This window comes from Chlamydotis macqueenii, chromosome 2 (genome assembly GCF_036417535.1).
Source record: "Chlamydotis macqueenii isolate bChlMac1 chromosome 2, bChlMac1.mat, whole genome shotgun sequence".
In the NCBI taxonomy this organism is placed as follows: domain Eukaryota; kingdom Metazoa; phylum Chordata; class Aves; order Otidiformes; family Otididae; genus Chlamydotis; species Chlamydotis macqueenii.
This window is the reverse complement of record NC_141557.1, coordinates 18,778,415-18,850,503: the sequence shown is the minus strand read 5'-3', so window position 1 is coordinate 18,850,503 and position 72,089 is coordinate 18,778,415. Positions and strand designations below refer to the sequence as shown.

The following is a 72,089-nucleotide window of genomic DNA, read 5'->3' as shown; positions in this document are numbered from 1 at the left end:
AAATTCATCACTCCCTAAGCCAGCTGCTTCTTGTCAGAAAAGGGAAATTCCTTTTAAGTGTCTTTTGAGACTGATATAAAACAAGTTATATGACAAGACTGTTTGTACTGTATGTCATCAGGTATTTCTTAAAGCATAAATTATGACTGATTTTTTCTAAATGGAAAAAAGAATTATTTCAGACAAGCAATCCAGCAAACAATAATTCCACTCTTGGTGTTTCAGGAAATGAGAAATTAGTCCCCCAGTGGTGCTTTCAGTAACACTAGAAAGATAATTTCAAACACCTCAACATGCAAATTTCCAACACTTAAATTCAACAAATATTTTGATTTAGCAGTAGCTTATGATTTTAAATCTCTTATGAAATTAAATATTTAAAATGCTGTTCCACAAAATTCTTTCAAATATGTTTTTAATCCATACTTGATTTATTTTTGCAGAAGACTTAACTTAATCAAATTGATAGGGTATTTGGCCCAGTTCCTCATAGGAAAGCACACAAATTCTGTAGTGGCTTTGTCAAAAGCTAAGTCATTAAATTTCATTAAAATGTGTAATTAATAAAGTCCTCATTAAGTTTATTAAGTATTTAGTCACTAGAAAGCTATTTAATTTCATAACCTCCTATATTTAATAAAACTTGTATAATTCTGGTTTGTGTGTTTTTTAGTGTTAGAATAATTATATTTCAATAAAATATTTGTCATTTGTGACTATTTGTCAGAGTTGTGAATTCTCACAACATTTTGTAACTGTTCTCCTCATTAGTCCTCTTGCCTTGCTTCCTTATTAGTATGTTGTTACGTAATGACAGCCTCAGAATATTTTCACAAAACTAAATTTAAAAGTATTTTTATTGATTATTTATTTGCATGATTGTGCCAAAGCATAATAAATATACTGCAATTATATGGCTGTCACACAGTCCTTGCTGGCCTCTACCCATGGCAAACACAGATAAAAATAAAGACAGAAAGGATAATCTCTGTAGAACTCATTTCCATGGAATGACAATACCACATTTATTAGTCAGTGGAGTAGGTAGGTCCCCACAATGTGCACCTTAACTCCCAGGCACACAACTGAATAGAAAATAACACTGGTCTAAGGAACACAGAAGGGACATGCTCAAATCTCACCTATCATTGAGTCAAAATGCCACAAAAGCACACACCTGGAGATGCTTCTGGGTCCTGAAGGTTAGATGTGTGAACATGGCATGAGCAACAGAGCTGGGGAGGGAAGAGCATGCTCATCTTTCTCCTGGTCATCTGCTGTTGTCCTTCTTCCTTTCTGTCTGTCTGCTTCATAATACAGATGCATACTCTTCACAAAATTTGTGAGAAGGTGCTGGTTATGAGTTTGAGACAACCCACTTGTGTCCTATCTGCATGAGACACTTTAATCTTCAAAGATAACTGATCCCATTGTTCCAGGAGTGTATTGAAACACACGGTGATCATGTCATATGTCTTCTATGTGGCTATTAATATGAAATAAAGAAAAGACCTAACCAAATAACGTTTGGCCAGAATTATGTTTGAAATAGCCCTAAGAACTACCATCATTGAAGACAAGAAAAAGAAAAGCCTTCCCAGTCATGGAAATAATTGGGTTCATAGTGAGCAGACCCCAGCCAGCAACTAAGCACCCACCAGCTGCTCACTCACTCCCCCACACACCCACAGCAGGATGGGGAAAAGATGTAGAAAAGCAAAAGTGAGAAAAAAAGAAGTGAGCCAAGATAAAGACTACTTAATAAATGAAGGAAGAAAAAGTTTTTAAAACCCCAAGTTATGCAAAGGCAATCACTTACCACCTCCCACAAGCAGACCAATGCCCAGCCAGTCCCCAAGCAACAGCTACCTTGGAAAGACTACCCCTCAGCTTTATTACTGAACCTGATGTTATATGAATTGTGCTATAAAATAGCCCTTTGGTCAGTTGGGGTCAGCTCTCCCAGCTGTGTCCTCTCCCAAGCTCTTGCCCACCCCACACTACTCCCTGACAGGGTAGTGTGAGAAAAAGAGAAGGCCTTGACATTGTGCAAGCACTGCTTAGTAATAACTAAAACATTGCTGTGTTATCAACACTGTTTTGGTCACAAATCTACAACACAGCAACATACAAGCTGCTATGAAGAAAACTAACTCCATCCCAGCCAGACCCAGCACAGAGTTAAAACCAAATCTTTGCCTTCACTATTTACATTCATCTCTTCTGACATTTCTATCACCTGCCCGCCACTGCAGTGCCTGAGTTTGTTTAGAGAAATAAAAATCCATGAAGAAATTTGCCAAGCAGATGACTTGCCTCTATCAAGCTACTGTAATTTTTTTTTTTCCTTTCTTGCCTGCCAGTGAGAGCAGGCATCATACTGACCATCATAAGCGTCAGATCGGCCAGACTTCATGGAGTGTCAGTTAGTCAAAAACTGCCTTAGCGGTTTAGTGAGATTTCTCCTGTCTGCTGAAACACAGGTCAGTGTGTTCCTGACTTGTCATCCCAGTTGCCTTCTAGTGAAGGTGAATATAAATAAATATAAATTTTCTATGGGAGTGGTGATGTTACAAGTGGAACGAGACACCTTCACACACGTGGCTTGCTTACACCTAACAATGACCCACCAACTCTTCTGTTGAGGGTACACATTTATCATAGCATAAGGCCAGGATCTGTTTGCGCTATGATCTCAGCAGATTGATATGCCTTATAAAAACAGAACATTTCAAGAAACCTGGGGAGAAAGCAATGAGATTTGTGATGAAAAGGAATCACAGGAGAGAGTTGACAGCAGCTGTAATTTCTTTACCTACTATTACCTGACTTTGAGGCCCAAAAATAATTATATTTGCCTGTTTTCTGTTACTTCTGCAGTTACTGATAGCAAATAAGCTACATTTCAAGCTAGGAAATATTATTTGATTTCAGAATTTGGCTTAGTGTTCCTTCCAAAATAGCCCTGGGTGGCAAAAGAGAATACTACAACAAATTACTATTCTGAGAGTAGCACAATTATCCATACAGCATGGCTTTCTCCGTCATCAACGCAGAGCTGATAACAGAAAGGAGGCGATCCTTCTGTCCCTCTGACAAGGCTCTGCCGATGTCGCAGCAGCGGGTGATGCTCTGGCAGAGATTTGCCTGCGCCTTGCTCGATGTCATGTAGCTGCTTTATCTGTTTGGTGCCAAGAACGGATGGCTTTTTCAACTTTTCTTTTTCAGGAATGCACTGGAAATAGTTAGTAAAATAGGAACAAGAGGAAAAAAAAAAAACACAAACCAAAAAAGGAAGGTGTGAATGTGGCAGTTTTTAATTTTTATACTGTACACATTTTTTGCTTTTCAGGAACACTCAGTTTGGGTGACAAAGTAGCCTTTTGCTTTAGCTTTGAGAAGTAATTTATTTATTTCTTCCTCACTACCCCAGCACATCAGTAATGACTTAACGCTTCCCTCAAAGATGGGTTACCAGCAGTTTGGAGTTGGGGTAAATTCTGAAGAAATGGGTTAATGCATATGTCACGGTGAAATCACTCTCCAAGGACTCTGGAAATTCACATTAAACGAACAGGCCTCAAGCCTCTGCCCAGGACAACTGGGAAAGAGGAAGGCACGGACGCCGCGCGGCACGCTCCACCGACCCCAGACTCCCCGCAGGCCTCAGGCGGGGAGGCCACGCTCCGCCCCGCCCCGCCCCGCCGCCTGCCCCACCTTCCCACCCGCTCCCCCGCGCGGCCGCCTGCGCATGCGCCGCAGGCGTCTCCTAGCAACTGGTGAAACAACGGCGCGGGCCGCCGCTGCGTGATCGCCCTCAGGCGGCGCGGCGCGTGAGTGGGGCCGCTCCCGGCCCGGCTGCCTCCGGGGGTCGGCGGCAGGCCCGGAGCGGGCGAGGGGACGGGAGGTCTCCGCGGCGAGCCTGTGGCGGAGAGCAGCGGCCGCGGCGAGGTGAGGCGGGCGAAGGTGCTGTCAGCGCCAAGTAAGCAGAAATAATCGGTGTTATGTGGCTGGCGGGTCACCGGTTAGAGTCGGTGAGGGGGGGCCGGTGCCGGTGCGGCGTTAGGTGAGAGGTGGCCGTTAGAGCCCGCTGCCTGCGGGTCAGCGGGCGCCGGTTCGCGCCGCCCCTCCTGACGGTTTGGGTCCTTAGCGCCTGGTCAGTGACCTGAGGTCCACCTGCCTGTGGACTTTCAAGAGTCATGAGTCACAGTTAATAATGATAAACCATTTTTTTTTTTAGTATAACTATTATCACCATTATTATAATCATTATTTTCATTATTATTAAAGGCATACGTTGAAGTTTCCTCCAACCACAACCAAAAAACCCCTAAAAACGTACTTTCTACTTGATAATGGCATCTACACCTGTAAGAAAAGCAGTGACAATTGCAAGATTTATAATAGAATTGTAGTATTTAGTAACAGCTGAAGTCTATCAGTATGAACATAAAATTTAAAACCGGGCAGAGCAAATTCTGCACTTACAGGCTTCTGACACTGTTTCCTGCTAGAAACTGGGAGCTTAGGAACTGGTGCCAGCAAAGGTAGAGAAAGACATGGGTACACTAGTTCAGCAGTGAACTGTGATCAGTATTTTTAGATGTGAAGTGGGAAGCAAGAAACTGCAGTGGACCTGTCCTAGGGAACCTTATGTGGTCAAGAAAATAATTTGATTTTAAAATTTGAATAGGTAATGTGAACAAAGAAAGAACAGTGCACTACAGATAAGATATGTAGAGTATATGTATGATAATAGATAAGAAAGAAAAAAGAAAAATAAAATTTTAGGTACAGAAGTTTTATTCTAAAGAACGCTAACAGGTGATTAGGCTATTAGGGAGGAAATCTCACCTAATTTATTGAAGTTTCAAAAGTTTTGGGGCATCTGCAGACAGGAATTTCAAAACAAAGTACGGATTTGGTGTCAGAGAAGTATCATCTGTAGAACAGAACTCTTTTATAATATTATTGCTAATTTGAAATTATCATCTGTATAAGGTAGTCTGATATTGTATTACCTTAACCTATGCAAGATAAACACATCTGCTTTCTGTTGTTCATTGACTGTGAGCAAGCTCACCTTCTCACCTTTGTTGATGGAAGCAACACTTTTTTTTTTTTTTTTATTTCCTGTCATTTTTGTTATTTTTATCATGCTGCCATTTTCTGATTATCTAATATAACACAGTGAATGCCAAGATGGGCTTTTATGTCCTATAGTTCCTACTTTTGTTTGCAAACCTGCCACCTGCATTTTTGTCCTAAACTGTAACATATTCCCATATTCCCATATTAAAGCCTGGTAAATGAGCAGTTAAAATTAAATGATAGGGCTACCCTTGCAGTTTGGCATAACCACGGAAGTCATTAATGTGGTAGTAACACAGCTGAGGTATTCCCAGTGTCAACAAAGAAGTACAATTTTGTACAAGACAGGAGAGGCTTCATCTGAGATCATCCATGTCTTCAAGAGGTTGACTTAAAAAAGGCTTATGACAATGATGTGGGGAATGAAGAATCTTTTTTTTTTTTTTTTTGAGGAAATTGCAAGAGTTCTTTAACATAACAAAATGAAAACTAAGTGGGGTTATGTTTGTTGTCTTCAGATATATTCTGATTCTATATCTGTACATGTATATAGTGTATATATAAAATACTATATAGTATGTATAGAATATAGAAAATATATATTGTATAGTATAAATATGTAGTATATTTTGATACTTGCCAGCAAATAAAGTAATTGCTGAATGTTTGAACGTGACATGAATACAGTAAACTTGTCATGAATAAATGTAAACTAAAAATTAAGAAAGGTCCCTGGCTGTCTGAGCAATGCCGTAGTTCAGCCCTGATCGGGAGCAGCCTACGCAGTTTCTCTCTCGCTCCCCCCACCCTCCGAGAGAATTGGGGGAGATGATATAAGGAAAAACGGCTCGCGGTTTGAGATAAGGATGGGGAGAAATCCTTAAAGTTACCGTCACGGGCAAAACAGACTCGACTTGGGGAAAACTATTCATTTATTTCTAAAACTAGCAGGAGAATGAGATGGGGAACAAGATAACCTCCCCCTACCCCTCCCTCAACATTATCTCTACTACCTTCCCCCCCCCAACCCAAGTGGCACAGGTGGAGAGGGAATGGGGGTCGCGGTCAGTTCATCATGCGTTGTTTTACGCCGCTGTGTCATCATCGGAGGAAGAACTCCTCACATTCCTCCTCTGCTCCAGCGTGGGGTCCCTCCCATGGGCCACAGTCCTTTGTGAAACTGCTCTGGCGTGGGTCATCTCTTCCACGGGGTGCAGTCTCTCCAGAACAGCTGCCCCAGCAGGCCCTCCATGGGCCACAGCCTCCTTCAGGCATCTGCCTGCCCCAGTGTGGGGTCCTGCACAGGCTGCAGGTGGATCTCTGCTCCTCCGTGGACCGCCATGGGCTGCAGGGGGACAACCTGCTCCACCATGGTCGTCACCACGAGTTGCAGAGGAATCTTGGCCAGGAGCCATATTACTCCTCCCCCTCCTTTTGAACTGACCTTGACGTCTGCAGCCGTTCCTCACAACAGGCTGGCAGACGTCTCTCAGGATCCTTTTTACATCTTGTTCACTTCTCATCTCCTCTCCACTTCTTGCAGCCAGGCCGGGCCGAGTTGGGCCCAGTCGGCTGCCCAGCGGGAGGCCAGAGGGTGAGGCCTGCAAGGCCCATGAGGCTCGCGCCTCCCCCTCTCTTCCCCTGCTCAGCTGCTTCACATCTTCTCTCCTTTTTTTTTTTTTTTTTTTTTTTTTTTTTTCCCTGTTTTCTCCTTCTTAAATACCTTATCGCAGAGGCGTTATCATGGGACATTCTGCTACCAATTGGCTCAGCCTTGGCCAGCAGCGGGTCCACCCTAGGCCCGGCTGAGTCCACTGAACAAAGGGGAGCAACTTCTAACAGTTTCCTACAGAAGCTACCACCTTAGGCCCCCCCTCACCAAACAAAACCAGAATCAGTTTATGGAACACCTTTTCAAAGAGAGGTATTCGGTTCCCACTTCTAACAATTTTATGATACAACATGATAGGTATCTGGTGGGATTAACATGATGCAGTGTCTGTGATGGGGGAGGGGAATGAATCTGTTCTTTCAGAATGTCCCTTTCACTGGATGTCCCTGTGAAACTGGCAGGAGGCAGCATTCATTTGACGACACTGGCGCAGCTGGCTAAAAACTTGAGTGTCTTTAATTTTGTATTAGTCTTTAAAGTGTCTTTCTTCTGAAGGCAGACCATCTTTGCAGGACGGAAAAGTGTCCTGCTATTACTGCTCAGACAGTGATTGAAAACTACTGTCTCTCATTTGTTTTAGATTAAGTCAGTTTTTCTTTAGTCTCTTTCTCATGGGATGAGGGATTTCTCTATGCGTCTCAGTGAGACATTTAAAATCACGCACTTAATTTCTAAAAATCTTGTTCATTCAAGTTGTCACAGCTTGGATTCTCCAAGGATAGATCCTCGGTCTGATGTTACTTAACATGTTCATATAATTTGGAAATGAGCAATAACACAGAGAAATAAAATTTTTCTGGCGAGGTAAAACAAGTTGTGTGAAGACTAAAGAAGATTGCTGGAAACTTCTGAGAGCTCTTCTGCAGTTAGGTGAACTGGTAACACCATGACAGATAAAATTCATTGTTGATGAAAGCAATGTAATTTACACTGTCAGGAATATTTGGAACAATAGACTCTTCAGTAGTGAATCTAAATTAATTGTGAACAACTGAGAGAATGACCTGTTTACCATATGTGGATAGCTTAGTGGAAATCTTCACTGAGGAAATTGGGTAAAAATTAATACCCCAAAAGTTCTAATGTCACTGTAATAAATCAGTAGTGTTCTAGAGTTGATTATGGTATTTCAGGTTAGGTTCATCATATCTGAGAAAGATTTAACAGTCACAGAGGGACTCTGAGACAAGAAACATATATGTCTGGAAAAGCTATATGGAAAAAATAATTAAGGCAGCTTAGAAAGGTGATAAATCAGAATGTACAGGGAGTTATAAAAGAAAGTAGAAAAGATTTTAACTAAAGTTGTAATACAAGAACAAGGGGCTGCTGTGTTGAATTGTCTAACACATTTAAACTGTTTGCATATTTTTTAAATCTAAGGAGTGCTTCCTTATACAGTACACTTCACAACTGGAGCTGTGCTGTAGCATGTCAGACTATGAGTGAAGAGTAAAAGGATTAAGCGTTTATGTGGACAGTAAAAATAGCTACCATTGTTAGCAAGAACATTAAAACTTCAGGAGATCTAAACCTTCATACTTTAGGGAAATAAAAAACTTGTAACAGATGGAGGAAATCTGACTTTTGGGATTGGTTTCATGTATTTATCAGAAGCATTTGGCTCTTACCACTCTGGAGGCAGGATACTGATCTGCCGTGGAAGACTGTTCTTATTCTTTGAATTGTTTTTGTGCTGAGGCCTCTTGGTTATTCTGTGATTTGGAAAGAATGCTATCATGTTCTTTAATTCCCATTACTTCTTTTTATTAACATTCATACATCATCTTTTACATTGCACAAATTGAAAAATACATTCTGCCTCTACAGCTTAGGATCTTAACATGTCTGAAACACTCCTGACTTAGTATACCTCTTACTAGGTGTACCAAGCTGTTCAGCTTCAAAAAACAGCGAAGTATGGTCCTTGGGCAGTATGAAAAAAGGCACTGCTGACAATCAGAGGCTGTACACGAGTCAAAATTTTGCATATCTTGCATATTTTCACAGCGTCAGGTTGTGGAATCAAATACCTGAGAATCTTGTCTTTTGTTAAAAATCTAAGCATCTACCCTTGGGTTTTTGAATGAAACACTCGATGTTCATGTGATATCAGAATGCAAATAAAACATATCAATGTATCTTAAAACTGATGAAGATTTTAAGTAAATAATTGTAATTTTTAGCTCATTTAAAATCCCCACCTTTTGTCTCTCATAGCTATTTCCTCAGTCTGGCATCCAACTGTAAGCTCATTTCAATTTTAAGGGTTTGTCTGCAGAATACTCCACTCTGCATCTCTCATTATTTATTTTTTTACTATTCTTTCAGTTTGTGTCTGTATAATTTATAAATGCATAGATTATTTGAAAAAATTGAATCTTTACATGAACTCTCAGAATGATCAGAGCATATTTAGTCTTTTTTTTTTCTGCAGTGGGATGAACTTTGTCTGGCCAAATCAAAACAGAAAATATTATCTTGTATCTAGGAACAAATGCTAGTTAACATCTGTTGCACAATAGCTAATTCTTGACTTAATCCTGATCATTTCTTGCCTAACATACACAAGTGCACAGATAAAGCAGTGGACAGACTCAAAAGTCTTGATTTAATTGGTCTCTCATATAATGTGTTATTTTCATACAGAATGTATCTTCAAGAACTGAATATTAGATTGGACCTAGTATCTCTTTTTAACTCACTACTTCTATGAAGCCAGGTTTTTTTATAATGTATTAATGCTTGCACTGGCATTACAACACTGAGGAAGGGGAGTTTGTTGATCCACATTTAAGCCGTAGGACATAAAGCCAGAAGAAGAATTTGGGATAAAGAAAGAAGAGAGTTTCAAGATTATTCCACATTGTTCTCTTAATTAGGACAAAACTACCTGAGAATGATGAGGAGGGTATTTAAGCTGGCATACAAAGCATACTAGTTTATAGACTCAATAAAGGATTGAGATTGTCTGCTAAAGCTATTATTATAATTTCAGTATCTTACTTTTGATTACACTGGAAGGCAGCAGAACTAGAGTGTCCATACAGAAATAAATTGAAATAATCAATGAAGATGACCAATTTATGGGCAATTTTCACTGTTGTCACAGAAAAAAATATTTTAATTTCTGTGAGACAAGAAGAAACAGCGAGACTGCACTTAAACTAGATAGACTAAATTGAGACCATGCGATTATCACTTGGAAGGCAAAAAGAGTCTCACTTGTGCATAATTTTTTGGGAAGAACTTGAAAATCATAGTCAGGTTGTAGTAACACAGCTTCAGACTGTCTTAAAGCTAATTCGCAAAGTGGATCATGTAATAAATAACTGATTAGAAGCTATTCTTAAATCCTTCTTTTTGCACTACTTTTCCAGAGGAGTAATTGCTCTCAGAAGAGACCTTTGATTCCTTGACTAACAGGTAAGTTCGACAGCTGACTCTTTCTTAGACTTAATCCTGTTCTTTGTCTCAAGTCTCACTAACATTCAGTATGTGAAGGGTCTTAGGTTGTTGTGTCAGTTATTTAAGGTTTTAGAAAACAGAAGATGCAAATGGAACAGGTAATGTTTTCTAAATGCATTGTCTGACTTAAAACCATGAAATGTTATTGTCTTTAAGTGTATGCAACAGGACTCTGATACTATAGGTATACACTCTATACTGTAAAGGAAATGTTTATAAGATTTCAGTTTTTTGAACAGAAAAACTACCATAAGACTTTTCTCAAATTTCAAAGTATGATTTTTAGACTTTTTTTTTCTTAAAGGTCACTTGCTATCCATCATCTCATATTAAAAAAAAAAAAAGTATAGTGACTAGAAATAACTGGATATCTCAGATTTGCAGTCTAAGAAACTACTCACACTGAACAGAGAGGTTCCTAGAGCAAGACAGTAAAATGCGATAAGTACAAGGATCATCGTCATAATTATCTTGTGATCTAGTACTTGGAATCTGCTCCTTTAGGCAGGCATCTACAACAAATCTTTCAAAAACAGAATAAATTTTCCGTATTTTATTTGATGTGGCAGAGATGCTGGTTCATGATCTAATAGCCAAGAGGTTAGAGGGTTCCACTTTTGAACTAAAAAGTCCACATTTGTGACCTTTCTCAAAATAATTTTCCACTTACGGGCAAAATGTTCTAGTCACAGAGATGGGTCTATTTGTTCAGCCATTTTTAAAAAGACAAGGTGACTGTGTTTTGTTGTATGCCTAGTTCTGCTAATGTTCAGTCTACTGTGATAATATCTGCCAGACCTAGCCTGGCATGTGAATTCATGTGGAAAAACAAAGTAATAAGTTTATCTCACTGAGTTTAGATGTCAGTGTAAACGTCAATACATGAGCTAGCAACTCTAGACTGTTTTTGGTCTGAGGAAAAGTAGTTATTTTTAAGGTATAATTCAATTTTAGATACCTACTTTAGGATGAATCTGCCTTAAAAGCTATTGAATATGTTGACTAGATCTCCATCAATTATCAAGGAGAATAACTAACTTAAGTAGTTCTACCTAATTTAGTTTAGTGGACGCTACTCATAGCTTCTGGATACTTGTTCAACTTAAGATCACAGATGCTCACACTTAAGATCACAGATGCTCACACTTAAGATCACAGATGCTCACAGCGGTGTAGTTTTGGTCGTGTGGGAAAGCTGGAGGCCCTAATGAAGTTCAGAGGGAGACAGGGAAGTGCCTGCTGAGCACCAAGAATAGCCAGAGCTGAGGGAGAGTGTTGGGAATTGTAGTTTTGGAATGAGGATTTAGTTGGACGTGATGACTGCCTTGCTGGCCGAGAGACAACAGTTGATTAGACCACTGCACTGAAACCAGGTGGGAGCAAAGTAAAGCAGGCTAATTTATCTACCACTGAAGGCAATGAATTCCAGGTGAAGGACAGGAAGTAGCATAGAATGATAACTATGCATTGGCTACATCTGTTATGTCAAAGTCCTTTATTACCTCTAGCTCTACATGATTTTAAAAAAATCAACCCTTTCATCTCAAAAAACATATGTGGAAAAAGTATGCTCCTGTGATTCTAGAAACCTGCAGAACATGAAGTAGAGAATATTCTTCATTTTGTCTTTAAGATTTAATTAATTACACTTAATTACTAGTGAACTAGTTTTTAAAATAAATTTTTCAGGTAACATAGACCTAGCATTTAATGACATTTACAAATCTAAATCCTGCTACAAATTGGTTCTGTATTCTAAGTATTTAGAATAGTAAACTGAGATATGCATACGGTAAACCTACTGAGAAAAAGACAACCTACAGTTATCATGGAGAGAAAGGGATTCAAGTAAGAAGTTCTTTTATGGGTCAGTAGCCTTTCAATACCTGTACACATTGATTTTCTGCAATAATTAAAATTCAATACAGAAGACACATTTTTAATTATCAGTAAGCCAAAGAATTCCACGTGCTTCATTGCCTCAAGTCAGAGAATAACTGCTGAATACAGAGAGCTTTATGGGAACAAAGCTAACACCAACATTTGATGGCAGAATCCATTGAAATCCTGAATAGTAACTGCAGCAAAGAAACAGACTGGGGGGCATAATCTACACCAAAAAAAAGTAATTGTCCTGTTCTGTTTTGATACTACCAAGGAACCAAATATTTCTGAACATGTACAAAAATGTATAAATTTATGGAAGATATTCTCAGAAGTTGGATGTATTTGTAGTGTGAAAAAAATATTTACAATTAAAGGCTTTAGTTATTCACCGTCTTGGAACATGTATAGTTATTTGAATCTGTGAAAATTAATTGTACAACATTATAAATACTTGTACATGAGTTAGCTTTTAAAATTGTTTGGTTTAAAACTAATTAAATTAATTCTGAATTAAAATGCCTTTTTATGACTTTAACTTAATTTATAGCTGAAATGAATTGAGCTGAACTGAATAATTCTAAATAAGTGTCAGTATCTCCATACCAGGTTTTAACACAATTTAAATAACACAGATTTCCTGAATGTCCTTGTAAATATAATTCTTGTATGTGTGCATGATTCTTACTTTCTACAGTGACTGCATAAGTCAGAAGGTAGTATGCCCATCATTTTTGTTGAATATACTGTCAGTAATTTGTCCTTATGCTTTCTCTTATATAAGTTAATTTGTTCCTAACCAAAGCTGCACCTTCTGAAACACTGAATTCTAATGTGTATGTATGTGTTGATATGTATATATGCACAAGGGTGAAGCAGATTCGAGATGAAGAATCTTTGATTGTATGGATCTTCCTCTCACAATTATAATTAGTGACCTCCCTATGAAGTTTTAAATTTCAGATCCATTTTTATCAACTGGTTTCACTACTGCTGTGTAACAATTTATTTGAGAGGCCAGAAAAGGAACAATACCTGAAAAAATTCAGAGGATTCAAGAAGAATTCCAAGTTTTTGTTGGACACAACAAACAACAGCCCTGACTTTTGTAACCAGCCAGGCTACAGCTCATATTGCTCTAGAAAATGATCTCTTATACCACAGGAATGCTGCCAGGATAGCCCTGGCTGAAGGTGAATGTGTGGTTTCCCTTTGTGAACTAACTGAGGAGTTACTAAGAGGTACTAACAGTGCACATTTCACTTTTACACAGTGTTAAAACAAACCTAAGTCTGGCATAACTTGGGTTATGTTCTATGCATAGCTAGTAGGTCATGTTGCTGTTTACTTTTGCCTGTAGCTTAAACTGGAAGGCTCTGCTGAAGTTTTGCAAGCCACATGAAGTTAGGTCCACATGAGGTATTACATCCATATGCTTCAGAAGCTACTATTAGATGCAGCTGAGAGGGTCTTCCTGGTTTACATGCACATGTGCTAACACAAAAAAAAAGCAGAAGACAGAAGCTGGATGTGGTGTAAATAGATGTAACCTTTTTAAAACTGTGAAATTTGTACTCTGCAGAACTGTTTCTTAATCCTTGCAGACCTGATTTTTGTCTTCTGTGAAATATGAACAGAGAATTCAAATTGAGTTTGAACCACATTTTCAAGGTAGAACTTATTTGTACATTCTGCAGTTGTATAGAATATTTGCCAACATAGAATGTATAGACAAACATGGGGAAACACCCTAATAGGACCTTCAGGTTCACATATGATTTATAGATGCAGATAAATCTAACTTACAGAAAAGCATTTCCCATGCATTTGTACCACATTACAGCTAGAGCCTGTGATGTCTCACATCTTTCTTTTTAGTTATGTGTTTTGCTAATAGATGCATTTTACCAAATGTGTTCAAATGTTAGCAAATTTGTTTTGTTTATAAGGGACAACTTTCTGCATAGAAATTGCTATGCTGAAGAATCTTCAAACTGATTAGGTGGGTCAAATGAATAGGAAAGTCTGTCTTGCAAGTTTTCCTAAATCTCTAGTAAATTGATTCTTAAAACATAGAAGGGAGTTTGTTTGTCTGCTTTTATTTTTTGTTGTTTTTATTTTTAGAATGGGTAAAAAAGTGAAGAAGGAAGTAGAGCCTCCACCCAAGGATGTGGTAAGTTCTAAACTGATGTGTACTATAAGATAAACATTACACAATTACAGGCCCAGCTCTACCATCCTTACATAGATCCTCACTCTCCTAGCTTACCCACATTATTCTAAAAATGTCTTTTAAAGATGATTCTGTTTCTGCTTTTCTTGGACAGCATACAAACCAGAGTGACTGGGCATGTGTAGTTCTTCGTGGAGATTGTTGTCTTTGGCACGCTTTGCAAATAATAATGTATGAAACAAACCAGACTTCTTTTTATTTGAAGAACAGTATTAGCTTTCCATTTGTAAAAATCAAAGGAGAAAGGAGAAGAGCAACCTAAAATCTGCCTGTCTTTTCAACTGTGGAGATATTCCCTTTCTTTAAGGATGAAAGAGTTAAGAGCCTAGATGGATATGCAGATTTTTTTTCTGAATACAAAATTTTACAGATATTTTGAATGACAGTACTACATATTCTGTATCTTTTGCAAAGATATGCAGTCTTTAGCAGCAGTTCAAGTTTTTCTGGTATCATTGGAAGTGCCACAGTGAGAAGTACAAGAGCTGAAGGCAAATATGGAATAATGGTGGTGATGTGACTTTTTTCCAAAAGGTGGAGGTTAAGAGTCTAACATTAGCACACTTCTCAAGAGTTTCTATAAATTCACAAGATACAAAGAGACCCCTCAAAAGATAGAGGTTCAAAATACAGATATTTTTAAAGTTTAATTGGTTTATACAGAAATAAATAGAAGCAATAAGACAGAATCATTGAAAAGAGTGTAGTATAAATTCTATACTATAGTGTATTCTATAGTGACAGATAATATTTAAGTTAATGAAAATCAAGACCTCAGCAAGTCCCACAGAGGAGCATGAAACTAAATGTAAACTTCAGTACACTGTTTTAAAAAAAACAATGCATTTGTCTGTAAAGAGTGATGGTACTCCAAGAGCTTTGTCAAGGTTATAGAAAGGTTCATCAGCAAAAGCAATGTCACAATTTCAATATTAAATAAGCATAAATAATTTTTACTAAGACAGTAATATCCAATAGCCATGATGTCACTGAGGCATAGCAATCGATATCAGGTTTTGCCCAAATGTTCTGTGGAAAGATGAATATTACAAACATAATTCATGTGCTCCAATCAATAATAAATCCTTATGAAAGCACACTTGACATAAAACTTCAACATTAGAGCCATTTCTATATGGAATAACCTGGAAAACATGAAGGGGACACAAAGAAGGTGTATGTAGATAGGACTAATTCAAAAAGGCCTGAAGAATTAAAACTAAGTATCTTTGCAGTCTAAGAAAAAAAAATTGAAAGGCATGACAGTAAATTTAAGGCATAGAGATGAACTAACCCCCTCCATGATAATAGAAGTTGACTTTTCCGGTAAATATCTAGAAAGTCAGTAGAAGCAGCACCACGATTTCTAGATCCAAAAGACACCATTACAGCTTCTGGGGAAAAGTATGGTACGGCCTACTAACTACTACAATAAACTGTGAATAATGTTAGAAACTATATATAGTCAACAATTTGAAATGAGGGTTGTAGAACACTGGAACAGGTTGCCCAGAGAGGTGGTGGATGCCCCATCCCTGGAAACGTTCAAGGCCAGGCTGGATGAGGCTCTGAGCAACCTGATCTAGTCGGGGATGTCCCTGCTCCTTGCAGGGGGGGCTGGACTAGATGACCTTTGAAGGTCCATTCCAACCCTAACCATTCTATTATTCTATTCTATTTAAAAAATTAAACTTACAGAAAAGGTCAGTAAAACTATTAAAAAGGAAAGAACTGGAAAGAGTGAAGTCCAGATTGCATCTGCAGTTTTTGGCTTAGTTTTTACCATTACTGTACATCAGGCTAGTGTATCTCTTCCAGCAGTCCCATCAGGAGAAAAATACTTGAATGTTGCATAGCAAAACAGTATTAAATATGAAAATAGATCATTAATTAGTTATAACTATCAACTAAGAAAATTGTCTAGCTATGAGAATATTGTTAATAATGATCATGTAAATAAAATCTCAAAACTTTAAATTTCACCTGGATATTTCAGATGGCAGGAAATTAGATGCAGACAAAATCCAAGATGTGTTAGCTATTATCTTCTGATTGATAATCTGCTTATGAAAATGTCAAGTCTAAGAAAAGAAGCCTTGAGATAATGTGGACAGGCTTATAAAAGAGAGCCTTTGTCTGTGTGGAATGCTCTGTACTGCAGATGACCACTAATTTTTATATATTTCTAGGAACAGGTGGAAAACACATCTCTTAGCCTAGCCACTCCTTATACGTTTCAGAAAGTGTTCCTGAGGACTCTATTTTCCCTGCCTTTCGTAATTCATCTTTTACTATTAATCTGTTCTCACAATTGAGCTTCTCCAGGAAAAATAACACTTTGAGCCTTTATCTCTATATAGATGACCTTAGACAGTAATTCACGCAGATAAAATATGCTAGCTTTGACATAGATTGATAAGAGCTTTTAATATGATATCTTCATTAAGTTTGGTCTAGACAATATTACTATTTGATCATCAGCTAGGACATAGACATTAAAAGGGGAGCCTGAGATTACCACCAGAGAAAATACTGAGGCATTATCACTGAAAGAAAGCTATACATACACCTGAGTATTTTTGAAAATGGCTTCATTCACAACACTGATGTTAAAAAGGTGGAATATATGAAGTGGCATTGATAAGTCCTGAAATTCAGTCTCCACAGAAACACCTTCTTTTGAGCAATTAATGCCTAAATATTAGTTTGACTTGACTTTAACAAGGCTTTCAACACTGTCTCTCATAACATACTCGTAGACAAACTGATGAAGTACAGGCAGGATAGACAGTGTAAATGAATTGAAAACTAGCTCAACTGCCAGACTCAAAGGGTTGTGATCAGCAGCACGTGGTCCAGCTGGAGGTCAGAACTATCAAGAATACAAAAACTAGCAATATAGCTTTTCCAAATTGACTAGAAGCAAGAAGCTTCTTAGAGGGATGCTATTAAGTGCCAAAAGTCAGAAAAGCAAAATGACTTATTTTTGTGTCAAAAGACAAAGCTGGGTAGCAAATCACTGAAACAAACGTGAAGAAATTGTCCGAATATGAACAGATAGTATTTGCTGAGCTCTTGTTCTAAGTGAAAAATAACTAAAATCTGAAATTGTGGTACTGTTACTTTATGGTATTTAATGTGTATCCTTTGTACTAGAGGAATGGAGGTTAGAAAATGTCTTTAAAAAAAAAATGCATCAATAATTGCAAGCCAGAGAGTTTGTCTTCCATGCTGTGTTAATTGGTAGAAATAGTTAACCAAAAAAAAAAATCAAAAGAAGATCCATGGATAAATATCATATGATCAATATTGCCTGTGAAGGGGAAAATTCGATCTCTGAAATCTGTTTGAATTCTTCAGAGGAGTCAGTGAGCAAGTGGATAACGGTGATCTGGTTGATACATTTATTTAGCTTTTTCAAAACTTTTTAGACCAGGCTCTTCACTCCCATAAACAGTAACAAATAAAAAGAAATTCCTCTCCTGGCAGTAATGTCTGGTTATAAAATAGAAAGCAAAGACGAAAAAACAAATTACTGTTCAGGTTTCATAACGGAGAGGGGTTGCCAGGGGAATGTCATGGGGTTTTATTCTGCAACCTGTGTCATCCAGTCTATCAGAATTAATGTTGATACTTGCAAGAAAATGGCAGCCAGTTACTAAGTAGGTGAAAATGGATAAATATAACATTTCAAATTCCAGAAATAATAGACAAAAAGCCATGTCACTAGCAAATGCATTATACATGCACATGTTGAATGCTGTTAACAATTCTGGTGTTTCCATCCCAAAAAAAAGTACAGCTGAACTATAGAAAAGTACTAAGAAAGACAACAGGAATAATCGGAGTGGCTTCTGTATTAGGAAAGATCAAAGAGTGTAAGTGTCTTCATCCCCAAAAGGAAATGACTGTGAAGAGGAATATCATAGGAACTTACAAAATGATGGATATACAGAGAAGGCAAATGGATGACATTTATTTAGCTGTTTCTTATGGTGAACAAACAGTGGAGGACAAATAAAGTTATTAGGTGGTAGTTTTACAACAAAGAAAAGGCACAACTATGTTAAACAGTTGTAGTTGTGTTGCGGAATATTAAGGATGACTAAAATACAGATGGCTTCAAAAATTATTTACTAAATTAACTGGTGGAAAATTTTTATTGGACTTTTTGAACACAAAGAAAATTGCTAACTCACCAGTTCTCTAGGTTGCAGAGTGCTGGAATCTGGGAGGAAATATAAGCTTATTTAAGTTTAATAGTCTGCTTGCCCACACCTGTTACCGACCTTTGTCGGAGATGGGATGCTCGGCTAGATGGATCTTTGCTCTGACTGGAAACATATTTTGTATTACCTTCAATTTCAACTAAGTTAAGTTGATGGAAGCCAAAAAAAAACCAACCCCAAATACTCTGAAGTTTCTAATGGCTTTGAAGTCAAACGTACACAAAAATCGTGATCAAAGACATATAGGAGTTTGTAAATTATAGCTTGCTTTTTCATTTAAGCTGCTTTTTCTTAATACAAACTGAATGTTGAAAATGTTGTTGCTTATAAAGCAGTTAAATTTCTATGTTTAATTCAAGGGTGTTTGTAACTTTAGGCATGTTATTCTAGCATGTAGTTTGTCCTCGATTTGCCATTAAGGGAAGAGTCTGCAATGATGTACGAAGATTTAGGAGCAAGCCATGATTTAAAAAAAAAATGAGGAGGAGGGAACTCTAGGTACACTGGTGTTACGATAAGCAAAAGTTACATCCAGATCTATGACAGTTTTGATGAACAATGTTACTTCCCAGCAAATCACTGATATGTTTAGGCCTCTGACTTCTTAAACATACATTGATTTCAGTGACTCTTCTTACTGTGTTTTCAGCACAAAACTGCTTCTAAGAGGAAAGTGCCTATTAAATACTTCAGACAGTAGTAGTGAATCTAATGCCTATACAAATGGTTAGAGATTAGACCAATTTCAGTCTGCTCGTGTGCCAACCTGTCATTAAGTCCTAGGAATTATCATTGAACTGTATTTTATACCATTACTTGTGAACATGAGAGGCAACGAAAATGGAGCAATGTAATAGCATCTTTGGTATTAGCTCAATGTAAATAAATAACTGAGATTTAAAATTCTTATTTCATATTTCATTTCTTATTAAACTTCATCTGAGATCAATCTTTGTGTTTATTTTTCTCTGGAGGACTGACAGGCTTTACTAAAAATTACAGTTTTATCCCATCACCAAGTATTTGGCCAGAATGAGGAGATACGTCTGTGCTTAGATTTTAGCACTTACCTAGAGGATCATGTTATGTCCATGCAAGGTCACAAATGTGCAGAAGTAGACAAGGATGAAGATGGCTAAAGGGACTTTCAATCACCTCTTAGATTGTCTAATATGGGTAGGATGAACTAATGATGTAGAATGGGTAGACTTAGTGTTGCTATGATAAGATGAATTTTTTGTCTCCTTACAATCTAAAAAGAAAATTCTCATAAAGAATTCCATCATTTTAGGCCCATCATTAAGATGTAACTTGGACCACTGGGCCACTATTTGGATTAATTCTTGTTGCTAAGTCATTATTAAGCAAAATGATTTATGGTACGGTAAGCTGATAATATTTTCTTTGAAAAGGAGCTTTGTTCCATTACTTGTCCCATGCTTCCACCTTGTCATAGCAAGGATGAAGTTGGACAGTCTCTTCAGGTTTTCAGACCTGCTTGAAGCTAGGGAGACCAATTAAGCACATTAGCCAGGCAACCTCTTAACTATTAATGAAACTTGGATCTTGATCTTGCAGCCTGTTAAGTTGTGTGATATGCCTCATGGAAGATTATGAAATTATTTAGATTTAAAAACCTACAAAAAATAGGAATTTAGAAATCTGGATACTAGTGTAATATTTTGCCTTATTTTTTAGTAAATCTGAGGGAAAAGAAAAAAGCTTCCTGTCGTAGTTCAGCCCTGATCAGGACCAGACTACGCAGTCTGTCTCTCGCTCCCCCCACCCTCCGAGAGAATAGGAGGAGATGATATAAGAAAAAACAGCTCAAGGTTTGAGATAAGGACAGGGAGAAATCCTTAAAGTTACCGTCACGGGCAAAACAGACTCGACTTGGGGAAAACTATTCATTTATTTCTAAAACTAGCAGGAGAATGAGACAGGGAACAAGATAACCTCCCCCCACCCCTCCCTCTTCCCAGGCTTAACATTATCTCTACTACCTTCCCCTCCCGAGCGGCACAGGGTGGGAAAAGGGAATGGGGGTCGCGGTCAGTTCATCACGCGTTGTTTTACACCGCTGTATCATCGTCAGGGGAAGAACTCCTCGCATTCCTCCTCTGCTCCAGCGTGGGGTCCCTCCCATGGGCCACAGTCCTTCATGAAACTGCTCCGGCGTGGGTCATCTCTTCCACGGGGTGCAGTCCCTCTAGAACAGCTGTCCCAGCGGGCCCTCCACGGGCCACAGCCTCCTTCAGGCCTCCACCTGCTCTGGCGTGGGGTCCTCCACGGGCTGCAGGTGGATCTCTGCCCCTCCGTGGACCTCCATGGGCTGCAGGGGGACAACCCGCTCCACCATGGTCTTCACCACGAGTTGCAGAGGAATCTTGGCCAGGAGCCATATTACTCCTCCCCCTCCTTCTTCACTGACCTTGGCGTCTGCAGCCGTTCCTCACCACAGGCTGGCAGACGCTTCTCAGGATCCTTTTTACATCTTATTCACTTCTCATCTCCTCTCCACTTCTTGCAGCCGGGCCGGGCCCAGTTGGGCCCGGTCGGCTGCCCAGCGGGAGGCCAGAGGGTGAGGCCTGCAAGGCCCATGAGGCTCGCGCCTCCCCCTCTCTGCCCCCCGCTCAGCTGCTTCACATCTTCTCCTCCTCTTTTTCCTGTTTTCCCCTACTTAAATACGTTATCGCAGAGGCGTTATCACGGGACATTCTGCTACCAATTGGCTTGGCCTTGGCCAGCAGCGGGTCCGCCCTAGGCCCGGCCGAGTCCACTGAACAAAGGGGAGCAACTTCTAGCAGTTTCCTACAGAAGCTACCACCTTAGGCCCCCCCTCATTAACAAAACCAGAACACCTCCTCTTTGTTCATTTTCCTTCTAGCACACTCATAACCTTTTTAAAGATTTGCTCCAAAGAATTTCCTTACTTGTCACTGACTTGCATATATCTTCATGCCCTTATTGTTCAGCCATGAACTGTGTGCCTCTGATATAGCTATTAGAGGGTCCTAAAATGAAATAAATATACGGTGTAATATGCATACATATTGAATTAATATGTAATAAAGATTATACTTTCTTATTTTTCAACAGTGTCTCAAATTATTGTTTAAAAAAATTAATTTCTCCAAGTAAATAGCAACTCATGTTAATATTTCGACTTCAGTGTAGATGTCAAACTAGATTTTTTAAAAAAAATTAAATGTGGGAGTCTACTGCAGCACATGGGAAGGCTCAGTATAAATCAAACTATTACTTCCTTTTTTTTTGTTTGTAGTTTGATCCTTTATTGATTGAAAGCAAAACAGCAGCAACGGTTGTACTAATGCTTAGTTCTCCTGAAGAGGAAGTTTTGGCCAAAGCATGTGATGCTCTATATAAATTTGCATCAAAAGGTTAGTCTTTTTGCAGTGAGCTTTCCTTTGTGTTGCTTAGATTTTGATAATAGTACACAATTTTTTCATTTCCTAACACTGAAATCTTAATTTAATCTCAAAGGTCTCTGTCAAGGTTTTGAGGGTTTTCCAAAATATCTGTCAAACCTGTATTTGCAGTTCTAAAGAAGTCCTCTGGATTGTGTCAATGAAATTTTGTATTGTTTTGATGTTGAATTTTATGTTCTCTGTTTCATAGAGCTTGGTTTAGATAAAACCTAGATCTGTTTTGTTACGAGCAACAGATCTGCATCTGGGAAAATTTCTCTTTTTTATATTATGGTTTGAAACTTCTGTACTAGTATAGTTATTTCAAGGTTCAATTTTCAATGAAAATTACTTTTTAGCCTGTTTCTATTATTTTTGCATATCTCTCTTGTGTCAGTAATTCTGTGACAGATGATTTATTGGAGACTGCTCAGCCTCCTTTATCAAGCTTATTTCTGTATGTGTTTGGAATCTAACGAGTCTCCAAGATTCCAAATCTTCCAGAAGTCCCTGTGTAATCTACAACAGCATCGTGTTCTGGGCACCCAGAAGACAACTGGCTAAGAAAGGCTCACAGTTATGTACCACGTAATTTCCTAAGTTGCCTCCTACTAATTCTTTACCAGACACTCAAATTGGTAAACATTGGTACCATTCTTAGTATAATTAATCTGTTTTAATATTAATTTCAATTTAATATATGTTTTCTTTTAAAATTATGTTTTTGTATGCCAGTTGTACTGATGGCAATTATCAACACTGCTGAAGTTGTGAGAGAAGAGCTGAAGGCTTTAATGGTTGGCTAGGGATCATTGGGTTCTGAAAGATGTTGATGTTCAGCTTGATGTGGCAAGCTTGGCTGGGGACATGCAGCCAAATTCTGAATATGTGAAGAGAGAATTTGAATTGTTGTGAAATAGCTATGAAACACTCACCATAAACTGTTGTTGGCTCCTTCCCTGCTGTCCACAGTAACATATGGCACCCTGCAAGAGGACAGTTACTTATTTTTTCTGTTTCTGTTTCTACTTTAAATTGTTGATGTAGATATTCTTGCAATATTCCAGAAGACTAAACTGTAACTTTGCACTATGGCACAAGAGAAGGAGTTGTTTTCACTTTGGAGTTAATTTATTTCTTGAATGTTGCTAGTAAATTAAGTCTCATCCCTCAATAAAAAATATTTATTGTATTGTATTTTAATTGTGTTTTGGCCTCAGAATGAACATAGTTCTCCAGTTTCTTCTCACATTGCTTACTTGTAGCCTGAAAGGACATGCGTGGTTTATTGGAAAATGAATTATAAAGCTGTTGTGGGAACTGAGGATGGGAGTAGGTTTTGGATTTTGTTTCTTAGGTTTGGGATGTTTTTTGAGTGAGCAGGAACAGAAAACTGTAATGATACAAAATGCTTCTATTCTTTGCATAAGCAGAGCCTATTCGGCTACAAAGTGCTCCCTTCTGAGGTGGTAGAAATCTCAGGTGAGATTTAATGATCTAGCACTTGGTAGGTGCTTCAGCTGAGGGGTAGTGCAGATCCATAGAATTAATTAACTATTACTTTCAGGAGAATAAAATTGGGAGGCAAGAAAAGAGGAAAATAAAATGAGGTTCTTAATGATATCATTCACTTGTACTTTGCTACATAGAAAACTGTCCTGTGTACTGCCATTGCAGTCTCCAACAAATGAGTTGGGTGTCCAATAGACCAAAGCATCCTTTGCTTTACAAATGTGAATTAATCGTAGATGCTGTTAATCCTTTATACTCTTTGACACATGTTTGTTTGCAGTTTAGATTAGACGATCTCCAAAGGTCCCATCCAGGCCTTTGTTCTTTGATTCTACAGTCCAATAAAAGATTGCTAGCTCCTTTAGTTTGTTATATTAGAACTGTGATCTTGTTGCATTTTTACAGAACTTTTAACCTCATTACTCTTCAGGCGATGAAAACAAAATGACACTTCTTGCTCTTGGAGCAGTGGAACGTCTGTATAAACTCATCTCACATGAAGATCCAATTGTACGTAGAAATGCCATCATGGTGTTTGGCATCATGGCTTCTAATCGTAAGAGTCTCCATTTTTTAGTATTTTTCAATGTGTATGAGTGTGATCATCAAAGTAATAGCTGGCCCATGTGAAAAAATGGGCCACCTATTCACTCAGCTAGAGTGAACTCCACTGATTTTGAACCAAAAAAAAAAAAACCCAAACCCAAGATAAGTTAATTTTTCTTCCAACACCTATTTTTATTTTGATGGGGCCGAATTGAAACAGTTTAATACTGGAATTAAGTCTATTAGGGAAAGCCTGACTACATAAGATGCCCTCCAATGTAGGCATGACACACTCTTCTCTTTTACAAAAGTTGGGAGAGAAGGATAAAGTAGTATTTATCATCTACAGAAAATGCTATAGTTAAGTATCAGTTGTTACTTGAGGTTTTAGTGTAACTACAGTGATAAAGGACAAAATGTGTTAAATTTAAAGTAGCTAACTCAAGTATTGATGAAAAAAAAAAAGCCCTCAACTATCAAGCATTGGCATGCCTATTTACCCAGCTTCTTTGACAGGTCAGTGCTGCTGTAAATGTTTTGTTATCTGTATCTGAGCTAGTGAAATTCAGTCTTGAGTATCTCTTGGAGACATTGCATTCATGGCAAGATAGTGTATCTACAGTAGCCATATAATTATTAAAAGATTTAACCACAGTGTATGCAGATTTTCTTGTACCTTTTTATAAGGTGAGAATGAATGTATCACATCCACGCTAAGTGCCAAGTGATCAAGCTGCAGTGAGTGGTATGTAGAGACAGAACTGAAGATGAAAGAATAAGTGATGTAAGGTTGAGTTTTAGTGACTGTTATTTTTACTTTGCTTTATAAACCTACATCAAATTAATATAATTAATCAAGTCTTATTTTGATAGATGTTCTATGCAGTTGTCTTCTATGGTGATATCCTAACTAATCCTATCCTGATTTAAGTCTTTTCATCTACTGCTACCTGCTTTTTCCTGTTGCCCTGGACCTTATGCTCTTTACCTTACTTTCAACTCCACATTAGCATATAGTCTTTCCCTTCAGACCTTGGCTTCCAGTGCTGCTGCACAAATGTGGATTTTAATGACTGGAGATTTTCCATTTATATTCACATCTTAATTGTTTTTTTTTCTTTATATTCAGCTCATACCTTTTTTCTTACATTTCAACACTGTAAGTGTTGATAGTAACAACGTAGCTCTGTAAGATCACATTAAGTCTGTCCCAAAGAATGCTTTTTGGTTATTCTGTCCAGTGGTTGTGGTTTTGCTAGTTTGCCGTTGACAATAATAAAAATGCATTCTGAAAGTCTTTACTGTTATTTTAATAAGACCTATATAATTCATGTTTGCAATATGGGCTGTGTTAGCATAAAATTAGAAAGTGATGGCTTGAAAATTAAATAAATGGAAGGATTGCTTTTAGTTTGATAATTTTAACCCAAATCATTTTAACTATTGGAGTATCACTTCTTTGACAAGTAAAACTGTGAAATATTTAATGAGAACCTGCTAGATGCAAGTATTTTCAGTAAAGTTTCAATGAAACACTGAGAACTTAATATATATTACATGTCAAAAAATGTCCTCTGTTATTTGAAAATCTCACGTATGTTTTCTGGGCCCATTGTGATCTTGGTATAACTTCAGTTGTGTGTCGTGCCCAGTCAGATCTTTTTGTCACTCGGGGAGTAACAATAAGTACATTTCCCTTGGAGCAGAATCTGGGTTTTTTTACTCAACCAAGATTGCCAAATGGAAGACTTCATATTTGTGTTTATTTCATTGTAGATGATGTCAGGAAGTTACTGAGGGAACTGGATGTCACAAATTCACTTATATCACAGCTGGCGCCAGAAGGTAGCTTGCAGTATTCATTCCTTGTGCAAAAATACACTCAGAAATAATTTATGATTGCCGCTTGATCAGACAATTTAACAAAATCTTCCTTGTAACTTATGATGTGTCATACTAAATGTTAAATAGGTAATTGCTTTTATAGGAGTAGCTCTGTTACTCACTGAGTAGCATTTTATGTTGTACAGATGGAGCAACATGTTTATGGAGATGTCAGGTAGGATTAACAGCTATTGTTTATTGACTTCAAATAATATTTTAAACCATTGAATTACGGAACATATACTGTGCTGAATAAAACCTCATAAAAATGTTTCTTTTTTTTCCCTTAGAAGATGTAGTTATCCATGAATTTGCTACTCTCTGTCTAGCACATATGGCTGTTGAATATACTACTAAAGTACAAATATTTGAGCAAGGTGGATTAGAACCACTGATCAGACTGCTAGGTAGCCCTGATCCCGATGTTACGAAGAATTCAGTTGAATGTATCTACCTCCTGGTGCAGGTAAAGTTTGTTGTTGTTGTTGTTGTTTCAAATTACAGAAGCAGATAAGCACTCTCCCCACCACCCCCGCCATCCTCTGTGGAGTTAATAATTTTAAAGTATTTGGTTCCTTTACTCTCCAGTATTCAACAAAGTATTTGAAAACATTGCACCCACGTCTTCGATAGTTACATGAATATAGCTGATTTGACTCTGATTCTGTTGAACTTAAAGCAATTATCCATGCTGTACAGCAATGTAAGTGAGATCAGAATCAGATTCAGATGTTTTTAATGAATTCTGAATTTGTTTTCTTAGTTGGAAAATGTTAATCTCAATAATGAGAGATATAACCTGTCTATCCAAAATGTAGGAATAACCCTGTAAATTAAAGAACTAGCAATTGCATTGTGCCTTGTTTTGGCCAGCAAGTCCATAGTCACAATTTTGAACATCTTTTTAAGATGAGTGAATGCTGTCAACAGCTACTTTCCATACTGGGAGGAATAGATTTGTTATTGGCTACTTTCACACCCATCACTAATGTTATCCATATGCTGCTTAGCAAAGAATGGTGCATTTGTATGGCAGTTCTCTTCCGTGGCTTAAGTGAATCAATTCAGTAATGAATTCAGTTTATAACTCTATCTCTTTTGGGGCATCAGAGCATGTCTATTCAGAATCACATTTTACTCTTTCTCCTTTTTTACTATCTCACTGTCTTTGTTGCAGGGTATATCTGGATAACTGCACCTGGTGCTTGCTTATATTGATAAGGATAATTGCATGCTGCACATGTGCAGTAAGCTATTTAAAAGCAAATTGTAATTTATTTATTTTTTTCTATTTAATATAATCTACTTCTGTCTTATTAAGCTGCATATACACTGTTTAAAGTTAAAATTTTAAATTGTCATTTTATAATTACTGAAACAAAAGCTATAACAAGCAAACCACAGTAGAGTGCAAAACCTATTTTCCCCCCACTGAGGTAAATAAAAATGATTAAACTAAATTTAAAAAACTTTCTCAAAGAAACATGTATGTTGAGACAAATATGACAAAACCAAGAGTAAATAGACTTCCTTAGACAGGATTAGATTCTGTAGAGTGTACTTCAGTCATGCAAAAAAAAAAGGAAGTTAAGTTTGCTGGGAGTTGGTTATGTTCAGTTTGATTCTTAGCTGAAAATAAAGAAATCTTCAGAACTGGAAGTTCTGGAATATTGACTCATTTTTGTCTGTTTGAAATCAGATTTTAGGTGTTCTTTCTGTAAAGTCAGGAATTGATGTACTGTTATATTCTCTCTTGCTAACATTCTTTGTTGAATATTTCACTGCAGGATTTTCAAAGCCGTGCTGAAGTTTGTGCACTGCATGTAATTCCACCCTTGCTGGAACTACTGAAGTCTGAATACCCAGTTATTCAATCGTTAACCCTTAAAACCTTAGAAGTAATTAGCAAAGACAGAGAAACCAGGATAATACTGAGAGAAAATAAAGGATTAGATTGTCTTCTGAAGATACTGGAAACCAAAGTACAGTTTACTTTCCTTAAAAGTTTTTTGTTCTTGCCACTAATGTTTGTATGACTAATGGGAAATATTATGCATGCTATAGAGGAGAGATAATAGAAGAAAAAGCTCCTTACTTGAAGCTAACTATGATAGAAGTAGGATAAGCTAGGATACCTAGCTTACTAAGAAAGGGAGCAAAAGGATTCACCAAAATGTTTTTTGTTTTGTTGCTTTATTGGTGTTAGTAACACTGGTTTGCGTTTACTGTCTGTTTCTCAAACTGTTGTATCAGAAAAATTTACCATAGCTTTTTATATGATGTTTTCCTGAAATTTTTTATTATATGCTGAACTCTGGTGCCAGCTTCTATTCTGAACACTGATCTTTTTTTTTTTCTGAATTTACTTTGATATCAATGGCCTTAAATATAATTTCCTACATTGAAAATGTCATTATTTATGTTATTATGAGTCTCATTTTAGTGCCTCTTGAGTTCAGATGTCACCATAGGAAATATAATGCATACAGAAATTTGTGAAATTTTTTAAATTTTAAGATGAAAGGTCCTTTCTGAATACCTGTGTAACACACTTTGATACAAATGAGAGACTCTGACAGTTTTTACTGGTTTTGATAAATTGTGTTGCATCCTAAGGTACATCAAAGAAATTATACAAAAAATATGAGTATGAAAAGATGTACTTTGCAGTATAAATAAACTGTCCAAAAGAAAGTTATGACATCCTACAAAGTTAAAAGCCATATATATTTTAATTCTGATTTGAAGGTTATTTGTTTGGGATTTTTTTCCTTATTAGGAATTCAGTGATCTACATGTGGAAGCTCTTGCCGTGTTGGGAAATTGTCTGGCAGATGTGCATACTCTGCAACTGATTCAGCAGACAGGAGGCCTTAAAAAGCTACTTTCATTCGTAGGAGTCTCTACTGTTCCCGACATTCAGAGGAATGCAGCAAAGGCAATTACCAAAGCAGCTTACAACTGTATGTGATTTTTTAAAAATCCATGCACGTGAATTTGATTATGAAGTAAATTTTCATGCAGAATGAGGCGGTCTTATCTGGTTGAGGGTAGTACTTGTGCTGAGAAAAACACTGGCAAGAATGAATTACAGTGATGAATCTTGGCAATCAGAGCAGCAGTTGGATGCTAGACTATGTAAATATATTAAAATCTTAAGATTTTGCCTCCGTTTATTGCTAAATATAATACATTCTTGCAAAACATTGTCCTCAAAAAGGAAGATTGTAGCTCTGAAAATATGATCTTTATCTTTTGTTTTGTGATGCCAGATAACTGCCATCTTAAGCCACCTCTGCTGGCACTATTTCTCATTGGTTAAGACTTAATCGCCAGCTTACTTGTGCATACAACTGCTCATGTAAATGTCAGGCAATTTCAAATATGAATTTCGTTAACAGGGACATGAAAAAAAGCCTTTCAAATGGCTTGCAGATTAATATTCCCAGTGGAGTTAAATAGTTTCATTGTCATCTTTTTATAATTATTCATCCTATAGTTCCTTTTTATATGCTTTTCTGTAATTCACCAAGGAATTCTGAATTAGGCAGAGTGTGCTCATCACTTTTGCCCACAAGGATGCTCTTTAAATAAATCTACATTTGAAATTCCTTTCATACATTAGTTTCTGAGTTGCAACGTATACCTAGTAGTGCTGTATAACAAAAAACAATGTAAGAAATAACATACTTCTATCTATAGAAGATTTTAATTCTATCAAGGGATTTTGATGACATGACAGTAGAGCTTAAATATTTCATTCATATTTCTATCATCTTGTGGCTGAATCATAGCTTTAATTTATGTATATTTTACAAATATGTTATCTAATTTAATATATGACTAAAAAAATTTCTCCTTGATACAGTATTTCAGACCTCCTTTCTTCTCTCCCCATCTTATCTTTCCAATTCTTTTCTCACCTTCCTTAGTTTGGCATCCTGAATATTTGTAATTATTTGGATTGCAAATGATACATGAAAAGAGTGGAATCTACTTTCCTAGTATTCTGTGGATTTCTGTATGCTTTTATCATTGTCTGTTGGAAGCTTTTCAAGTCACTGAAAATTATTTTCATTAATGTTTAGATATCAGAGATAGGAGGGGACCTTTTTATGCCAGTATTTTCTTTGTGTATTTTCCTATATTGTTATTTTATTACGCTACTTAGGACTGTCAGTATCATTTTTATAGTCCCGTGACAGGCTTGTAAGTAGTATGTTAAGCAGATTTATATTTGCTCCTACTACTTTCTGCTGCGTCTTACTCCTTTTTTGTATTTATTTTCAAATAAGCATAGCCTTCTTTTCCTCTTTCACACCTTTTTCAGTTTTTGTAGCCTAATATTTTAGCTGCTGTTAGTAGAAGCATGTCTGAACACAACATTTTTAATGCACGGTGGCAAGAGTTACACATAATGTATTACAGTACTGCTGATGATCTTATATCATGGGATGTTACCGTCAGTGAAGATGCATCTTCTTGTCATACTTCTTTACAAATGGAGTCAATGTGGTTTCATTAGAAAGGTTTGCTCTCTTCTTCAGCCGATGACAGCTGGTATGGATGCAGCAGACTGGGAAAATAGATCAAAAGAAGATTTAAAATATTTGCTTCCAAGCTGTAGAATTTTGGTGACAACCAGTTAGACAAAGGGCAACATGTTGTATTGGTGTAGCGGAAAACTCAGTCCAGCAGCCTTGCTGCTCAACATGGCCCCCAGAAGTATTGAATTTATTTCAGATACATAGAGCTACTGGTCTAAAGTCGGCCTTCCAGTGGAAAGAAAAGTGACGTTGGGGCCGTTACAGAAATAATTCAAGTGCAAAAAGAAAACAGAAATATTTGCAGTTCTTGTTTCTTTGTTTGTTTCCTAGTTATAAACATACTAAATACCCTATCCAAACTGCAACACTAATATATTCTATACTAATGCTTATCTTGATGTAAATCCAATATAGTACAACACAGCTCTAAGTTCTTCTATGACTTTTTCATTAAATTTGCAATAGCAATACAGTAGCCCACATTCTTCAGGCCTGATAATCATGGTTGCATTTTACAAACATTTCCTGCATACTTAAGAAAAATAGTACTGCTTCTCATTGAAATGAAAAACTTACTTCTGCTATGGTAGCACATATATCTATCTGGTTTTTTTTAATCCTGGCAGCTGAGTATACAGCAGTGTCTGGTTTTGAATTTATTATTGTTGACAGATGGAATTTAGTTTTGGTTTTTTCCTGATAGATGTAATCATAGCAAACAGTTTTGGTTTATGCCCCTTTCAGCCTTTTGGAAGGGGACTCCTGTAACTTTTTGTTGTTGTAAGGCAGATGTGTCCCTTTGTCGTAGTTCAGTTCACCCTTAAGAACTATTCTCAATCTCAGAATAAATTACATGGTACAAACACTATATTCAATTTTAAATAGCATCTTTAGGATGCTACTCTGTTTAAGTAAATTAAAATTGATTGTATTTCTATACATAGTCATTATCCCTTTGCCCCTGAAAATTTATTTTGTTTTGTAAAATAATTTTGAATTTAATATATTGATTTATCAATGGTTTTATTTTGTATGCTCAGAATTACAGTGGTGAATTTTAGTGTGATTCCCTCCTTGCCCAGCAAATAACGCAGTCATTTCAGAATGCAAAATATAATTTAATGCTATAAATTATTTAATATCTCTGAGTGGGTTATCTGTACTGTTGATTACGGAGGGCATCACTTTCCCCTGACAATGCCAGGCACACCAGCAACAACAGAATGCTATGGAGTGTGTATGGAGAAAGTGATGATCCTGCTCACTCGAGTTTGGCCCCACTCTACCAAACTTCTGGTTTGAAGCTCTCCCTGTTCTTTACACATATCTAAATGCAAATCCTTTCAAAAGGAAGCATACTAAACATGCTCCATAGCAAATTAACATATGCTTTTTCATAATACAGGTTTTTATTTATCTGGGTTTTCTCAACTCGAGTGAGAGGTCATGATACTATTTAACATTAACTTTTTTTTTCATTTGAAATTGGTATAAATAATTCCACAAGGTGATGACAGTGAGCTGAATAGGTAATCAGTAGAACTCTGATCATTATTTTGGAGTAAGGAGGGGAAATGGGAAAATATATTGAAAAACAAAGGTTGACTCATTATGAGGTCAATGCATGAAAAACTGGACAGAAGTGTTAATACTCCGGACTCTTTCAGTTGTGTGTGCTTGAGTATTTTACTTTATGTTAAATCTATGTATTCAAAATACCTAGGGGTCACAAAATTCATCACTATAAATATGATGTTGGCACTGACATGAGAAGTGCTTAAGTACAAAGGATGCTTTTCAATTGTATTCTTTCTTTTCTATAGTAAAGGAAACAAAGGAAGCAACTCATATAAACAGAGAGAGGATCAGCAGAAAATATTCAACCTTTAAACAGAATTGGCACCTCGATCTTAAAATATTAATAATTTTCATTTGTCTGTCTATACTCTTTACCATGAATTCAAATGCAAAATACTTTTTTTCACATTGTTGAAAAATTCTTTATTCTGTTTAAAATATTTTAAATAACTATTCTCACTCATTTGAATGAATTAATATTATTATTTTACTAATTCATATAGGCATAAATGATCTTTAAAATGAAATGCTTACCCATCATCATAACTGCCTTTAAAAGGAAGAATCATTTTTAAGAAAATCTATGTAGTAATAGCCAACTTGCTGTACAAGAACCAAATTACTGAGGCATGAAGAACCTCTAGAGATCATTATTAGGGATTATGGACCTCTTTGGCAAGCAACAAGCCAGCAGCATACTTGATAACTTGTCAAAACGGTCTGTAATCCCAATTAAGGCCTTCTCTTGAGAACTGGCTGATATGCATCAAGGTTGTGGCCAAGGTTCTGCTGACACTTAGAATCCTCTCCGTTTTATTTGTTGCATCTTTTGCTTTGTGATTGCAATTGGTACCTCTGATAATTCTAAAAATATTTAAAATTGAACTAGAGAGAAGAAAACAGCTAGCTGTCTCATGTATGTGCATTGAGTCGTTTCTGCTGTAACTAGATTTTCAATCAAACTTTCTTTTCATTGGCTTTGTGGACTTCTGTTTGCTTACTTTTATTCACTAAAGATTCAGTTTTATTTAAAAGAATACTTAGGATATTTTTATTTCCTTTTTAAACTTTTTATTCATACGACAGCAGTCCAAATAAGGGAATGATCCCTCAAAGCATTAGTAAGCACTGGTAAAATTTACCAATGTGTCAAAGTCCTACTGACTTCTCAGTTCCTGAATTTTTTTCATACATTTGAAAATGTTACCATGTAGATATAATTTCAAGCATGTAATTAATCTGCTTTAAATTATGCATATGGTTAAATGTTTATTGACCCTCATAACTGCAGAGATTCTATGTTGTCCACTGCCTTTCTGACTGAGAAAGTTTCACTCTGGCCTCTTTCTAACAAACACCTGTGTTTCTGATCTCATCCATTTCGGGATGAGTGAGTTTATTAGTATAATTGTCAGATGTCTGTAGATTCTTTGTAGATGCTCTACGTTATTACTTGTGTAGAGGAAGGGAACGTCTATGTCCTTCCTTAGCTGCTGCTGTTCATCGCAGTGTAGGTCAGCAGGGAACCCTGTGTCACTAGGCTAAAATACAAAATTGAAATTCTCTGCAAAGTGTGCATTAATGAAGACCTGCAGGCTGTGCAGAATTTAAAATTAAAGTTTTAACACCCCTTGCCTTTTTTTTTTGGCTATTGTAGTATGTTAACTGGTACTCCACCAAGTTCAGTTGTATGTTTACTAGCATAGTCTTCAATTTTATGCATTTGGACTTTGTTTGCATAAACTGAAGTTAAGCATGATCCTGAGTAAGTATGATCTGTTGGACTGGAAAGCTGTTTTCATCAAGCCTGTATGCATTCTGTGGTTTTAAGACTTATATAGAGAACAAACATTGCATTCTATTGGGCTATGTATCTTTAAAGCTGTATTTAATAGTCATCTTTTGGGCTTGATTTAGAGTTCACTGAAGTCTAATGGGTTTTGGATCAAGTCCTTTATGCACATTTCTTAATTGCTTCTGCCTCTGTTACCAAAATATTTCCATTTCCATGGTATCAAAAGCAAGTGTTATGTTGAAAGCAACTATATGAAATAAAATTCATGTCCTTTCGCTGATTTGGGAAATGAATGCAGATTAATGGTATTGTTCTTTTTTTGTTTAAAGCTGAAAATAGAAAAATCTTAAATGAGGAAGAGGTTGAGAAGTGTCTTATAAACCTTTTGGGAATTGATAATGATGGAGTTAAAGTTGCTGCTTCCCAAGCAATTTCTGCCATGTGTGAAAATTTAGCTAGCAAACGTGCATTTGGACTCCAGGGTAAGTAAGGTGGGAAGGGGTGAACTGAGAATCTGTGCTTTTCCTTTTATAAGGAGCATATTATAATTTTACAGGCTGTCATGGTCTCTTTAAATGTTCATGTATACAATTATTTCTTTCAAAGGGATTCCCCAGCTAGTACAGTTGCTAAGCAGTGACAATGAAGAGGTAAAAGAAGCTGCAGTGACCGCATTAGCTAGTTTGACAACAGCCAGTTATAGTAATGCAAGGTGAGTCTGCAATAATTAAATTATTATTTAAAACATTAATCTGAACACAAGTGATAATACTTTGATTTTTAAAGAATGCCTCACCTTGTCCTTATCCTACAAGGCCAGTCTGTTTGAATTTGACTGTAAGGTAGTTTTTGGTGCTTATGAGTCATCTGGAATAGGTTGGTTCTCATCAGTGTTACAAGAGTTGTGCTATCTCTACTAACGTTTGCTTTATCAAAGAAAGGTATGAAGCAGATGTAATGAAAGAGAGATATAAATCATGTTTTGAAGAGAACATATGAGGAAAATATGCTTCATAATCTAAGACATTTGATGTGGGATATTTTTTGAAAATTCTGAATCAGTGAGGTATCCTTTAAAATTTGATGGTTCATGCAACTTTTTTGACTGATTTAAACCCAGTCATTGAGGGAGATAGCACTCAAATATTCTGAATATTTGCATTGTCTTTCTTTTTTTATTGTTTCCCAAGTAATAGAGAATGCTCATAGTACATTCTCTAAAAGAAGTGTAACTTCAGTATCCAAAACAACTAACAAAGGATGATTAGCTGACTGTAAGTTCCAAAATAATTATATCAACTAAATTCTACTGTCAGTTGCAGAGTTCTGTTATCCAAACTCTATTAAAAGTTCTGTTCAGGGAAAAGAAACAGAGCAGTCTGACATATATGAGCAATCACAAACCATAAAATAAAATTCCTTAAAAGTTTCCTGGAATATACTTAAGGAAGTTGTAATCCATTCACAGGCATTCTTTGAAGTGAAAAAGTAAAATAACTCAGCAAATAAATTATTTGTTTGAATTTATTGATTCAACTCTAATAGTCATCAGTATTCACTTAATGTTACCAGGTGAAGCTGTAATTTGACACAAAAGAATAATATTCTGTTCTCAGATTCACATAGTAGATTTTTTTAATCTGATATTCTGCTCTCATCATGTGTGTGACTCTTCAGTTAGTGTCAGTGGGAGTCACACACATAAAAAGAGCGCAGTACCGGAGTCTGGGGGTCAAACTTTCAGCTTCACTACAGCTGTTTTTCATAGCACAGCCCTTTGAGGTTTCACATTGTGAGAAGGGTATCTGGAGAGTTTTGAGTTGGTGTAGCAGCTTATGCCAACTCCTTCGTTTTCTTTTGCCAAGGAGATAGTCAGGACATTGTTTAGCTCAACTGCTAGAACAATTCTCTGAGACCTCAGGCAGGGAAATAGCTGTCTCTGTTCCTCTGCATTGTAATGGAGTCCGCATTTGTTTCTAGCTGGGCTGAGTCAGGAAGTTGTAAAGGTGGCTTGTGTATACTTCTCTCCCTTTGCAATCCAGCTCCAAGTACAACATGGAAACACCAGGTAATCTAATCACAGGTCTTCTGTGAAAATCAGGAAGCAATAATTTACATTAAATATGTATATGGGATGAATGCCATGTGACTATATAATTACTTCAAAGCTTCATTTCAAAATCAAAACCATTAATAAGTCATAGAAGTGTGACTAGGATCTATAAATGAATATATAGAGTTGAACCCTCAGCTGATACAAATTATTATAGTTCCAGCTCACTGACTGACTATCTGACCCATATTTATTTTACATTCACATAATAGAAAAAAAAAATAGTTTGGAGAAAATGCATTCCAGATTGAGTTACCATAATCGTATTTCATTCTGGAATATTTTGTGCGTGTGTCATATAAACCACTGAAAATAAGTGTATATATAATGAAGATGCTGATATACTTTTATAATAATGTGACTGCTGCGTAATTATGTTGACAATACTCTGGTCCCAAATGAGACTAATGAGACTAGTTCCCTTTTATTGGTTATATATTAGATTCTTGTTATAAACCCTCCAAGAATATTAAATCATAAAGCTAGTAGTAGCAGGCAAAAACAAAATTGCTACAGTAAAGGGGAAGACTATCTACAATAAGTGTTCTCACTTCTTACTGACCAGCCAAAAATTCAGTCTTGTTGAACTCATATACATGTGTTCTACCATATTTCATTTTGTGAGCATTTTTGCATCTGTGACATTGATTGGAGGATGCGTACCTTGCTCTTTCATTTTGTACAGTATACATTACAGAATGTAAACAGAGTACAAGACACTGCTATTTCTGCTGGAGATTTACTGTTCTTGTTAGGAATATCTGGTCAAGAAGTGTTGTCTGCTTTTCATATGTGAAAAAAATACAAGTTGAAACAAATTGTGTAATTAAGGCTCTCACAATAGCTAGCTCATATGGATAAAGTCTTCCATTGATTAATAACACAAGAACAGCATAGGCAATGGGCAATACTACCCCCCACTAATGTATATTAACCTTGACCTTTAGGTGCTTCCCCTAAATGAAATGAAAGGCTAGTTCTATACCCCTCCCCAATCAATCCTTTGTTTCTCAACTGAGACAGCTAATAAAGGTGTCAAATATGGTGGAGGTTTTGTAATTAGAACACCTGTTCACTATGAGCAGGACATAGACCAGCTTGTCATTTCACACAAGTCCCCAAGCAACCAGGATTTGGCAAAAAAAATAAATGAATGAATGACTCAAGCCCCCGTAGTATTTTAACCGAAGATGTAGAGCAGAAGAGAACACGAGTCCCATACAACCAATTGGACGTTTTAAGTTTACTGGAAAACATGGATTTTCAACATGATCTCTACCAGAACACATAAAAATTACTATAAATAACCTCTAAAATATTTCAGCATTTAAATTTTTGCTGCAGAGCTGATGTTGTGTCACACTTCAGTAGCACATAAGAAAACGTACGGTGGTCAAGTGTCTCGTTAGTTTACAGATTGACACCCCTAGATGATGCTTTTATGAGAATTTTGTCATAAAGTAATGACAGAATTTTAATGCTGCTGCGTATTAATGATAAATTCTTTGTAAACTTGTTAATAATTAGGCTAAATAAAAATTAAATGGCAAAGTATACTGCAGTTTAAAATGTCATGTACTTATTCTAACACGTGATTTAAACTTATTTTCTTGTGTTACTGTGTGTATAGCTCTGAGGCCATCCTTGATATATGTGTCAGAATTTGTTTCTGTGATCTGCTTCTGGGAAGAAGAGAATTCTGTTCAGCTGGGTATTTGCATCCACTTCGCATTTTTTAAGCCAGAACACTAACTTGCTTTATTGAAAACTGTATACAGTTGTTTGGACAGCAGAATGCTATTTTAAAGAATCTATGAAATCTGTCTATTTTTGATGTGTCCAAGCATTGGGAAATGTAGGCACAGTCACATCAATAGTGTACATTATGCACAAATTGAAAAATTACACATAAACAAAGAAACAGCAGTGCCATCTATTGGACAGAAAAATCAATTATTCTGTGCTATACAACTAACTGCAGAACAAACGTTTTACTTCAGCCTCTGCCTATTTTTTCCTCTTTAAAATGTAATCAAATATTTTCACTTTTCATGTGTTTTGGATAAGCTAATAATGTTAAATATAAATATGACATTAGTGAGAAGTAAGACGTAGAAATAAGATCTCAAGTGTACCAGTTAGTCAGACATTAATTTCACTCGCTCTTTTCTTCAGTATTGTTGTAGCACAAATGCCATTTCTAATAACTGTCTTCATAAATCTGGCAATGTCTGAATTCTGGGCACCTAATGGAGTTACCACTAAAGAAAAACATATGCTCTGAAATTTAGAGCTTTGTACTGGACATGAAAACTAATTAACAGCCTCAATAATATTTGTCTTAAATTGTTTATTTTAAGTGCAAAATTTATAGCATTCAGTTAGGGTCTGGTCTGGGGGAAGAAAGAAAGAGATGGTTTTTGTTCAGCTGTACTAAGGGCTGCAGGAAATTGTGGTACATGACAGACTTATGATCTGGCAGAATATGTCTCCTGGGGTTTATAATTAGTGTCATGTTGCATATTTTGAAGTATTATATCTGGATTCAAGATAGTAAAGTAGCATCCCCAAAACTGCAAAGACAGCAAGCTTGATGTTATTTGGTTTTCTAATTCTTGAATTCTTCACAGGAATCAGTGGACCTGGTTACATTAGCAAAATTATGTCCATATAGGCAGTTACAGGCATTGCCACAGCATCTGAATGTCTACTTTCTCATATGTATCAAGATTTCCAAGATTTAGAAGTAGGTTAGGGATAGGAAAATAGATTGGGAACTCATTGGTTTGGGGCAGTGCTCAGTGAAGAGAAAGCGAGTTGTTTCCTTTACTTCAGAGGGTGTTGCATCTGTTCCAAACTGAAATTTATGTAATGATCTAATGACTGAAAATACATCCTGAATATATTCCATGTGAATAATGCTCACTTTAGTGAGAGTTTTCACCTTCTTAAATGGAGATTTTCAGTATCCACAATAGATTTTTATTGTTTTTAAGATGTGTATGGTTGTCAAGGAAAAAATTTAAAGAATGTCCAGTTTTCTTAAATTTGAAATTTTGTTATCATTAGGAAGTAATTATTATTACCAATAGGTAGTAATACCACTAATTAGTAATCTTCCCTATTAGAAAATGGGATATTTAATCATAGCTTTTCTCTCTTCAGGCTGTAGATGGAACCTAATTCACATAAATGGATCAATACTAAAATACAAATGTATTATGTAAGATAATACATTTGCATGAATATATGTGTTAATTTATGAGAAGAGGAACAAAAATTTCTAGTACATGAGACCTACATTTAAGAACAGAAATAGGTAATAATCTGTTCTATAGGTTTTGTCTTTTTTTATTGTTTCATAGTTCTTTATGAGATAAGTTTGTGTTTCTGAAGGAAGGAATCAACAATAGAATGCCACTAGCTGTATTGTGTAAAGGTAATATGCTTTAATACTGACCCCTAGTGACAGAATTACATTTTTGAGCTATTGTTCTGCAAGGAAAGGGATTTTGTTGGGTTTTGTGGTTTGTGTTTTTGTTTTTTACGTTAGTGCTTATTCTGCCAAGCCCTATGAAAATACAGTTAGCGCATGCCATGACCAGATTCTTGTTTTGACTTTCTCTTACTGTACATCCATAGTGTGATGGGTGCTTCTTAAAGAAAAAAAAAAAAGACAACACAGGCATTACCCAAGAGCTCACAAGCTTTTTCTTACAAGTTACAGATTGACCTCCATTGAAAACTGCAAAATGTTTTATGGTAAATTTCTCCCTTGGCAGAAAAGCTGAATTGAGGCCCAGTGCTGGGATGTCGTTCAGGAATGTGTTCCCAACATGACTTTAACACCACGTCAGATGGCTGATACACAACCCATGGACAGTACCTTAAATCATGCCCTGCTGGCGGGTGCCATATTTTCCACTCAGCCAGCTGTTGGTTTTCTCTCTTAGATTTGTGAAGGTGTGGCTATATGGAAAAGTCCTTCTATAGACTCAGACACTGTCACTGCATTTTGTTCCCAGTACAACTCTTCTTTAAAAAAAAAAATTGTTATGCATTTTCTTGTTTGTTTGTTTGTTTTTAAACTCTGTTGCCTATTGAGGTTAATTGAAGACAGAGACCATTATAGAGCAATCATCTCTATCTACCACAAATCTCATGTCACAGCATCCTAAAGTGTGTGAGAACCTAAGGGTATCCAAAATAATTTCAGACAGAAAATAGAACACCTCCAAATTGGGATAATGGTAACTATATAGAAGTTTTACCCCTTACAGCAAAATTTTGGGGGCTGTTTGTACTCTCCTGCCCTCAAAGCCTTGCAGTGTGATCACTATTTATCTTAGCTACAGAAGGCTGGGATTTCACTCATAGCACGTGTATTGTCACCTGTATCTCCCCATGGTAGATTTATGTGGGATCAGTTGAATCTTTTTTCTTCCTGGATGGAGACTCCTAAGCCTGGGAGAGAAAACTGTGCTTTGTGTAATGGCACAAGTACAATGATTTCTCGTGAGTGTGTATCCCTACAACAACATTGTGATGCGCATTGAAATGAATTATACTTTTTATGAATTAAAAGTGGAAAGGGTTATTTTACATTTGAGTAAATTTCAGACAAATGTATTGATGCTTTTACACACACATTTTCTTTGTAGCGTCTTTCTAAATTAAATGCAAATGATTTAAGTATATATTTTAACTTACTTTAGTATAGTGTGCAGTTATTTATTGTAAGTGTATATAAGGGAATTGCAAGTTTATGGTTGATCATGCTAACTTAATTCTGTCCTGCTGTGAATTTAACCCTTACACTGACTGTGGCATGTTGTCTAATTGGACTGTCATACATATACAAGAGGGTAAAAATAAGTTTTCACAAGCAACTTTAAACCTTTTGACTTGCAACCTCAGTAATTTTCTCTTAATATGGTAGTGTATGTGTACTTTCTTAGAGATTTAATTTTAAGAGAGAAAAATTAAAGCATCAGTTTCTCCACTCTGAATCATCGTAAGAGCTTGAACCTTTAGAGAAGCAAAACAGATTGCTGCCATTTGAGATAAGTTCACAGTTGCACAGAAAAGACTTATCCAGAAGTGAAAGATGGGGTGAAGTTTCACAATCCAAGTACTATTTGTAGACAGACTGACTTGGCACAGCTTTTTTGTCCTTCCTCATTTGGTGCTTCCAAAGATGAAGAGGAGCCACTGTCTCCTCAGTCCCTCTGTTCAGATGAGCTCTGGTGGGGACCCTGCTTTGGCTGTTTCTTTCTTTCCACTGCACCTCCATGAAAGCTGCTCTGGCAACTCCTGAATGTTCCCTGTTATTTTGCTTTTGTAACGATGTGAATTCCAGACTCTCAACATTAGTGCTGAGTTATTGATTTTTGCATGCACTACTCCTTGGATCAGAAAAAAAAGAGAGAGGGGCATAGTGTCTTTTTCGTGAGCTTATCCTGACTGAAGCTACATGGGATCTTTAAGGAGGAAAAAAAGAATTTCTATTGCTGAATTTCAAGCCTTTCTCATTATACTGGCAGTGTCAGAAATTCTTTAAAATGGTTGCCAATAATATAATAATTGAAAGGCTCAGGTATCATTAATAGATGGTTCATTACTAATGCCCCCATTATATTTTAAATTAGGTATACTACTGAGAAGTGAGATCTATGTAACTTTGTCAGATGAGCTCAATGACAGACATTAGAAGATCTCTGTGTATTGCTAAATGAGAGTCAAGTATTACAGGCTCTGCTAACCCTGACAGCTTAAGGTTTTATTGCTTCCAGACCATGAAGTTTATTGAGTTTGGAGTTTGTTGATGTTTTAACGGGATACTTGTCATTAAAAAATAGGAATAGAGGGTTCAATTTCTGAAATGAAAACTAAATATGGTTGGTTGATATCATCAGTATTTTTATGGTAGCACAAACAGGCCCCAAATTGTTGATTAGAATCTCTTGTGCTAGATTCCCTTACTCTGAATAATCATACTGACATTAATTTCCCTTGTATAGTGAAGAAAATGGAAGTAATATTACTGTTTAAATAAAATACGGGTGACTATATACAACCATCAATTGCTTTTGAAAATAATTAAATCACAAAGTGAAATTTTTTGTAAATGCAGAAGACATTTATTGGATGTGATTATTCTAATGCCATAAGAAGGCAAGTGAAGAATACTAATACATTTAAGGGATAGAAAGGGAAAAAATATTTCATGAGGTTTTTCAAACTTCTGGTTATATTCTTTCTCAGTCAGAAATTACGTAATAGAGCTGGATCAAAAATGCCTTGTGTGAAAAAGAAGTAATGCGATTTAACACAGATAGAGTTGATTTAAAAAATGTGTGTGTAATTAGATGCATAATTCTTATGCATAATTTACATGCAATTATGTATGAAAATGAGATATGCACAGGCATAAATGGCTAGCTAAGCACCTCACACGCAATCACAGTAATTTTGCACAGAAATTAAACATGCAGTTGCAAATACATTTGGAAAATGAAGTCCGTAAGGAGTCCAGTGGCCTTTGTGAGGAGGAAAAATTTGAATTTTTTCTGAGCAGAAATTATGTTAAATCCTCAGTCAGAAGGGAGGAAGTCAACAGCATAGAAGTGAATAAAATATAATTTAATATTAAACAGTTTATGTTCGGTTGTGGTAGAAGTAAAACTAAACATACTTTACCATTTTTATGACGTGTCAATCTCACTAATGTAAATTAAGCACAATCCAGAGTAAACAGTGGTGTGAAGCTGCACCACTGCTCTTTCCCTTAGGCTGCTTTGGTTAGGGCTTTGGGGTGGCAGGCTCAGTGCTTCCTATCAGGCTCTTTGAACACTCATGGTTGCTTTCTCCATTCTGCTGAACCTCCTTTTCAGGAGGAAAAGCTGGCTGAACCATTCCTGATGCACTAAGGATGTAAATAATCTGTTAATCTTTCTTGCCATGGCTAGGAGGCTTGGTCAGGGACCAGAGCTATGCTTGGTGTGATGCCTACAAAGAGGTTGTTCTTGCCCCAGAGAGCTTACAGTCCTAAAAATTAAAAAAAAAAAAAACAAAAAAAACCAAACCCACAGAGTTTTGGTCCAATTTTTACTGACTGTTGTTTTCACAACACTCTACCAGTGTCTGAGCTTTCCTGTTGTACCTCAGACAACTAAAGCAACAAAGTGTTCAGCTCAGTGAAATTCATGTGCATCTCCAAAGTAACTGTTGAAAAAAAAGTTTGTATTGTGAAACTTTAAGCAATGATTTTATTGTCAACTTTTAATTTAGTTTTGCTGTAAAAAAAAAAGTTTTTCTCAAACTCTCAGCATTTATTAAGTCTTGAGTGATCTTTTAGAGGATTTTCAAGAAAAATCCCTTAATACCTTGTTACAATGTGTATTTAAAATTAATAATTTAAATTAAATATTTATTATCTGACCTTTTAATGTTTGCCTTTCTAATGACACCTGAAAAAAATATTTTAGCTATTCTTGAATACAGTAATTTGAATTCAATTGTAATCAGAATTTTACTGTTTCACTACAGGGCATGGTGAAGGTCATTAGGGTACCTGAAGTATGTATGCTCTGGTTAAGGTAAATGTCTCACCCCGTTAGGTTAGGCACTGTAATAATCATAACCATGTGCTTGTAAATCATAACATTATTTTAAATTTAGAGCTCTGTAATTTCTACACCTATCTTCTCTGATTTTGCTTGTTTGTTTGTTTGTAATTCAGATAGTCAGCTTCCACTTTTCAGAAAAACATGGTCATATTGCAACATCCTTCCCCCCCCCCCCCATGTCATTGTCTTCTTTCCTTTTCCCTATTTTTTTCTCTCCATGATTAGGGAATTTAATGCATTTTGCATCTTTACACAACATGGAGGGGAAAAAAGCTGTGGATCCATATAATTTACTCATTTTCCACATCAAAAAGTGTATACTTTTTCCCAGCTAAACCAGGGCTCTCTTCTTCCTTGAGGATGCAGTCCTGTAGCGGGAGCCCTGATAAAGTGCACCATCTCAGGAGGATGTGTCTGAAACAGTGGGTTCTGGAGGCAGGCAGAGAGGCTACTGCTGGTCTACATTAGGCAAAGACAATGCTGGTAAAAGCTGCTGCTTCTAACTTGTAATAAGAAAAAAGATACAGTACATATCTCTGCCCAAGATGGAACTGAACGAGGACCTCCATACTTGGATCTTAGTGTTGTAGTATTTCAGCACCTTAAAAACTTAGGCATATTCATTCTTTCACCTCCCTTCTGAGGTCAGGCACTGCTGTCTCTTTAGCAGCTGGGGCTCCGTGGCTCAGGGTGACAGCGTTATTTCTGTGTTCTCTGGAGGGCTACAGGGTGGGAGTGAGTCGAACTGTGGTTTCCTCATTCTTCCGTCTTCCCTCATAACATCTTCTGTACGCATCTGTTATCAGGATGCAGTGTTGCCCTCAGGTGTTTGCGCCCTCTTAAAATCTTACTCTCAAAGGTATTGGTTACCTTCAACTCTCATTACCTGCTGTTGTTACTTCTAACATGAATCCTTTTTGCCTTGCGATCCATTGTGCTACTTGAGTAAACCACACTCATGAGACTGTGATTCAAAATGAATCTGCAGAGAAGCAGAAGGCAGGATTGAAATAAATATGTATGATCTTCTAAATCAGTGGTTCTCAACCGTTTTGAAGTTGAGTGGCACTTGAGAAAATTGACTGTGCTCTGTACCTCACTGAGGTCAGCTCTGAACACACAAGGAGCTGTCACCTTGCTCTTTTGTCAAGTACTTGTGTACTTGCTGGCTTTATGGAAATTATAGTAAATCTACTTATAATGTGATTGGCTAGGTCATTCAGTTCTGCGTATCATCCTGGAATCAGTCTGTTAGGGACTATATGTTTATTAGGATTTCCTATGGGAGAATGCATGTGTTATGGGGTGCAGTATAGGAACAGTAAGTTCTATACTTACTGCAGAAGTATTGGATATACTACACCTCTGAGATGCAGTGATGCATTTCATGAGCAGTGGATCTGTCCCATAAATCCTGGAACTTCTGTGTATCCATTATACAGGAAAAACTGTTTGGTTTGGGTTTTTTGTTTTTTTTTTTTCTCCCTGGGTAAGGTATGTGTGTATATAGTGTGTCATGCTGTAAATCTGAGAGTTTATGGACATACCTTAGTGTGCATGGCTGTGTGCATGTATGATGAGTCTCTCCCACACATTGCAAGCAGGTACATCACATCATTGTCACATACACTATGAATGTGATGCTTTCTGGAAAACTTGTGGTACATGTGGTGTATAACTGATCCTGACATGTGCAATCAACATGTCCAGGATTTCTTCATACGCAGCAGCCTGGATAGAGCTACAGCAGTCCTGAAGCTGTAAATCTGAATAAAATTTTCATGGGGTAGAAAAGACAATATTAACCAAAGAACCTAGGAATACAGTGGCCTTACCTAAGTAAAAAAAAAAAAAAAAAAAAAAAAAAAAAAAAAACAAAACCAGCACCACTCCCCCTCAAAAACAAAAACAATCAAACAAAACATTTTCAGCTCATCTTTATCTGGTTGAGGAGGGAAGGGGAGGGAGGACACCCAGATAACGGGAAATCCAGCTAATTGAACACTGAGGAGTGCAGTGTGGGACATCTGAAAACTGGGGACTCACTTCCGAACAGACTGAAGTGCTTGCATTAAAGTTGCTGGTGCTCCAGGAGGATTAATTAGCCAAATTGGCCCTATACCTTTATTCTGCACCCAAGCTAATAACCCTACTCACCTTCAGTCCCTGGATTGCTGTCTTCCCTGTTTTTCTAAACTTGAGGCTATTGCCTGCCTGCCAGCCTTCCTTACACCCATGCTCCAGCACTGCCTGTGAGCTGCCATCCCCTTATAGCCGAAGCAGAGATCAGACAAACAATTCCTGTTGGGCTTTGCTGACTGATTCCAGGTATGCTGAGGATTATCTGCATTCCCGTTTCTGAAAATGTGGTTTGGAGATACTTGTGCTGAGATCAGTTCGCAGTAAGACCTACATCATGTTGCCCATGTGATGGGATTGTATAGCACAGATTGACGCGTATTCTGCTTTCCATCCTGTTTGCATAAGAGCGTGACCATCAGCATTCCTGAGGTTTTTGTTTTTATCAATGCCTTGACCGTCTTGAAAGCATAACTGTTTCTTATATATGTGATACTTCTTAGTTCGTGTTTATTTTGTAACTGTGAAAGTTACTAAAAGATTAGGTGGATTTTTACTAAGACACTGTTACAGTAAAGTAAGATTTTCATATGCAAATTTCTCTTATTCATATGGTGACAGAAATTTATCAAAACTTATAAAAAATGTACATTCTTCTGTTTTTTATGTGCTTAGATATGCCCCTATAGAGATGGAAGATTTTTATATGTATTTTATATAGACAAAATGTACTAAAAGGAAATATGAAAAGCAGTTGCAAGGAAAATTCAAATTGCCATCTGTGCATTTCTATTGCTAACAATATTGCCAACTTTTGTTTAACAAACATGAGCCCAATGTAAAATTATGAAGAGCCTATAGTAAATTGGACATATGCCTCAAATCATTTGATCGGATTTTATATACAAACTCAGAAGAAAGACAATTCAGTTTTTATAGTGTGATGGTTTATAATGACATTGGAAAAAATACCACTGAAACAAATGTAAGATGATATAGACATAAGATGATATAGACAAACAAGTAAGTTCCTGTTGTTTAGCAGAAAGCAAAGTTCTGTCAAGAAGGTCAACAAAAATCTTAAGTTATGTAATATCTTAAGACATTTAAATATAAACTACATTTATATCAGTAGTCTCTCTTGCCTATGGTGGAGAAACCAAAGAATGCATAAAGAGGTGGTAACCCAGAAACGCTTGCCTTTTCAGATTTGTTAGAGCATGGTAGGTTCCCCTCAGCAAGACCAAGTTCTCTCTTCAGGGTCTGCATCTGTTGTAGTCAAGAGTTTACTGTCATTATAAGCTGTGGCGCCAGCTGCTTTCAAATACATTCTTTATCCCAGATAGTAAATATGAAGTTGACTTTTTCTTTTAAAAGGCACTGTTGGGGTGAGTGCCGGAAGCAGAATAGCAGTGTTAAGATGCAGTGCTCATAGGCCAGTTCCTTTTGCTGTGACGGAGCTGTAGGCCTATGTGGCTATTACTTTTGCAGCACATCAGATTTAAGTCATTTGCAAATGTGTCCTCCAACAGTGCAGCTGCCTGCACCTTCTGCTGTCTCCCGCCTGAAGTTACTATTTCCTTAGCAGTGCTCCTTCAACTGTTTTTTTCTTGGCTGTTCTCTAACCTAAATCTATGAAATGATCCTTAAAAAAACCCCAACAATCTTCCCCAGTTTTATTTGCAAACAGGTTGTTTTGCAGGTCTAGCTCAGAATTTGGTCACCCCAGCATTTGTCCCAGCAGTTCTGAGGGACAGCACCCTTCAGCTATGGCTGCAATGATCATCTGGGAGCAGAGGGAATATTTAAACTGGATCTGCTGCTTATAGACTAGTTCATGTAGAGCCACAGTCATAGCTAGCACTGAGCTTTATGCTGACGTGTCCTCTGTTGCACTCCAGCTGTCTAATCAGATTCTTCTATAAAGCCAGCGCAATAATTTCTATATTGCACTGAACTGGACCATGTACACCTACTCTGTAAGAATGGCAGAAGATTGCTGTACTATGAAAAAAGCTGGAGGTTTGGTTTTTTTTTCTGGAGCCCTCAACAAAAGGATATGGACCTGTTGGAGTGTGTCCAGAGGAGGGCCATGAAGATAATCAGAGAGCTGGAGCACCTCTCTTGTAAGGATAGACTGGGAGAGTTGGACCTGGAGAAGAGAAGGCTCTGTGGAGACCTTATAGCAGCCTTCCAGTACCTAAAGGGGGCTTATAAGACAGATGGGGAGAAACTCTTTAGCAGGGCCTGTTATGATAGGACAAGGGGTAATGGTTTTAAAATAGAAGGAGGTAGACTTCAGTTAGGTTTAAGGAAAAAAATTTTTTACAATGAGGATGGTGAAGCACTGAAACAGGTTTCCCAGAGAGGTGGTAGATGCCCCATCCCTGGAAACATTCAAGGCCAGGTTGGATGGGGCTCTGAACAACCTGATCTGGTTGGAGATGTCCCTACTTCTTGCAGAGGGGTTGGACTAGATGACCTTTAAAGGTCCCTTCCAACCCAAACTATTCTATGCTTCTTGTTGCCCTTGACATCCCTGGTCAGATTTAATTCTATCAGGGCTTTTGCTTTCCTAACCAGATCCCACACAACTCAAGACAATTTCTCTGTATTCCTCTCAGTCTACCTTTCCTTGCTTCCACCCACTGTAGGTTTCTTTTTCTTTGTTTGAGTTTGTTCAGGAGCTCCTTGTTCATCCATGCAGGCCTCCTGTCATTTTTGCCAGACTTCCTCTTTGTTGGGATTCATCGCTCCTGAGCTTGGAGGAGGTGATCCTTGAATATTAATGAGCTTTCTTGGGCCCCTCTCCCCTCCAGGGCTATATCCCATGGTACTCTACCAAGTAGATCCCTGAAGAGACCAAAGTCTGCTCTCCTGAAGTCCAGGGCAGAGAGCTTGCTGCACTCTCTGCTCACTGCCCTAAGGATCTTGAACTCCACCATCTCATGGTCACTGCAGCCAAGGCTGCCCTTGAGTTCCACATTCCCCACTAGCCCCTCCTTATTGATGAGAACAAGGTCCAGCATAACACCTCTCCTCGTTGGCTCCTCTGTGACTTGGAGAGGGAAGTTACCATCAACAAATTCCAGGAACCTCCTGGAATGCTTATGCCCTGCTGCATTGTCCCTCCAACAGATATCAGGGATTATGATTATGGGGAGAGGTGATAAAACTCTGCAGAAGCATTTGCCTAGAACTAAAGGTACAGAAATTCTGTATCTTTGAAAAGATGTAAGATTTATGTAAGATTTCACTTACTTGTTCAAAACCTCAGAAAGAATGTCCTGATAAATTAAAGAATCTAGAAGTTTATGACTTGGTTTGTCTGCTTAGGTTGTGCCTCTTGCGCTTCACACTGTGAGTCACATATAGTTAAGGCATGGGAAAGAGGGGTGTCACAGTTCGATTTTTAATTTCAATTTCTTACTATAATTTAGAATATAAACATCAGTCTTGCAATTTATTGCAGGTAAGTAATATTTTATATTCTTGAAATGTAATAATAATTTAGTTGTTAAATATAACACAATAAGAAGATAAAATGGTTCTAAAATAAATTTCTTTTTTTCTCCTTCATTTTGCTAGTGCGGTTGCTGAGGCTCAAGGAATTGAGCTATTAGTAAATACCTTGAATGCTCAGAAAGATGGAGCCATTGCTAATGCTGCCACAGTGCTAACAAATTTGGCCATGCAAGAGCCATTCCGTGTAAATATCCAGAGCCATGGTATTATGACCACGCTTGCAGAACTGTTGCGCTCGACCAACAGCCAAGTGCAAAGCAAGGCAGCGTTTGCTGTGGCTACGTTTGGTTGTGATGCTGATGCAAGAACTAAGGTAAAACTCTTCTTCAAGGTTGTTGTTATTTGTAACATTTCTAGATCCTGAGGATGGTGTTATACTTACCTAGGATTCTGTATTTTGTATGTCTGTCCTAAAAGTCCCAGAATTTCTAGATAGTAACTAATTTTTCACTTTCATCATAGGCTTGTTAGCTGAATTTAGCTCCATTTGTCATGAGAACTTGGGAAGGGTTTTCTTTAATTTGTATTTTTAGTGATGTATTTGCTTGCACCAAATTAATGTTTTATAGCTTTCCAGTGGCTTCAGTGATCTTTATCCAGGGCTATATCTTAATCCCCATGTTTATGAGCATTAAACATTAAGATTTCTCTCAGCTGCAACTGTTGGCTGTATTTTGAAGACGAGAAGTTCTGTCCTCTTTACTCTCGGTGTCGTTCTATTGCCCTCTTTCAAGCCCTGAACAGCAATGTCTGATCTTGATTTATACGGTACTGGATGTGCATGGAGTAAATGTAATTCAAAGAAAACTCAAAATATAATTAATCCCTTGATCAGTGGCATCCAGCAAGTTGAACTTTATGCTATTTATCAATGGTGATATTATTTTCTTTTCATAAATAAGGATGATGCTATGTGCATTCATGGATCATAAGCTGGGGATTTCTTATGGGTCAAGGCTGTTAATTAGGACATGAATAAGGGGCACAGATAATTAATCTACCTCTTTCAGTGTCCTTAAAATGTCTTTCTCTTCAAAAATCAAAATGAGCACTATTTCCTCCAGCGTGTATAGCAAAGATACTGTAGCACACAAGAGAATAGGATGTTAATAAGATTGTCATAGGTACAGTACAATACAAATTCAAATATATTGTCATGTAAATTAGTTGCTAGGAGGCAACAGAACACAGAAGAAGCTGTGTAACCCTCTGTGGCAGTGTTGGGATGCATAGTCTCTTCAGTTTCCACACTGCAATCCAATAACTGAACAGCAAGGCAGAGCCAGAAGGGATGTCTACCTGAACCACTCTGAAGCTTGCTTCAGCTCCAGCCTATGCAGAGTTCACAGAAGCAGAGAATCCCTATAAACAGCCTTTCCACCAGCCCAGCGTAGCTTGTCTACAAGGCTTGAATGTTTTGGATGGTGAATTTGACAGACTGGTCATGCTGGAACAGATGAAATATGTAAGCAGCAATGTCTTCATTTATTTATAGTTAAGAACTGCAGGTGGACTGGAGCCGCTCATTGAATTGCTGCATTCTAAGAATGAAGAAGTCAGAAGAAATGCCTGTTGGGCTGTTATGGTCTGTGCAGGGGATGAACTAACTGCTGTTGAATTATGCAGGCTAGGGTGAGTAGAAATAGTATCAAGGGTCAGAGGGAAGATTTTCATGAGGGAACTTTGTTAAGTTGATCTTTACATATTTATAGCAGAATAACAAAGTTAAGCTATCTTTCTGGTACACAGAAACTACTTTTGCACCAGAGGTGTGTTCTACGACAAGGTGTTACAGATGAAATGGTATTGATTTTAAGTTACAGAAGTCTTAAGAAAAAAATGCAAGCCTGAAGAGAGAATTGTCTGGAATTATAAACATGTTTATTGTTTCTATGACTGAATTAGGCTCCATATTGAAGATGTGCTTATGTCAGTCAAAATTAGGGATGACAGTGCCTCATACATATGAAACTGAAATTAAGATTTCAGGCTAAATTCAATATACAGTAAATTGTACTTAATATACACAGGCTTGATTTACAAATTCTGGTTAACTGCAGGTATGCTGAAGTGTCACATAAAAAAGACTATTTTATTCCTTCTTATGAACTCCAAGTTCCATATATTGTCTGAATTACAAAAGCTGGCTTAGCTTATAAGAACTATGGGAAAGGGCTCCTTATACAGGGTGACTCATTTAGTTATTGTTAAATTAAAATACATGTAATTGCCCTGCTCCCTCTGCTGGACACTTCTCTGATTACTGCACAGATACTTTAAATCCATCCGTGAGGGGATTCTGCAGAGCGAGAATCTCAGAAATTTAGGTCTGGAGGGGACCTCAAAGGTGATGTTATCTATCTGCCCACTGTAAGACTGAATCAGGTACACTGACATATATTTGCTTGTAAGTGTAAATACCAGTTCTGAGGGGGTTTCATAACTTTCTGAGGTAACCTGTTCCAGTACTGAAGTATCCTTACAAGAGAAGGGGTTTCTGAGTTCTAAATATCCCTTATAGCAAATAAATTCAACTACATGTTGTCCTACTTTCAATGAGATTGAATAACCACCTTTTTATAGCGATTTGAGTTTAACTTACTCAATTTTCTCATATTCCATGTCCCTCTCTCAGTTTCCTTTTCATGACAAGGTAAAAATGTTAAACTTACTTTTGTTTGAAATCTTGTATCTTTTTGTCACACATCTCTGAATTTCTTTCATTTATTTACGCCATTTTGAAGTGCTATCTCCCAGCCTGGGTGAAGTACTTCAGCTGAGGTCATATCACGATCAAATTAAGCTCAGTAATTATTTTCTGTATCTTGCATATAGCACTGTTCTTATTTAAGCCTTTCTTTGTGACAGTATCAGACTAGGACTCTAATTTATGTGTCCTTACAGTTTGACAGCATATTATTGATAATAATACATTAAGCATAGTTTTTCAACCAGTCAGGCACTACTTCATGTAATTTTCATGTAGATCATATTTCCCTGACTTGCTCGTCAGTATTCAAGTAGGAATATGTGAAAAGACTTATTAAAGTCAAAATATATCTCAGAGACAACTTGTATCTCACATCTACTTCTTCTGACTGTACATTAAGTCAGTTACCCTGTCACAGAAAGGATTAGATTGGCTTTACACAATTTATTCTTGACAAATACATAATGGCTATTTCTTACTATCTTATCTCTTGTTGCTTGCAAACTGATTGTTTAATAATTTGATATGGTGTCCTTTGGGCACTGAAATTTGGCTGAATTATTTCTATTATTTCTTTGTTCTTCCTTTTCCAAATCTACATACCATCTTTGTCCTTCTCCACTCTCCTGGCACCTAGCCTGTCCTCCCTTAATTTTCAAATGTAATTACAAATAGTTCAGAGATTGCTTTTGCCAATTAATAGAGTAGTATGAGGTAAGTCTCCTCAGGCACTGATAACTTTGTCTCCTCAAACTTATTCTAGACATGTTAAGCCTATTGTTTTCACCTCCTTGTTAATATTACTGCCAGGCAACTGCTTGCAACCTTTTTATGAAAACTGAAATAAAAAAAAGGCATCAGACACTTCAGTCTTTTCTGTGCCATCTGTTATGAGTTTTCTTCCCACATTGAGTAATAGGCTTATATTTTCTTCAGTCAGTCTTCTCTGACTTGTGGCATATGAAACATTTATTTTTGTTTCAGTCCCTGAATAGTTGTATCTTACTTTGCCTGTGGGTCTTCTGGATTTTTTTCCCTTACTTTTTCTTCCCTGTTGGAAGTGTCAGTGTTTCAATTCCTGAGAGACTCCTTTTTTGGCTTTTGAATCTTCACTGAATTTTTGGTGCAACCGTATTTGTTCCTTTTTGGCTTGTCTTTCTTCCACATGAGGATAATGTGCCATTGTGCCTGTAATGTCATCTGTCTTCAACACTGCTGTACTCAGTAGGCTTTCCTTACGCTTTTTCCCCTTTGAAATTCTTCCCTGCATTACTTGATGGTTACCTAGCTTTGTTGTAGTAGCTGTGTGACAAATAGCCTGCCCTGCTCTCCCACTATTTTCTCCCATTGCTTTCTTCTAAAAGAGAAGGTTGTCATTTGCCTTGCCTGAAAAACTTTTTCTCTGGAATCCATCTGATGTACCTTCAGAAGTCTACATTGTAAATGTCCACAGCTGAGGCTCCCTGTGTAGTTCAGAGAGAAATGGGCAGTCTAAACGTGGAGTTCATTATATGTATATATAAAATAGATTCCTTAGGATGCAAAGAATGTCTACATGTGTGTATAGATGCACACAGATATACATTTGAATATGCATATACACACACATACATATAAATATATCTCCTTCTTTTTTCCTGTCGTTTTCATTCCTAAACAGTTCCAAAACTGCACTATCTTATGGTCTCCTGTTTCAGCTTCCTTCTTCTTCTTAGTCACCTTTTCCTAAGTTTCTCAGCTCAGAAGTTATCAGTACATGAGTTTCAGCACCAAAACCAGCTTGAGGAATTAATCCCTGTCCTCTTGTGTCCCCACATGATTATTTGTTTCTACCTCCATCCTGCAAAAGTCTTGCCATCCTGGTGATGTTGACACAACTGCTTGTTTTTCCATGCTCATCCCTGTTTTGCAAATCTCTGCCAACTGCACAACCCCCAAACACAGCAACGGTCCTAAAACAGAAGGATTCACCCTTTGTGTAACGCACAACTGGAACCTGCAAATTGTATTGCAAGTTGGACACAGAGAGAGTGACATTCCCTGAGATCTATCATATGGACAGCTCTGAACGTTATTCCTGTTACTCTACTTTTACATCCTTCTTTTTCTCAAGTTTTCTGTGGTGCCTACCAGCCTTCTGATAAAAGGTTGTGGCATCCTGTTACCATTTCTTTATGTAACTGTTTAACTGCCTAAAGTGATTGCTTTTGCTTTTGAGCACTGCAAGGCATTTTCCTCCCCTAGAGAAAGAATTGTGTGCAGCACAGCCAGTTCCTTGCTGGCCCAGAGGGCACCAGGCTCCCACTTGGAAATTAATGTCTTGGCCTTGACAATGTTGAAAAGTAACTCTGAACTGTATAATAACAATTGATTGGTATTTAATTATAATTTAGCCTTTATATTATGTTAAACAGTGCCTTAGACATCCTAGAAGAAATTAATCTATCAACTGGGCGCAAAAATAACTATAGTGAAACTGCTCTGGAAAAGCTGCTTGATAACAATCTTTCCCGAAAGTACAGCCAGATGGGGTATTTATCATCAAGTAATATCATTACTGATGGATTTTATGATTGTGGTCGGGTAAGCTACTTTAAATAAATTACTCTAGTTAGGAAGTGTAAATTTTTTTTTCTTGATTTAGAAACAGTAACAGTACTATAGCAAAAGCCAGAATCTGGCTATGTAAAATACTTTGTTTTCTTGCCCTGAAGTTTCACAGCTTTTATACTAATTTTTAAAATTATTTTTCTTCATGGATGACATCTCATCATCTTCATGCTATCCCCTAGTTGCCATCTTCTTTCCAAGCCTATATGAGCTGTGCAGCTCCTGGTTCCTTTCCAAATCCTTTCTCAGACCTTAGTTCTTCTGTCTCTTTCCCTGCAGTATACTCAATCCTAACCTGACACTGAGTGACCTATGGACTTTTTGTTTGTTTAGTTTTACATAAAGAAGGAGAGAGTTCATGTTTTCACCTTGGTCATGACCCTTTCTCTTAAAGCATTGTGTATATATAAAGAATGACTCCACTATGTATCACTTGTTAGTGCTGTGTTCAGTTTAAATCTGAGAAGGACTTTTCAAAATGCCCAAATGAATTAGAAATATCCATCTTACTGAAAATCAGTGAAATATCAGCTCCTCGGGCACTTGGTTGCTTTTGAAAATTCTGTCCTATATTGTAAAGCCTTCAGAGGCAGGAACATTTCCTTATTCTAGAACTGTTTGGAATGACATAGTAACAATAATTACAAGTTAAATTATTTATAAACAAATTTTTCTAAGAAAATTGATGAAGAAAATGGAAATTAAGAAGAAACCATTTCACATATTTTGAATGGCTTTATAAGTTCTTATGTAAGTCTTCTGTTAAAGATTAGGAATTTTAAATTACTCTTTAAGTACCTTTTAAATATTATTTTTCTGTTCATCTTTAACTGAACAGAAAACCTTATCTTTTATTCTAATTTTCTTGTAGATAAAACCTGGAGTGAAATTTTTATCTTTGAAGGAATTGAGTATGCAAGAGCTTACTGACCGTCGGGCCATAATATTGATTAATGCTAAACCACGAGAAGAGTGAGTCATGTTTGATCTACCAATATTTGTTGCAATAGCTCATCTTTTCCATCCTTTCCACTATTTCCAGTACAAACTACATAGTGTGTATATATAAATACACACACACACACATATGAAATAGAGAGGTCTCAGCATAGTTCTTCATGTCCTAGGAGGCAAGAGATTTGTATTTCATAAAATAAGAATTTGGAAAATAACTTTTTTTCCCTCTAGACAGAAAAGATTTATTCAGTTGAGTTGCTTTTTTTTTTTTAAAGTTAGCCATTAAGACTCATTTAACACCCTTCCTGATGGGGGACACCCAGCTGAATGTCAACATGCCACAAAGAAACCTATGATGTGATGATCTTCTTGTACAGACAAATGCATTGAATTTTAAGCACAACATCCCAAGAGGCAGGATAAAGCCAAGCATCAAGCTTTCAGGCTTGATAAAGAACCTGTGTCCATTTCTTCTCTGTTTAAGTTGAAGCTAGCCTAACAAATCTTCTTAGATTTGAATGCAGGAAGTTGGTATTGGGCTTGTTTAACTGAGAGTCATTTCCTGTAAACAGTCTCACAGATCAAAGAATGCTCTACCAATATTTTGCAAGTCCAAAACCTTCTTCTCTGTCAACACATCACATATTTGGTTTACAGTATCATTAGCTTCCCTTTTAAGCTTGTATATGACACCATAAAGATGTTTGAGGATATCTATGACAAATTAAACTTCCATACTCGTTGTTGATCCCTAGAGTTGTCTTTTAACTATCAGGTTTTTCTTTCTTTATCTTTGATACAGCTTCTTGCCTTTGCACCTTGGCAACAGCCTTAGTCCCCAGTAGTTACTCGTGTCCATTATTTTGTATTCCATACTTCATTTTTGATCCCTGAATCAGTATCCAGTTTATTAGTGGTTATTTCTTCCACTTCATACTTCCTTTGAATATATTTACTGTCCTTTAAAATCAGAACTCCATTTTCATAGCTTAACATGCAAATACTATCTCTGCAAATAATATGCAAAAATATTTTGTTCTATTTCAGTGTCCTTGCAGTAGAGGAAAAAGCACAAGATTCATCCTGTGAACAGACTATCTCGTCACCCTCTGGTTCAAGAAAAGGCAGTAGAGAAAAAGCAAGGTATAGTCTTAAGATTTACTTGTCAACGTTCAGTTATTACTCTCTAACATTAGAAATAGAATTCTGATTGCTAATAGTTACAGAAAGTTTCCTAACAGAATACAAATGCTCAAATACAATGTTAAACATGTTTTTCAAGTCTTTCTTTCACCTCCTAATTGCAGTAATCTTCCTTTGTCTATCTTAGTAATTATTTGTCCTCCCTCCTGATGTATGTGAATATCTCCCATTCATTTGACTGGCTTTCCTTTCAATATCCCTAGGAGGCAGTGAAATGCTGTTATTTTACAGCTTGACAACCAAGACACAGGGAAATCAGAAGTTCTTTCTCGATTTAGAACTTAGACCCACAGAAAGTTTCTACACTGCCTACATGCATCCTTATTTCTTCCAGTGAAATTCCATAGAAGACTAAAAGCTGAGAAGGGTGTGTTCAGAACTGGCCCAATTTTGACAGCAACAAACCTAAAAATGTCTCACTCTTGCAGGGCTCCCTCTGATCCATACCATACACTAGGTGTTCTATTAAGGTATTATATTTTTAATTACATGTGTATCAGTTTATTTAGAACTGACATGCAAATTGTTGACAGATCATAGCTACTAACTGTGAAGGGTTGATGTTCTGACCTAAATCAGGACCCAAATTATGAGATAGGTCTATCCAAAAGTTATTGATTTACAAGGCAGACATTTACATTTGGCTAGTTATTTGAACTTCTGGAATTCAGTTTAAATCATGTCATTGTAGATACCTGAAATTCATCATATGAATTGCATTGTGGAAGGTTTCTATTTCAGGATGCAAAAGAGTAGATACTGCATCTTGCATGTCTTACAGGCCTATTCAAGCTTCTGCTCATTTACCAGGTCTTCCCGATGCCCAGCATGCTCTGGTCATGACGACTATGCATAAACCAGTTTACTCAAAGGGAGCAGGAGGCAAGGGGAGATAGTGAGCCCCAGTTACGTTTGCTCTGCACCGGAGGGGAATTTCTTCATCTCAGAAGATGCTCTAGAGTCATAGACCATGTTGCATAGTCTCAAGCAACTGTGCAGAGCTTAGAGACCTGTTCTGACAAGATAATATGTTGTTTATTACAGCTTGAGATGAGGATACCCTTGGATAGTTGCTTTTTAATGAAATTTATGTCGATTACACAGTAAATGACTGCTCTGTTAGCAACCATAACATATTCAGAAAGAAAAAAATTTTCTTCAGGAAAAAACAAATACCTGGCTCAATTTCCCGTAGTAAACTTGCAAGGATACAAAGACTTCTTTCTTCAAGTATGAAATAATTGCTTTTGAATGTCATGATCAAGTTGTATGATTTATAACCCCATTGTCATTCATTTTGAATCCATAATTCATACATCATTATTATTATTAATTTGTGAGATATATGGGAGTTATTTGAAGGTCAGTATATGACTCCAAGTCTCAAACATGCTTAGACTTTTTCCTATGTATTTTTTCCTTTGATCATGTTTCTGTTCATCATTATTTTGGAAAGTACTACTGAACACAGTTTAAAGCCATTGTTTTGAAAAAGTGATACTACTTTATATAAACCATATCTGAAAGCTAAGAGAAAGGGTAGTTGTAATTGTCTGCTGGAATTGTTTGAATTAGATGTAGAGGAAGTGCCTAGCTGATAATTTGACATATATTTTCATAGACAGATAGCAATATTTTTGATCAAACAGTTGCATATCTGATACACACATTGAGTGGGCTAAAAGATAATATTTAATGTAGACTGATAAATTTACATTTATTCCAGTCAGCATGTAAGGAAATAGTTTCCAATGCTCATTTACTCCTTTTCTAAAGACAGCCAAGGCATTAAGCTACGTAAAAAAGGAAAGAAAATAGGTGTCATGGCTATTTTTTGGTGGTAGGATATTGTATTGGCTGCCATCTTCCTCACGCTGACTCTCTGGTGACCCACTGGGCTTTTGTACTGAAGTTGCAACAGGAATCAGAAGCAGCTTGGAGATTATTTAACTGCCACAAGTTTCCTTTGCAGTGAATCTCTGCATTTGCAGCAAGTATATCTCATGAGTAGTAAGACGGCTTTAGGAAAGGCGAGTGATTTTTTTCTGATATGGCGAACTGAAGAGTTGAGGAGTAGGGTAGAGACGAGTGTGGAAGACAATCTGATATCAGCCGTTCACCAAGGAACAGAATGTAGTCATACCTCAGAGAAATAAGAAACCGCAAAAAGTCAAACAATTGTTCAGACCCATTCTTCTCAGGTCTTTTCTTCCTGAAAACTGGAAAGAAGGAGAACAAGAGTGATTCAAGAGTCATTTGAGTAGACAGGAAAAGGGAACAAATTCTGCTGCTAGAGTGCTGTAATTTAGTGATGCACTTTTCAAAGGGAAAAGAAAGTACTGGGAGAACAGAAGGGAAGAGCAGTGGATAAGGAGAGAAAACGGTCAAGGAAAGAATTATACCATTTGTAGAAACTGTTGTTTTGAAAATCCACTAAATCAGACACTAGAGAGGTGGGAATAATTCAGTTTTTCTTTTAAACAGAGTATTCTTAACCATAATCATAAGTGTATAAATGGAGAAGTAGGTAGCGTTTTAATCTAGCATTGTAAGGTCCCCTGGCTATAGTTAAATAGAGTCACATTAGATAAAGAAAACTGGTTTTCTGCTTTTTTTCAAGTGTAATTAATAACCAGAACAGTTTATTTAAGAGGATGGTGAATTTTATATAATTTGAAGATTAAATCTTAATTGCATATCCTTCTAAAAAATGTGCTTTATGAAATCTATGAAAAGGGCTTTTTGTGAATATGATAAATCTCAATAGGTAAAAGAAAAGTTTGCAAAGTATTCTGAAGACAAATTGCTTGAATTAGACTACTGATAATGGTATATGCCTTTCTGCTTTGTCCAATGCCTTCTGTCTTAAGAGTGCTGTTCATTGTAAAAATTTTAAGAATAACTTGAAAAGCATACAATAACGATAGTGTGCCCTGAAGCCATGTACTTTAGTGGTCCTTTATTTCTTTTTTTTCCTTCCAAGAATGCTAGAAGTATTATGGATTTAAAAAAAAAATGCAGAACTGTTAAACAAAGGAAATAAATTTTGTTGTATTTCACATTAGAATTATTCAGAACCTATGCTGAAAAAAAGACATAATGCTTACAAAATACAAGTTGCATGTATTCCCACAAATGAAAAATTCTAAACTTTCTCATTGTATAGATCTTAACGATACCTCTGGTAAGATACTGATTTTATAGTTGCTGCATAACTTATGAGATGCACAGTATTCTAGCAAAGCAAAGCAAGCATTTCATTCATACTTCTGCTGCTTATGATGCCTGTTTAGGATCACAGTCATTTTTCAGATTCTGAACATTACTGGAAAGTGTAGCATGTACAATGAAATAAGTCAGCAAAAACAGATCTCTAAAAAAATCTTCATCCAACAAGCCATGTCGTAGTTTGTATAATGCTTGAAGTACATGGATTTGCAACTACAGAAGCTACTGCTTGCAAGTCCTGTCAAGATTTCAGCCCTGCTCTTGATACATTGTTCTTTTATTTGAAGTCCAGATTTCTATTGAGTAAAAAATCATGGAAGTTCATTATTTTTAATTCATGACCATATGCAACCAAACTGTAACTGTCTACAATTTTTTCCTATATACTTCCTAAAAACTTATTGTTATTATATAGCTGTACATAGGTATCTTTTTCCCTAGATAATCCATATGTGGGAAGAGCATACCAGAGCCACAGACAAGCATTCATTATCAAAAGATTTCCCCTACCTTTCCCTTCAAATCAGTGTGTCTAAAATGTTCTGTTGGAGAACTACTGTATTAGAATTTGGACTTAGAGGTTGCAGTATTCTAAATAAGTGTATATTGTTTTCTATGTAAGAAAAGGGAAGGGGAAAAAAGAAGAGGAAAAAATGAAAGAAGTTACTCAGATTCTATCTAAAAGCCAGGATGGAATAAATCCAGAAAATTCACATTGGCTGCCGCCACCTGACTTCATTTTACTGGATTACATTAATGATGCTTCCAAAACAATTCTGCCACTAACTACTACCTGGGAACAGGTTGTGGCTCTTGCACAGTGAGTACTGACTTGTATTTTGATAAAGAATGCAAATAAGTTGAATTGGTAAAATAACAGTTTTCTCATCCAAGGACAACTTTTCCAAATTTATTATTTTTCCCATCCTTAATTGGAATCCATATCAGCTTTGATTCAGAATTTTGACATAACTTTAGATTTTAACCTTCTTGTTTCTAATTTTGTTGTAATTAGTTTAATTTTTTTAAAATGAAATATCACTTGCAACAAAGGGGTACAAATTTCTCATTTTGAAAATATTCATATGGACAATTTCAGATTTTTTTTCACATTGATATATCTGTACTGATCCTTTCCAATGAACACATCAGCTGCATGGAGCATCTGTATCATCAGGGAAGAGGAGGGACCCAGGTGCTGCAGAGCCTAAATGCACAGGCTAAAATCCTAGCCAAATACTGAGACTGTTGCAACTGATACGTATCGTGTCTGTTCTTGCTCTTACAATCTCTCTTGCCTAGTTGGTTTGGTAACCTCTTGAGAAAGAAACTGTCTTGTACTTTGTTTTACTCGTAGAGCCAAAAGCACAAGACATTCTTCTAGTGTAGTTTTTAGGTGCTACTGCAATTAACATCCTGATGGTTTAATAGTGCCAGAATATTGCAATGGTGCACGTACAGACCGTTGTTATCAATCTGTGATTCATTAGTTACACTGATTACTCAGCCTGGGCACCAATCACTGTCATCTCCAAGCAGTGTGTCTGCTTTCATCTTCTCCTTAGTTTAACCTTTACTATCTTAGCAGTTTCCTGGCTACCTCCTGAATCTGGAAAGTTTGGCGTCAGATCCCGCTGAGTCTCACTAAATTTGTTTCTTTTACTGACTCTCATTTTTAATGAAGTGGTCTAATGTGATATGAGGAATGACTTTTCTGTTGATTGCAAAATTTGACAGGACAGATATTCATCCTTAACTATCCAGCTGTGTATAAATCATGCTGCCTTCCTCAAGGTGGAATCCATAAAATGCTCTTTCAAATCCGCTCTTCAAACACACCAATGAAATACTTGCAGACGCACAACCCAGGGAAACAATCATGGGAAATTTAAGTAGAATGTTTTCTGTGGGGATTTTTATGTGTACGTTCCATTTTAAGCAGCCGCCTGAAGAGCGTGTGTTGAATAGGAAGGGGAGGAGGAGGCAGCTGCAGCAGCCCTTGGCAGCCTGGCAGGGCTCCTGCTGCGCTCACCAGGGAGGGAGCCAGGGTGGATGAGGAAACACGCGATAGTGCTGGCTCTCGCCTTTTGAACAAACACCGCACATCTTTGTGCGCACGCGAGAGCAGTGTGCATGTACTGAGGGCTGGCTGCAGGCACAAGGAGCACAAGTGACTTCCTGGAGCCCCCCGCTTCTTCAGGCTCATCCAGTAATTCCCAGCTTTAAGATACTGTGTCTAGCCTGCTCAGTGATAACTCCCTGTACTCATGCTGTTGCAAACAGTACCTCCTCAGGCCCTAGGTTTTGAGAAATATGGCCTTTGAGGTTGCCTGCCTTTATTGTGAGGAGAGAACACGTTCGCGGCTACTGCAGAGGAGGTGATGTAGATTTTAGCTCCCTGCCTGAAGCAGTGGCTTGTGATTCCCATGTCAGCTCTGCAGCACCTTGGCCGGAGTGAGAACCCTCAATAACACTTGTGCCTGTGACTGAGGACACTTTGAGGAACAGAGGTCTTTACGTAGAGGGCCATGCATAGGGAAGGTGCAGGTGTGTGTATGGAGAGGTAGGGACTTGATCCTGTGGGTGCACAATCAACTCAAAGACAAGCTTTTGGCAGTGTTTGCACAGATTGTGAGTTCTGATCTTCTGTTTCTTTGACTGAGCCATTCTTTTTAATGCATAAATATCTGCTCCTCACCCCCCAAATATCGGCTTCAATATAATCTTAGAATCACAGAATCACAGAATCATTTAGGTTAGAAAAGACCTTTAAGATCATCAAGTCCAATCATAAACCTAACACTGAATAAGAAAGCACATGTAGAATATGAAGTACCCTGTCTGGATATAGTTGCTTTCCTGTGTTGGGATTGTTACCTATGGCTTTATTTTCATCATATATATTCTCATGCCTTTATCACTATTCAAAACAAATGGAAGGGCTAGGGATTGTAATATGTAGCTCACGTAATCTGTTAGCTGTAAAGATGAATACTAGCTTCTGAAACGCTTCCTCAGTAATTACGCTGTTATTGGTGATGTTCTCTGAGGACTTTGTGCCTGTACTAGACCTCTCCAGAATCTCTGCTGACAGCTGTTGCACCCTGGTTTAGGTCTGTGACATATGTGAACAACCTGAGTTATGGTTACCTGTACTGAACAGTGAGCTAAAATACGAGTTAAAAAATAAAATAATTAAAGCAAACATAGCAAAAGTATTTAATTCTTATATGTCATTCACTTACTGCTTGTATACATTTTATATTGCTGTATTTTTGTGATAAATACAAGAGGAATTATAGATGTAATTGATCCCCATATAAATTGGAATAGGTTTGTTGCAGACAAGATGGGTGGCCCAATTGAAAGAGACAAACTACATGACTTCAGCTGGGAACTTCACATAAGTGAAATAGAATTTGAACTGAAATGCAACGTTGTGCCTATCGGGAAAGTCAAAAAAGGAACATTCTACCACAGGGCTTTACTTTTCAAGGTACATTAACATTTATTTTACAACTTAACATCATTGATGTTAAATGGATATTATAAACTAAAGTATACTTGCATCAGTATAATATAATATTTATATTAATATAAAATCTTTTGTATACACTTAAGTCATTTTCCACTGGCAAAGTTGATTTCCCAGTCAATGAAAGCCAGCATCGCTTCTTCTTGTAAACGTTCTTGTTGTCATTAAATTGTCTTAAGTGATATCAGCAGAATACTTGATAAATGGCAAAAAGCCAAAATATTGGATTGGGAGTCAAAACATTTTACATTTTCTGTAAACTGTAAAATATTGAATTATGCAGCTCTTTTTTTTTTTCTGTGCTGCAAATGTAAACTTGTTGGGACAACTTTTATTTGGTATCTATCCAGTATTCTATGACAGGATGTAACAGCTTTTATGTTCTAGTTTCTTTGACTGGGAAGATTCATTTCCTCTGTCTCCATGTGAAGGTTATCTGTCCCATCCTTTTTCCTTGGCTGTTGAGTAGCTGGACTTTTCTCCTTCTTGGATGGAAAGGAAAAGAGAAGCAAGAGCTTAGCACATTAAGTGGGGAGGACCTAGGAAACAGTACAGAGGAGAAAGTCCACAACCCTAAATTTATGGTATCTGTAGGGAAAGAAAGTTCCTGACTCATTTTGAGAGCATGAAGTACTGAAGCACTGATGTTCTCTTACTCTCCACTGTCCTAAGAAGGCTTTGTAGGGACGGGTCATGTCTCCTAAAGCCACAGCAGTCTAAGCAAGGAATATCCTTGTCCATTTGTAACAAGTTAGAAATATTTCAGGATTTCATTCCTTCACAGCAGATTCATTCTGAGAAAGAAATTTTGTGGCTGGAAACCATTACAGGTCTGTCAGTGACAGTACAGCACAGAAGAAAGGCAGGTGTTTCATCTAGCAGAAGCTTGCCTCACATTTTATTGCTTCCCACATTTGCAGGGCTGAACAGCAAGGCGTGTGCTTTGGAGTGAAGTGGCAGTCCTAAACTTACACTGATAAAAATGTTACATTTTTACACTTAATATTTCATACTACCTATATGTGTGCAATGTACCTATACATTGCTTGTATAGGCAATTTTTCAAAATGTTACTCAGAAATAAGTCTTCCAACTAGAAAAAAAAACATTGCTGGGTATTGTGGGTCTTGCATTTCATTTGAGATCTGAAGAACTGGCTGATAAACAAACGTAGCTGCGTCTGAAAAGAGTTAAAATGAATATTTTTCAAGTTGTGTGTAGAATATGATAGAAATAACATTGAAAAGCCTACACTTTCTAAGCAGAACCAACAATAAAGATTTGCAATTTGGAACACTTTAGAGATTTATAAAGTCTGTTTCAAGAAAGCTCTTGGCCTTTCAGGTATTTGTTTTCTTTTTTAGCATCTGTGGCTCAAGCCATGGTGGAGGAACATGTTGGTTACAGTAAGCTATATGATAGCGATTATATATCAAGGGAGTATATTGTGCTCCTTGCAGGGGGGTTGGACTAGATGACCTTTGAAGGTCCCGTCCAACCCTAACCATTCTATGATTCTATGATTCTATGATCTCTTGGCCTTGCAGTATATCGCACAAGCTACATGTATTAACTGTAATTAACTCCTTTTTCTTTCCTTTTTAGGTGATAGCAGACAGGATTAGCATTGGCTGTAGTTTAGTTCGTGGCGAGTATAACAGAGCTTGGAATGAAGTTAAACTGGTTGGTGACTCTCCTCAAGGAACAGCTGGGCTTCTGCTTCCCCCTCAAGAGTATATTGTAGATCTAATGTTTGAGCCAGGCTTTTTGATAAAACAGGGAAGTGCAGAAGCAGATCGGTACAAATATATTTGATCATCTTGGCAAACTTCACCAAAAAAAAAACCTATTTAAAAGATGTTTGCAGTGCTAATATTTATGAAACAAAAGAGATTTCAAGTACAGCTATCAAATAGAAGCAGATCTAGTTTGTTGTCCTAAACATTTAATTAAACGTATTTTAGGTATCCAACTTCAATGTCTAGAAATTTTGTTAATTTTTTGATACTATTTTAAGACTGAACTGTAAAACTACAGATTAAAATTTGGTAGATCAAGAATATCTGGTATGTGTTAACATTATAATGCTTATTAAATAGGTTTAAATTGTTTCCAAAATACAGCATATTCTTTTTTCCTTATGTTCCTTCAACTACCATGCACATTTATAGGAATTATATGTCCATAAGGCAAGAAAATATGACATCTAGTGAGATAACAAGTCACCTAAAAACAACTGGACAATTTCTTGTGTGAAATAACCCAAGAACTGAGAGTTAGAACAACTAAGATAGCAGTATACTTTCACCCTCTGTAGAAAACATCCCATTTATATTTCTTGGAACTTGGCAGAGTTAATAATTATGGATAATAACATACTCTGGATAAATGTAAATACTGTTTGTCCTGACATAGAGAAGACAGATGATTGATAAGTTATTGCTTGCAATCTCCCTTTAAATTCTTCGGTTTTCACTTGAAGATAAAACAGACTGTGAGAAGGGAGTAGTTTTGGACAGGGAATTGTATTTCTTGCCGCCTTTGGTAACGCGGTGCTGCTGAAGTGCGGTGGTGCATCTAAGAGAGGTAAAAGACTGGCTAAAACACTCTATAATAAACACTTCCAGGTGAAGCTGTCACGAGTGTTCTTTATTGTAGAAAACTGAGAAGTCCTGTACAGAAGTTTGGTCAATGCAGACAACATTGTGCAAAAGTGTATTTCAGAAGACCAGAACACCAGCAAGGCATTTACTTCCTGCTCACCAAAATGTTATGAAGAAATTTGGGATCTATGTTCTTTCAGTTTTTTAATGTTTGTGTGAGCACAGTGAGTTGTATAGTCTGCTTTGGTTTGAGGAGGTTTAAATCTTTTGTATTCATTACTGTTTATGAGCATGATCTCACTCACCACTCCCCCTCCTTCCTCCACTGACATGCAACATGATTTTTTGGTAGCCCTTTGGGGAACATTTTCTCTTTCTATTGTAAATTCACTTGGCCTCATGTTCTTTTTTTACCTTATGTTCAGCAGTACTCTAGACATCAGAATGAAAAAGAACTCTGGGAACAAAATACATGCTATACTGGCAGAACTGACTGGAAGATGAGGATGTGTTTCTTATTGTTGCTATGCAGCAGGTAGGGGACTGATGAAAAGTGATGTGCTGCCACTGACAGGAATGACTGGATATAGAAACCTGCAACTTTGAACGTGCAGTAAATGGAAATAAAATAAGAGTTAATTTCCTACCAGCTATAATTTTGTATAGTTTTCCTACATTAGAATTTAATTATATTGTACTTAGAATCATAGAATGATTAGGGTTGGAAGGGACCTTCAAAGGTCATCTAGTCCAGCCCCCCTGCAAGGAGTAGGGACATCCCCGACTAGATCAGGTTGCTCAGAGCCTCATCCAGCTTGGCCTTGAACGTTTCCAGGGATGGGGCATCCACCACCTCTCTGGGCAACCTGTTCCAGTGTTCTACAACTCGCATCATAAAAATTTTTTCCTAATATCCAATCTAAATCTACCTCCCTCTATTTTAAAACCATTACCCCTCGTCCTATCACAATAGGCCCTACTGAACAGCCTCTCCCCATCTTTCTTGTAGGCCCCCTTGAGGTACTGGAAGACCACTATCAGGTCTCCCTGGAGCCTCCTCCAGGCGGAACAGCCCCAACTCTCTCAGCCTGTCCTCATAAGAGAGGTGCTCCAGCCCTCTTATCTTCGTGGCCCTCCTCTGGACTCACTCCAACTGGTCCATGTCCTTCTTATGTTGGGGGCTCCAGAACTGGACACAGTACTCCAGGTGGGGTCTCACCAGGGCAGAGTAGAGGGGGAGAATCACCTCCCTCGACCTGCTGGCCATGCTTCTCCTGATGCAGCCCAGGATGCGGTTCGCCTTCTGGGCTGCAGGGGCACATTGCCTGCTCATGTTGAGCTTCTCGAGCTTCTTATCCACCAAGTCCTTCTCCTCAGGGCTGCTCTCCATCCATTCTCCGCCCTGCCTGTATTTGTGCCTGGGATTGCCATGACCCAGGTGCAGAACCTTGCACTTGACCTGGTTGAACTTCATGAGGTTGGCACAGGCCCACCCCTCCAGCCTGTCAAGGTCCCTCTGGATGGCATCCCTCCCTTCCAGCGTGTTGACGGCACCACACAGCTTGGTGTCATCGGCGAACTCGCTGAGGGTGCACTCTATCCCACTGTCCATGTCGCCGACAAAGATATTGAACAAAACCATAATGTTAAAGTGTGACTTATTCTGTTTGAGAAGGTCTTGCAAAACAAAGCAATTTCTGTTGTTTCTAATAACAGCTGTGCCCAAGCCCTGGTTAAGAATTCCCCCAGCCTTGACAAGAGCAGCCCAGCTCACATTCATTCCAGATCTGAATCAGAAAACAAAATGTTCAGAAGTTTCTGCAGGAGTCATTCAACTGTGTAAATATTCTCAGGCCATGCCCAGTACACACCATTTGGCTTGGGCCATGCCTGAGTGGAGTGATCCTCTACCTTCTTTTAAGGAGCAGATGGGGAAGGACCTCGTTATTTCCTTTTCCATAATAATTAGAATCATAGAATGGTTAGGGTTGGAAGGGACCTTCAAAGGTCGTCTAGTCCAACCCCCCTGCAAGGAGCAGTTCATTGGGCACGTCAGTCACTGAGGACATAGGAAGGGTCAGGATGGATGCCTTCCTAATTATGAGCAAAACAGTCTGCAGCTACCAAATTGCCAGGATATATTCTAGGCACTAAGTGCTCTTCCTGCCTCCTTTTGAAGCTCTGCTCTCATGTAGAGAACGCAGGATTAATAAGCTATAGAAACTGAAAAGTTGAGCAACCTCTTCAGCCTACTATTAGGGGTAGGTACTATTAGGTTTTTCCTTCAGGAAAAGACAGTCTGGGTCTCCAGTGCCCACTGCCAGAAATGTTCTTATAGTTTACTGAGTGTCTACTGTAAAATGTGGAAAAATGTAGATGATTATCTCAGATGATGTGGACTGTAGATCCTGATTTGAAAGAGGTGCCTCTGAGTCATCCTTACTGTAATGTCTGTGCTTCTGAGAGAGGCTAGCATGAAGACACTGTAGTCTTGGTTCCTCTGGTTCACTGGAACTACTGAGTTTCATACTGACTCTGCTAAACTTAGGTAGCGCCCCACTCAGCTTGCTGCTTATTGCATGGTCTGTTCCAAGGCATCTGGAACTGGCACACCGCACATGCACACACACAAACCTGCCATTCATTTTCATTAAAAATAATTCTTGTTTTGATTTGGCATTGAAAAACACAATGTTTAATATAGCACATCTGCATATCAAGGAATACAAGACTGGACTGTGTTGATGAAAGGTCAGACATGATTTCTAACTTTCTAATGAACATGAACCAGCAAAGCAGCAGACCAAAATTGGTGGCACTGTCAATGTGATTTCAGGTTGCAACAGAGCTTTTTGGTATGAGAGAGGCTAATGCTTTGACCCTGCACGCTTCCCAGCCTTTGCTTGTTCTGTGTGTGCTGGACCACTGTGGCTGCAGGGATTCTAAGCGGAGAATTCCAGGCTCTTCAGACCAGTTTTTGGCTGAGAATTGTTTCTGAGGAGTGCTTCTGGTAAACACCTCACTGCAGAAATGGAAATGAGCAGTCAGCAGAGTCACGTTTATTGACTGAGTCACTCTGATTTATTTTATACTACACAGGTTTTGATTCTTCATAAGCCTTTTTTTTTTCCCATAACAACGTACTGCCACGTGACAGCTACAGCCAGGTGACGGTTCAAGCAGCAACAGCAGGTTTGCTATTGCAGAGACGCGAGTTACAACCAAGTAACTAGCATGGCCTGTTCGGTTACAGCTGTCACAGAGGAACAAGCCACAAACCAAAATTACAGCCTCCGTGGAAGGTGAAACATTACCTGTGTCAAGCCACAGTTAACAGAAAAAAGCATTCTACATCCAGTCCGTGTGCCCGTTACTATCTATCCTCATCGTCTTCATACTGAGGGTGGGTCATGGAGTGGGTTTTTTAAGCTGAACTGGTAAAAATATTTGTTACCATTCTTCAGGCCTAAAAACCCAAAACATTGCTGAGTGGTAAGAGCTGGGGTGTCCCATCCCAAAATGCCGGGCAGCGTAGCCCCACCACGCACGGTGCCGGTGCAGCGTGACACGCACGCGCCTGCTGCAGTGTGGTCCTGCCACAGCGACCAGACCTACAGGGAACCAGGGAAACACAGCACCATAGCTCTGGGACAACCAAGATGTGTGGGAAAAGTTATTATTTATAGAATAGAAGTGCCATCGAAGATGACCGGTAAGTTATTCAGGATACTGGCCTGTGTAACAGCATCATCTCTTAAGCTGCTCTGTCCTTTCTTTTCTTCACCTCCCCTCCTTTTTGTTTTTACTGTTTTTACGCATCTTCTCTCGAGGACTTTTCCATCTGCAGAAGCACAAGTATAGCAGCACACATCAGTGCACGTGCGCTGAAAGACCTGCGTTGGCACACCCAGTAGTCTACGTGTTAAGGTGTGTCTATCCAACAAGCCAAAATTGGGGTCGTAATGTTGAGCAGAGTATCCACAGCTGGTGGTGGGATCCCAGAGAATGCCTGGGAAGGCAGGATTCAAGCTCCCAGGCTCCTTCCTCCTGAACTCACCTGTGTGCCACTTTGCCCACTTGCTTTTGAAACAGCCCCAGGCCAGCACCCCTGCCCTGGAGGGGCTGCTCCTGCCTAATGGCGGGATCAGCCAGGCGATCCACTGCCGGCACTGGGACAGTGCGTAGGGTGCGCTGAGGTTAGTGAGGCCGATGTCAGACCGACCTCCTGCTGCGTGGGCCCACTGCCATGCGGGCAGGCAAGGGCAGGTGCCCGGGCTCCGGGCTGCGGGACGGGGAAGGCATCCGCACTGCCACTGCTGGGATTGGGCTGCGCTGGAGCACAGTGCGTCTGCAGCCGTTCCTCACAACAGGCTGGTAGATGTCTCTCAGGATCTTTTTTTACATCTTATTCACTTCTCATCTCCTTTCCACTTCCTGCAGCCGGGCTGGACCGAGTCGGGCCCAGTCGGCTGCCTGGCGAGAGGCCAGAGGGTGAGGCCTGCAAGGCCCATGAGGCCTGCGCCTCCCCCTCTGCACCTCTGCCCCCACTCAGCTTCTTCATATCTTCTCTTCTCTCTCTTTTTTTCTGTTTTCCCCTACTTAAATACGTTATCGCAGAGGCGTTATCACGAGACATTCTGCTACCAATCGGCTCGGCCTTGGCCAGCAGCAGGTCTGCCCTAGGCCTGGCCAAGTCCCCTGAACAAAGGGGAGCGACTTCTAGCAGTTTCCTACAGAAGCTACCACCTTAGGCCCCCCCCTACTAAACAAAACCACGACAGCCAGTCACAAAGTGGTTTCATCTTTTTGCCACGGGGAAGAAAATGCACCGATTAACATCAGTTTGTGCGTGGGCTAGAGTGGTTATGAACCACAGACATTGCTTTGCAGGAAAAAATTTCCAAACATACGGCCAGTTTCTCCTCCACAAACTTTGCTGATGGGGCAGCAATGGCAAAACCCTTCCCACACCCTGACAAAAGACCTCTTTCTTGCCTGTGTCAACTATTTGCCCAAACTACAGAAGCTAAAAAAGACCTCTTTTATTGCCGTACGCTGGATCTATGTGAGGCCACACGCAGCCCTACAGACCAGAGTGATGCCACCCATGCGAGGAGCAGTGGGGCTGGCCAGGCAGTGACCTCTGGGGCAGGACCGTGCCTGCGCATGGCAGTCGCTTGTGCCCCCGGGGAATCCGTGGCCAGCTAAAATGTGTTAACTGCTGAGTGCTGATCAACACATCCAAACCACCATGAAGGGCTACGCAGAGATGGAAACACATAATACAGCACAGAAACACACATGCAAACGCTTACAGACGCATCCAGCGAGCAGAACCTCCACCACCCAGCCGTGCCAAGGTACCTCCTCTCCTCCCACGCAGCTGCACCTCTCCCCAAACAACACAGAGGGAGATGACCAAAGGACTCTGCTCCAGCATTTTGCCACGGGCTTTGCCATACCGCTGCAGGGACCTGAGGCATGATTTTTTCACATTCTTTACCAGTACAGCTATTACAGCAGAACTTTGCAGACAAATTAACAGCTTTTTAGCCCTCTTAATGAGCTAGTTCTTTTTCTATTATACAAACACTAGCTCTGACATTGAAAGATATCAGAAATATTGGAATTACTTTATCTGGCCTTCCTTGTCCGCTATCTCCCAGGCAGAACTTACATTTCAGGTATAGGTAGAGTATGTGCAGAAATGACAGAAACACAGCAGGAGAGGTATACGCACATATGTGTCTTCGACCTATAAAAATGTTATTTGTAGGACATGGAAGAAATTAGTGTATTGGAGACACAATAAGCTAGTCAAAGCTTTCCTCTCATTAAGGAGTGAGCTTATTTGCATGCTAATGAACCAACTTGTTCTTCCAGCTCATTGATGTTTCACTGACATGCTGAGATGTCATCAATGGAAACCATGTGCAAAGCATAATTGAAGCCGGCTCTTGCTTGAAGTTAGAAAAATGTTGGGGGAAACACAGTAAGATGAGAAAAGCAATCATATCAAAGACAGCAGCAG

At 37.9% G+C, this 72,089-nt stretch overlaps 2 protein-coding genes across 2 annotated transcripts in view; both read left to right on the top strand.

The window, feature by feature from the left end:
* Positions 1–14,240: 14,240 nt before the first annotated feature.
* Positions 14,241–65,427, top strand: ARMC3 (armadillo repeat containing 3). The gene is made up of 17 exons (XM_086741668.1): positions 14,241–14,288; positions 21,861–21,978; positions 23,948–24,073; positions 25,840–25,908; positions 26,238–26,413; positions 27,735–27,929; positions 28,727–28,910; positions 34,197–34,349; positions 34,474–34,579; positions 49,276–49,525; positions 50,708–50,844; positions 54,337–54,505; positions 55,404–55,504; positions 56,537–56,632; positions 60,543–60,740; positions 63,254–63,416; positions 65,061–65,427. Exons 1-17 carry the CDS (start codon positions 14,241–14,243, stop codon positions 65,268–65,270), a joined length of 2,499 nt encoding a protein of 832 aa, XP_086597794.1. The 3' UTR covers positions 65,271–65,427.
* Positions 65,428–69,577: 4,150 nt separating this feature from the next.
* The window catches only part of MSRB2 (methionine sulfoxide reductase B2), a 16,709-nt gene continuing 14,197 nt past the window's right edge, over positions 69,578–72,089 (top strand). Inside the window, 1 exon segment of the mRNA XM_010118501.2 lies at positions 69,578–69,770. Coding sequence (XP_010116803.2) covers positions 69,578–69,770 — 193 coding nt within the window.

What these genes read in the sequence shown, in the direction of transcription:
- ARMC3 (XM_086741668.1), top strand. Translation starts at nt 14,241, where the DNA reads ATGGGTAAAAAAGTGAAGAAGGAAGTAGAGCCTCCACCCAAGGATGTG. An exon ending in GCCAGTTATAGTAATGCAAG is followed by an intron (nt 34,580 to 49,275) that starts GTGAGTCTGCAA and finishes TCATTTTGCTAG; the next exon opens with TGCGGTTGCTGAGGCTCAAG. An exon ending in GGCAGTAGAGAAAAAGCAAG is followed by an intron (nt 56,633 to 60,542) that starts GTATAGTCTTAA and finishes TTTCTATGTAAG; the next exon opens with AAAAGGGAAGGGGAAAAAAG.